We start from the raw sequence: 72,089 nt of genomic DNA, 5'->3' as shown, positions 1-72,089 counted from the left end.
AGCAACTCATGTACATGGATAGTGCTATTAACAAAAGTGGGAGGATTAATTTCATCGTGGAAGAAATTAAAAAATGCAATGTATATATTGTCCAATTTGAAATAAATTTCTGTAGTGGAAATTCCTGAATTGAAATGGCAGCGTTACTAAAATGTTTTTGCATCACTCAACAACAAGTAATTATTTTTGGTAAGTTTGGTCTCACACCGGACCTCATCGATTCATTTGACTATTTCACATCATATCATTATCATAGTTAAATCATTTAAGAAAGTAAATTGAAAACGTGTAAAAATTCAATCTACAGACATGCATATTTATAGTCATAATACAGGTGCATATCACCATACATATGTGTGTGTGTGTATATATATATATTATTAGTAGATTGCAAAAGATTTTGCAAAGCATGATGAACACTATCTCTATTTTATCAATGGAGAAACAGAAACAAAAGGCAAATTATTTAACATCCTTATTCATGCCACATTTGTTATATTCTAGTAGAAGTAGAAGGAAACACATGGAAACAAGAGAAAATTGCCTTTAAAATTGAGCCATGTTTCTTCTGACAAGCCTTCTCACTGAATCCTTTCATGTCCTGACCATGGCATTGTCTACACACACTTACATATTTGAAGTTTTTTGCTCATTTTCATTCTTAATTTCTTTCTGGCATATCTAAGGCACCTCCGGAAAAAGACAGATAATGAAACTGATGTGGTCTAATGAAAAGTATTTGTTGTGGTGTTGAACAAATTCTTCAAAATAGTTCAGTTACAGCTAATACTTAGCCATGCAGAACATCCCTTTTCCTCCATTAGCTCCTTGCTGTGCTGCTTTTTGATCAACTCCTATAAGCTTTTTAGTTGTAATGAAGAAAACTGAGGCTAATGAGTCAAAAGGGCAGCAACGATTGATTCATAATGTCATGCCTGACCTTCTGGAGGGCAATCTTTAGTAAAGGCATTGACAAAAATAAGTTAGGCTGTAAGAAGGAATTTGAAGACTGCAGTTTGAAACAATTCAGAACGCGGCAAATAGGTAGGTTATGCAAAGGGTTTTTACTGAAGTGGTTAACAGCACTCGGAATGCCTGTTGATTTGAAAGGGGCTGCTTCACTGGGAGAGTCTGAAGAAAGAACCAACTACAAAGAAAGCTTCTTTATTAATATATGAGGCTGAAAGTATTTCAGAAAGAGGCATTTAACAACCACTTTAAAGGTTTGGGGCTTACAAGATGAGCTGTGCAACACACACAAAATGTTCTTTGGTGGTTTAGGTTTCATTTTGCTTGCAATAGTGTCTCAAATCCATTTTCACAATCATTCACCTTTTCAGTAACGCAGCTAGAACCTCAGTAGGAACTATCTTGAAAGCTCATTTCACTTGTTCTCTTTTAGGAACAAATGGGTGAAAACACTACAAACTGAGGGGCATCAAGGGCCATACTGCAGAAGGGATGTTAATCTCTATACAAGGTTAATTTGCTTTCTTCGTACTTCTTTAAATATCTGTTAGTGCAACATCTGTTGGAGATTGTTGCTATTTTACATTCAGCAGAGTAGTCATTAGGAAAAGGAACATGTCCAACGAAGGGAGGCGGTGCTTGGAGGGACACCTATAGTCTGGTTCTTGCCCTTAAGTGATTGTAGCTATTAAAAAATACGGTGGTGTCTCTTCTCCCACAGATATATAGCAGGAAGATTTCCCTAATGCCAAGGGGCTCCTCAGGAAGCCAGGCGAGTGTGAGACAAAGAGAGGGGAAACCCATTTCAATATATATCATTGCTAAACAGTAAAATTACAAGGGCAACAGAGTTTTAAAAAGTCGAAGAATCCCATTGCAGAGATTACCAAAAAAAAGTACGAGTATTTTCTCTACTTTCTGTCCTCTGGGAGAGGGAGTATTTCTAATTTCCATTTGACCAAAATCTCAAAAATGGAAAGAAGACAATAATACTGAAAGAAGTGTTCATAATTAGTTTTTTGCCCCAAAACAACTCATATAAAATGCTCTGAGTTAAGAACTTCCTCAAACTAAATTAAACTTAATTTTTGCAATAGCAAAAATAGATTTCATTTTTCAAGTCTCAAAATATTTGTTTTGTGCAATTGGAAGAAAGCTCATCACCACTTCAAAAAGTCAGATACCACTGCCCTAACTTTTTGTCATCGCTAAATCAGTGACAATGAATTTCAAAGGATACTGATTTGGGATAAAGAGATGTGAAAATCTATCTTCCTTGAAAGTTCTTTTTATATTGACATTCAATGCAGTACATTCAATCATCACTAGCATATTAAAGTATCTCAGCTTAGTTCTGACAGCAATACCTTTTTTATGGCTAGATGTTAATTTACAGAAAAGTAAATGCAGGAAAGGTTGAGCTGACCTAAATGATTGACTGTCGTGACTGGGAAATGTGTCATGAGGCTGCAAACCTTTAATGGACAGTCACTTTAATTATTTAGATAGAAGTGTCAGCTGAGCAGGCCATATGGTGCCTGCTCTCAGTTTGAAGTCAAACAGAAACGTTCCCAGAATTATCTCACAGAATATGAGACAAGAGCAAGTAAGGAAGAAATGTAGGAGGGATCAATAAATGTAGAGACAGAACCCAAAATTTCAGCTCTAAACTCAATACATTTTGCTTCATGTTCTGTTGTATGGTACTCAGGATAGAAATTCATTTTTTTTTTATCAAAATCAGATTAAAATCCTTCATGAAACTGTTCTCTAAATATCAAACAAAAAGAATACACTGAAGCAGACACCAGTGCTTAGCATATTTGGTTAATATCATTCCCTTCGTCCTTACAGTCATACTATTTCCTAAAAAATTTGCTGTGGAACAAATAAGTTAAATCTCCAAGGACTGATAATGACATTGACCAAAAAACCCAAACAAACAAATAAGGAAGAAAAAAATGTATCCATATCTGAGCGACATTGTAGCTGTTCTCAATTTGTTTTGTTGTGAATTTGCAGGTTTTCCGATTCCCCAGAAAAAAACCCCAAGAAATCATAATGCTTACACGCAACTTTGCTATCAATAGAGTAAACTGGAATTTTATCTGACATCATTTCATTATGCAGATACACAGCAGTCATGACACTGGTTGATTTGAGAAACAAAATGTTGTTGGAAGGTTGTTGTAGTTGTTCATGTCCTGTCTTTTCCCAGGGAGACCACTTACGTACATTTTTATGTTTTTCTGGCTAGAAAGCTTCTTATACTGTTGGAGAAAAGTGATACCTCCCCCTGTCATAGCATCTATCTATGTTATTATGCTTTCTGTTGTTCACAGAACCATTTTGAATCACACAATGCTACAGTTTCCAAACCAAAAACACAAAGAAGGTCAAGCAGGGAGTTACATTTTTTCTCCTTTCCTCTTGTTTTCTCTATATTTCTTGTTCTATGCCTTGACTAGATGTAAATATATGAAGTTGTGCAAGAGTTTATCCTCATAATATGGTAGCTCAAAGTACAAAATTCCAAAGACTGCAACAGATCTCATCAGCAGCAGCAGGATTAGAACTTATTACCTAAATTCCAGATACTCGAATGGATATAATCTTCAAATAAGTATGACAAAATTCAATGAAAAATTTAGTTCGCTTATGTGGAGTTTATTTTGAAATTAGAAATTTTTTATAGGGGATCTGATTTCCAAATGTTAGATACACAGAATTTCTTAAACTAGTTCACCTTTGTATTTTTAATTGCAAGTACCATAAATGCAGTTTAGGAAGGAAGGATGAAATTTGTAAATTTGCCATTCTCAAATAGTGGGATCCAGGCAGTGAACACTCAAAATATCACAAGTAACATTTCAGCTTTTCGTTGTTCATCTGGACTGATGAACAATTAACAAAATTACACGTTTTCCAGATTTGAGTTTGTTTTGAGGGAGACTCTTAGGAAAATTAATATTGTAAAAGGCATGGAGTTTGATACTGTTAGAAATATAATCAAGTTTTGAGAAATTAAATCATATAAGCAAAAAGGAAGGCATATTTTCCATTGCTTCTCCCACTCCCCAAGTTTCCAGTAAATTGTCTATTAAGACAGTTTTTAATGACCTTTTTATGCTGCTTTCATAGCGTTTTCTACACTTAGCTTCATCACATCCTCTAATTCTACTGCAGCAACATCAAAATGATATTATTGCCATAAAGTAAAGTATTGTCATAAAAACATCTTTTCACAATCTGAAAATGTTTAAGCAGGGCAAGCAGGCCAAAAGAAAAAGTTTCCTTGGCACTCAAAGGCAAGGCACAAACACTAAACCCACAAGAAAAGCTAGCAGCTTATACATGAATGACAAAAAAGCGTGAAAAATTCAAATTTATTTTTTTGTTACCTTTCCTTTATCTCCTTCTTCCATGTTTTCTAGATATCCAGGACATCTATGCTTTCATAATAATGTTATATGTCACAAATTAGCATTAGAATTCACATTTCTGTTTCCCACAGGGATCATATACCTCACAGTAAATACAAAATAAAACACTATGACAAAAACCTTAAAGCATTGAATATTTGAGGTGTGAAACAGAGTTTAAAAACCCCAATCAGTCTTATCACCACCATCATCATGAAACTAATGCAGGAAAGAAACATTAATCTTTTTAGTTCTACTTGCAACTGGGAGAAACTGATGCAAATGTTGTGAAAGAACGAACCCTTCTTCCTACAGTGGTACCCTAAAAAACATAAGAAAGAGACCTGAGAAACTGTGATATATTTGGTTTCTTTTCTTTTTTTTTTTTTTTTAAGGAAAATATTTACATAAGGTTAAGTAGTATAACCAGAAATTGTATTTTCTATATGACTTTTGTAGTCAATCTAGACAAATAAAAAAGAGGAAAAAAAGCTATTATTATTGAACATTACTTCAAATTGTCGTTTAATACGTGGTGACCTGGTGCTCTCAAGTCTTGTCTTTTAATGAAACATTACAAAGCAACAGTAGGAAGAGAGATAGGAAAGTCAGCAGTAATTTAGTTGGTGATGCCTTGCAGCTTTGTGGTTTGGTCAATACAGCCTTGCTGGTGCATGTCTATAGGAACAGCTGTCTAACTATTTTGTTATTTGTTTCTGCTTTGGCTTAGCTTTAAACAATGGTGTTACATATAGACTTCTCTAATTAATAGGGAGTAATAACAGAGAATAAAATGCATCACACAAGAGCGCAAGCATGGGAGGACAGCAGGTAACCTGAAAATACCGACACAGGAGGATAGCAGAGGCCCCAGGACTATAAAAACTCATCAGCGGTCAGGTATTGGTCCCAAAGAAACACAAACTCAGGAGACAGGTAAAACCAGCTTTAGGGGTAAAAAAGAAACCAAAGAACAAGTCTTCAAAATCTGTAAATCACACTATGTAGTAAACTCATACATAACCATGGAACTGCCAATCAAGAGCAAGTAAAAGGTCTGTGTTAGAAAACGCATACAAATTAAGTTAAGTGGACCCAAAAATGCAGAGGAGGAAACACTCACCATCAGCGGGATACACCTTTTGGCAAAGGTCATTGAATGCTGACAACTTGTTGTAACTCTCGTTTCCCTGGCTAAAATCATCAACCTCAGGAGTCAAAGGGGCACTAAAAAGAGGAGCACAACATCAGAGAAAAGGGTAAAGAAGAAATCTATCAGCTTGAACCATATATAACATGAACTTTCAGTGTTAGCTTCATTGCAATAGAACTAATAATAATTCTAGGATTAGACCATTAAGACTTTAATTAAGCTAACAATAAAATCTTAGGTTTGTATATAAGGGGTATTCCTTTGGGCCACATAAAATGCACGGGCAGTAATGCAACAAATTGATGGAGAATTCGAGCAATGTAGTCTGTAAATTGGATGCAACAAACTCGTAACAGATCGGTAGACAATGCACCATTAACACAGACACTTAAAATTTATCACAACAAATTGGTAGCAGCCGTAATATACAAACTTCCAGGAAACAAAGGACGTTCTGTGCAGGGGTACCACTGAAGTAGTTATGCTGAGTTAAATTCCGGTGCCTTCTGTACTCCAGGGAGGAAAGCAACTCCCTAATAGCTCTCTTTCAGAGGCAGATTTTCTTCCTTTCATGCTGTCCCCTCGTTCATAAGGTTCCACCCATGCATTGCCCAGCAGTACAGAAGGTTCAGAGGAATGGTGAATCTACTGCTCATCCAGACTGAAATCCTGATACAAGTAGCTTCCTCAGAGAATCAGGGTCACCTTTGCCTCTACAAGGTTCAGCAGTGAGATGATTTGAATTCTACTCTAATATTAAGCACAAGCCTTCCCGAGCTGCTTTGCAGTGGCCTTTGAAACTGGAGTTAAATTGAGATATATTCTTGATTCTTCCTTTTCCTTTATGTTTACTCTTGACATCTAGCTACTTCTCCATCTCCTTTTTACCTGCATCCTTAATAGCCTAACAGCTTCTTTGGTTCTAGTCATACTTTTTTTTTCCTTCAGTCTGTTATTGGAGAAACTAAAATAAACTGTTTGCCTTATATATGCTTCATGGCTTTGTGGATTTTTTGAGACAAAAGTTACAAACAGAAATGTTTAAGGTGACCAAGAAGCATAAACAACAGTGGAAAACCACCTGTTCGTATACTGACCTTTAATTATCATGATTTTTCAGACTGAACAGGACTATGGATGCTCTGTATTCTCTTCCTTCATTCCGACAATGCCTTTTACCAGCAATTGCAACAGACATTTAACTCCTGAAAGCAAAGACATGCCTCTTCCAAGACTCTATATCACATTACAGAACTTTTAAACTCATTAAATTAATTAGCTTAATCAAATAGCTTATTAACTTATTAGCTTATTAACTTATTGACTTAATGAACGAGGTTATTTTTGTTGTTTTCTACATAGATTTTCCAATCTTTTTTACGAACCTCCCTGGACCATCAAAACACCGATGATCACCAAGTTCCACCACTTTTTGTGTCGTCTTCTGTGCTTGCTTTTGCAGGGCAAGGTGTTTCCTTCCCTCCCTCTGCAACAGACACCTTTCCACATCATCAGGACATCCTGTTTTTCTTTGGTCACAAGGGGTAACATTCACGCTTACGTCTCTCTGTCTTTGCCACCATCTATATTTGTGCCGTGTTCTCTTTCATTTGTGCCACTCCTTATCAAGCAAGGAGTCTTCATCTTTTCAATCTGGCTTCGTGCAAGATTTTCATATGCTCCTTGAAAGATCTTACTGGCAAGTTCTAGGTTGGCAAAGGTAATGGTTTACTTTAAACTGCGGCTGTGTTGGAAAACAGCTTATTCATGAGCATCTGAGCTTTCCGTGCACCATCAGCACTGCAGACAGATAGAGAGGATAACTTTGTCAGTCAGCTGATATTGTTCTATCTCTGTGTTTTAAGCAGAGCCCCGATTCATATTTCTAAATGTCTTTTACATCTCTTGCATTAATTTGAGATGGGGAGGCCTGAACTGAACATAGTCATCCTAGGGCGGGCATACTTCTTATAACATTATTATAATAATATCATCTATACTGTTTTTCATCCCATTTATTAAGAAACTCAGCATTGTATATGATTTTTAATCACAGCTGAAAAATGGGTAGATACTTTCAGAGATATCTCCACAAGTGACTGTCTTGATTGCTTCCTGAATATGGTCTCTGAACACATGCTTAATGTCCTGAGTTTCACATCGGAGACATTTCATCTCAGAGCAAAGAGTAAATTTAGAAGCTACAAGTTATATTTTTCCTTCCCCAAGCACACCAAGGTAGCTTTTTGGGTGAAGACTTCAGACATTTCATCAGGATCTTACCTAAGGAAGTCTGTAACTGAGCACGAAATACAAACAGTTTCCTATTGTCTGGCAAGATGTTAATTTGCCAGAAAAGAGCTTTACTCCTTTTCAGGCTGAAGTGTCACTAATTGGTACACTTCAGAAAGGCCACACAAAATCCTAAGGATAATTACAGCTGCACTGATATTATCTTCAGTAGTAACCTCTGGAAAGGCAGCAGTTACCCCTCTGGCCTTTTTAAATTCTAGATCCTTACTGTAAGCCCTATGTGATAAAGTGTTTAGCCTGAGTAGACTCACAGAACTGCTCTATTACGAGGTTTAAAAATGAAGATTTAAAAAAAATATCACTAAATCCAGGCAGTGGCAGTTTTTTATTCTTGGGCAAAGTCCAACTGTGTTATTTTCCACTTCTAAGAAAAAGAAGTGGAAGAAAGAAGTCTTCTTTCAGTCTTCTAAGAAAAAGACTGAAATCATAGTATCTGCCTGTTTTTAAATATGTTAATATTATAAATAAATAATTTTTAAATATTATCATTAATGATAATAATAATTACAGCAATAATAATATATTTGTATGCTGATAGGTGTCCAGGCAGTTTCTTGCTTAAATACTTTCTTACAGAACGCTCTGAGAATAAGGACTGATAGGATATCAGTGACAAGTCATACGAGATTATTGTAGTTGACAAAAACAAAATTGGAATCTCCCCCAAACCTGAGTTAAAATTAATTTCAGATGAAAGCCATATATTGAAAAGCATAGAAAGGTGTTGTCAAAATATGCAAGACCCCCTTACTCTGCCCCTTTAGGCAAAATAAACATTATTTTTTTCTTCCAGTTACTAGATAGTGGAATAGTAGCCCTCATTGGGAAACAAATTATTTTAAAATAATTTTAAAGCACATTTGGAGTGGAGAAGGTACTTTCTCAGGGCTGTTTTTTTTTAATGAGGAATACATCAATATTCAGTCATTAGCAGTGTTAATACGCTTAAGTGGATTTTTAAATTCTTGATATTCATAGGGCCATTAAATGCTAAGTTAGCATTAGCTGTTACTTATTTCTCTAAAGATCAAAACCAATGCTTTAACTACGTGAGATTAAACCTAGCCCTCCCTGCATCCCCCCAAAACTTACTTTTTTCTTATCACACTTCCTTCATAGAAAAAAATGATGAGAATTATGCCAGTAGGAGAGTATAAGTATTTAATAAAATATTCAAGGATGTACTTTTCAAACTTGCAGAACTGTCTCTTTACAATGGATATTTGAATTCTGAATTTTGGTTTGCTGTATTCAATTATTTGGAATAGATCAAATATTTTAAAAAAAACCAAACCCCAAAACTGTAAACATCTGTATCTGGTAAATTCCCTAAGACATGAATATTCATTTTAGTAATAAACCCTGTAATTAATTGTTTCACCCCAACCATATTTCTCTTTGAGATCACCGTGACGGATATACATCTTGCTACAAAACTTTTTATGAAAGTCATGATTGTTCCGTTGGTACCATCAGTGGAAATTTGTCTTCTTCAAAATTATTTTGTGTAAGAGAAGAGAAGTAAGTACAACATTTTCTTTTTCAAGAAGCTTAAAATACAAAGTTGAAACGAAAGTAAATCAGAAATCATTTATTATATGCAAAATGTTGCAAGAAAAGTCAAGATGTTCTGCTTTCCATGAAAAAGCCCATACTGAAGTTATAAATACACGTGTCTGGTTTTCACCACAAATCAATGTACCAAATCAATGTACATCTCTCAATTAAGTCTATTTTACATTTTAATATGGTTTGAATGTACTTCACTAGACATCATGTGAAGATATGCTGAGAAATTTACTTTTCCAATTAACTGAAAGTTTTCAGGCACTATATTTCAGTTGACTATATTCAGATCTGGCAGAGATTATATAGTACATATCTGCACTGTTTAAATGTAGGACAGCTTGATAATTAATCAGTTTGTCCAGACTGCTTCAGCACATGATTAAGTAATGCTATGAGTTCAGGCTGGGAAATCCATGCTGAAAGGCAAAAGGAAACTACTATGAAAGTCTGAGAAACCTGCCACAGTGTGTCTAGGAAATGATAACAGTCTTTAGAGAATTACGCTCTCTAAAATGAATGGCTGTTTAAAGGTAGTTAGTCCTCAAGCTCTTACAACAGAGAAAAAGAGTACACACAAGTCAACGGAAGAATCAGTAGTCCAACCTCTTGTATTACAGGAGAGCAACAAGAACTGAAAATTAATACAATGAAGATCCTGACAATAATCTTTCAGTTACAGTTTAAATCTCTATCTCTAACCTGTTCACAAAAGTTTTTTTGCCAGAAATATTGTGCTAATATTCTTAATTGCTTTCCATCTAGAGGTAGATGCTGAGATGGGCTACATTAATTGTGGACAACAACCTGTAAAGAGAATGAGGACAGGGATAGTAACTTTCTCATGCTGCCTTTTGTTATATTCTTTCCCCCAGTTTCTTCTGCCATTAGCACTGTAGGTATTTCACCTAGACTCCATCAGATGGACCCACAGTATTTTTCAGTCATGCAATAATATAGCACCGGAAGGCTCAAAGCTGTTGGTTTGCTAAGGACAGGTATCAACGGGCAGCTCTGGGGAGGAACACACATGCTGTGAGGACAAGGATGGATTTCCCCATTGATCACAACTTCTGGATATTTCATCTGTCTCTCTTTTCTAACTCCTAAAGCTTCAAGCCCCACCCACGTGAGTTGCAGGAGAACTGGAAATACTGCAGGGCTTTATATTATTTTCTGGAAAAAAATACACTTTCCACCTCTTCTGGTAAGGCTACCCCAGAGCCCAAGAGCTTTATCAGAAGCTGACGCTGATTAGTACTTCATAGGATCAGGTCATTAGACATCTCCTAAAAATTATAGCATGAAGTAAAGTAGTGAAATAATTAAAACAGAATATTTTGCTTCTCATAATGCAAAAGCAAGCTTGGCTGTAGAAGAAGGGACTTTATTATTATTTTTTATGGGATATATCAGTAGCACTGTAAAATTTCAGTTTTCCCAGCAACAAAATCAATGGAGTATTATATCTAAAATCTTTTGAATTCTCTAAATGTACCAAGTGATTCGTGTAAGTCATTTTAGAAGGAAAACTGCTGCAAAAAGTGAAAAGATTTTCCACACACTGAGGCAGCCTTGAACATATATGAATAACAAATATTATTTGCAATTAAACATACAAAATGAAGTGTACATAACTACACATTCAACAGTTATTACAAACCAGCACATTAATACTTATTCTTTGCGCTTAATTGTCCATTCCCAACACATAACATATTTAGTTGCAAACTCTTTGAAGTGCAATGAATTCTTTTAGTAGCTTTGCTGCAATTCAATTTTAATTTGCTTTTTTATGTAGCATCTTTGATACAATGTATCTTGAATTGTGTGATAGTAAGGTAAAAATAATGGGAACACTTCAGAGTTGCATGCTGCTATTCCATTTTATAGCAGTACGGCAAAATGATATATGGACATAAACTAGAGGTAAAAAGAAAATGAATGTATATTTTAAATCAGAAAAAAAAGCAATATTCAACTACTACTCCATTAGCTTTCATCTTTCCTTCATTAAAGTCTTCTGAAAAGGCATCTTGTAAAAGAATAACACTGAGAAATGCTTGTACTTCTCAGAAAAAGGAAGACACTTCATATTTCATAAAGCTAATTATTTTGTTCCTGGTTTCATTCTACATAAGAGACGGCAAGGAAGGCCTGCAGATGAATTGCTAACCACCATCTTTCAGGAAAGGATGTCAGAACATATTTCTTAGATGGGCGAGAAACTTCAGGGGTTTGTAAGTTAGATGATGATGCAATTACTAGTATTCTGTGGTATGATAATGACCTTTGTTAAAGCAGCCCAGGTCATGAAGTCACGTCAAGAGTCCAGCAGGCGTTGTGTTTCAAGCAGGAATGAAGCCTTTGAGACCTGCAGGAGACTGTCGGTAGAATCTCACAGCAAAGAACAGACATGCAGAAAGTGCAGGGAAAGGATGAAACGTGCCGTTTGAGATTACGCTTAACACTGCTTCACCATCATGGTCCGCTATATCTAAAGACTACTTGAAAAGTGGGAGGGAGGAAATTCAGGGAAATGAACAAGTTGTTCAAGGGAAACTCGGTGTTGTTTGAACAAATCCTAGGGGATGAAAATCATCCTTTTGTGGACAGGTTTAAAACTTTCCTAACTACCTAACTCCACTTGGTTTCAATGGGATTAGAAATCAAGAGGATACCTAAGAGAAGCAGCTGTGTTCCAGCAGGCCATAGTTACAGAAGGTGTTATTTATGAAGCAACAGATTGTATAGCTGCTTTTATTTACTCTGAGGGGTCCTCAAGTCCAGCGAATGCCATGTAGGAGAGAAAGAGTTAAACCATGTAAGTTTTTAATTGTATACAGTTTCTTAACTAGACTGCTAAGTAGCCCAAGGCATACCCTACACATCGGCAACTCGGAGTTATAAACAAACAAGAACAAATCAATGAAAAAATCAAAATAATAACAACATAAAAATTAATCAGCTTTCTACATTGGTAAGATATCAAATGCCTCAACAATTCCTTGTAATTCTAATGCAATATATCTTCCACCTCATCCTCCAAGTTGGCTGACTCATTCAGTAGTCAGTCCCCAAAAAAATGACTGGGAAAAGGCAGTCGCCTGCCAAATGACATGCTTCAGATCTAAATGGATAGATGATACAGGGAAGATCACATCCCTTTTAGGCTGATGGGACAGCAGCTCTTGTGCTAAGTAGTCTTCCCAAAATAGAGGTCACTAGTTGCTAACCAGCCTTTCATGCCACCTGCCAACTTAACAGAGTTTCCAGGAAACATTCTGGTGTTAGGTGGTATTTACCACTTAATAAAAAAAAAAAAAACTTTGGCTCCTAGGCTATGAAATATGAATGTGCAGTCCTTGTTTGACCAACGATTGATTCAAGTACCTCGTGTTCTGGTCCACCAACAACAGTCTCAAATAAATTACCTGTGCATACAAGATTTGTCATGTATCACTTCCTACCAACCATTTCTGGCATTAAAAACAAGTGCAAGAATGCCGAAAGAAATAGTATCACCAGAAATGAACAACGAAAAACCTGTTTTAATAAAAGTCAAGATTGTGACTAAAAAAAATATATATTAAAAATATATATTAAAATGAGAGCTACTATTGTTCAAGTGTAGGCAACTTTTTTTTTTGTGAGATTTTTTTCTTTCATTTGTACAATTAGTATCATGGAGCTATGATGACAGCAAAAGTCTAGAGACTGAAACCTACAGAGAAATGAAGAAGACATTTTTTTTTCAGAAGTGGAAGTGAACTTTTTTATTCTTTAGTAAACCTTGTAATTTCTTATAGACTTACTGATAAGTGGGATGTCCTTAAAGTTTTCTTGATTAGATGTAGATATTGTACACTTAGAAGTGATACGGACTATTGATAAGACTGAAGACTTTAATATTGTTATTCAGTCTGTACTTCTATAAGCCCCTTATTTCTGACAGGTTAGAACAGCTTTTTCTTTCTTTATCCTTATTTTATACTGACACAAGACATCCTTGCAGCAGAAACATGCCTATTCCAACTCAGGGCTGGATCATGGCAGTAGTTTCACACCTCTTCTGGTTTACATTTTCTTTGCAAGTGATATTCCTTGTGGAGGCAACATGCAACCTACTGGGATATATTTTGGAGCAACAGTTGTTAACCACAAAAGAACTGTATGCAGTCTGAAATGAAAGTGAAATCCAGCTAAAGCCTAACCAGAGAAAAAAACCACTTCTGTCTGCTAACAATAACAATATTATGATCCTTCCAAAAAGCTGTCTAATAAATAGCTATTTTTTCCAATACCTTACATCTGGATTATAATTCTTTTATTCATTTTGGCTCTCTCACTGCATGAGAATTCCCACTGACTGCAATCATAGCAGAAATTTGGCTCAGAATTGGTACTTAGGAATAAGCTGTATCTGATTCCCTGTTTCAGAACATGATCTGTGTTGATAGAGAGTGACACTGTTCAGAAGGCACAGTCACTAATCCTATCACTCCAATCTCTAATCCAATTAACCCTCAGGCTTTCTTGATGTTTCGGAATCCTGTTTTTTTGGTTTTATTTTTTAAAATTTATTATGAATGCCCTGAACATTATTGGTTCTGCTACTACTATTGTTATTATTCTGAGCTGGTTTTCCTAGGAACTTTCTTATGACCTTGGCTGTAGGGTTACTGCAATGTGTAAATATACACCAAAAATATTCCCACTTTTCTGAATGCATCCTCAAAGGATATGTTTTGTTCATCTCTCTGCTCTTATTTTCTTTAATTCTTGACTTTACCCCAGCCAAACATTATTTTTTTTGATTTACACAGCTCCATGCAATTTCAGACACAAGAATTTTCACCCATTAATTTGGTTCTCAGGGCTGCAAGAACTGTCCCTTTGATCTCATTAGCATACAAAATAAATCAGTGATCACAGTGACCACAGGTTATTCTCTGTTTATGTTTGAGAAATTTGCTACAAGATTAATGATTATTGGTCAGTTTATTTGCCCACTTTAGCTCTTTTGAGCAATCCTACTTTTTATACTATGTAGCCTTAAAAAGAGTTCTTGCACAAGGAAAGCGTTTAGTAGAATAATAAATAAAATAAACTGCACGCAGGTTGACTCCAGGATGCTATTGCAAGCCTGAAAAAACATTTCAATATTAAGATCTGTTAAAGTCCGCTAGTTGTTGTGCAACTTCGCAGTCTACTTAGAATAAAACATTGCTTGCTCTTGACCAAGTTGGGCTCAGTCAGAGAGAAATGGTGAAAAAAATTATCAGAGAATTTGCACTGGCAGAGAATTTTGATGCTTTGAACCATTCTTATGAATATTGGCCACAAGTCCATATTTATTTTTCAACCGACAGTATATTTTGATGATGCTAATGACAAAGCATGATGACATCAATTTGAAGTTTAGGTTTATCTGATGAAATGTAGAATGCACCATAACAATATTTGTTCACAAAGCAAAATAAGCATTGTTAGAATACTCAAATTAAACAGCATTGACAAAACAAACAAAAAAACCTGACAAGGATGCTCCCACTCCTAGGACTGAAGTACCATTTTCATACACCTGTGATGAACATTTGTGAAATATTACTCCATCTGGCTAAATTTTTCATGACTTCCTTTGACTAGTGATTTCTCCTGACACATACCCTCTAGAAACAGGGAGAGAAAGCAAATCAATACTCTAGCTAATCTGAGTTTCTGAAGGAATTTTTTTTCTTTCACATAGTTTTCATTTTCTCTTGATAATACAGAGAGCGGATTAATATAAAAAATATATAAATTAAAATCTAAAATCCACAACAGGAAGAAAAGGAACATTTTGTAATCAGAAATTTTTCCTGGATTGAATTTTTCCTATGCTACTGTTTTTTAACATGAATATTAAAGTCATCTAGAAAAGCATGATATCAGTAGTGACACTGTGTACGATGATAACACATAGAGCATGTTAATTTCTTCCCTCTATTTTTAATTCCACCCAGCTGTGAGACGTCCACTGTTCAGTACAAGATTAATGAATCACACTCTAATTGCTTTTCACATGTCAAACTCTACTCTGAGTCTTAAGGTTTCAAGAATCTAATGTCAAAACACTTTCTTTTGGCTAAATCTCAGGAAACTAACTCCATCAAATGCAGTGATGCATTAGGAATAATATTAATTACATACTTTGTGAAGATTCAAATCTGTTCTACATTTTGAGTAAATTACAACACTTAGCTATTAGTTTGAACAACATGAATTGATTCAGCCCTGAGAAGGAGGTACGCTAGCATAACAGTAATGCTTTCCTGGATGAAATCATAGAAACACAGAATGGTTCGGGTTGGAAGGGACCGTAAAGATCATCTAGTTCCACCCCCTGCCCTGGGCAGGGACACCTCCCACTAGACCAGGCTGACCTTGAACACCTCCAGGGATGGGGCACCCACAGCTTCTCTGGGCAACTTGTTCCAGTATCTCATCACCATCATAGTGAAAAATTTCTTCCTAATATATAATCTAAATCTCCCCTCTTCCCGTTTGAAGCCATCACGCCTCATCCTATCACTACATGCCCTTTCCCAATTTGCAGATGTGACCATAGAGTACAACCACATTCTAGTGGTTGCATTTTGTCTTATAGGTAAATGCTATAGAAGTGACATAAATATGAAAAAGTGACTGTTAGTTTGTGGTGTATCGATAATATTAATTTGACCAGAAGACCCTGGAGAGGGAATTGCACTGCCTACTCATCAATAATTTACTCTTTTTTTGCTACAGCCTAGAATCAGACAAGACCCTTAAAGAGCTTGTAATAAATGCATCTCAGGCCTCCAGAGATTCATTCCTGCCCAGGAGTTTGAAAATAACTACCTTCAACCGAATTAAAAATTTCTTTAAATACATCACAACATTCCAAAATATTGAGCTAGTTCAGATATGCTTCTAGATTTACATGGCCCTGAATAGCTCTTCCTGTCTAAAGGGTTTTCTAAGTTTATACTAAGCTAATAATTTCAGCCTCAGAGTCATTAAAATATTAGCAGTATTTTTTCTGCAGAAAGGGAAATGCAGAGGTCCATCCTACTGAATGAACATCCCACTGAAGTTTTTGCTGTGGGAAAGGTATGTGTACCTGGCTAACAAGCGTACCCTGAATGCCATGTTGCGACAGGTTCAGCTCTGTCAGTGCAAACCAGATACAGGAGAGACACAGGAGAGCCTGATGGCAGCCTTCAGAACTAGGAGTCCATTGTTACTGTTACCTGACTCTGTGTTGTCCCCCCTTCAAAGAGCTTCATGTAATCAAATTACATTGAAATGGAGTGAAAACTGGGCAGGTAATTCCACCACTCTGCTGGAAACCAAAGGTTTGTGCTTTATAGGATGCAGCAAAGAAGCATGTGAGCATTACGTGTGGTGCTTGAAGTACTGCAGTTCAAACATGGAAACATATTGGCTGAGCTCAGGGTCCCAAATTTTCTTTTATTTGCACTTTATGGGGCAACCTTCTGAGTGAAAGGTTCAGCTGCTAGGATCTGCAAAATACAATCTTATTCCATCAACATGCAAACTCCCTTCGCTTTTCGCCTTGTCATGCAGAGTACAAGAAGGGGCTGTCAGAACGCAAAATAAAATTTAAAAAACCCTTCCATTTGGCGCTGCACTGAGCAGTGTTTTGGACTCCATTTTTTCACAGGGTGCTGTCATTTTATGACAGGGAGCAGCCATTTGGTTGAAAGCGCTACTGCTCTGTGGTTGCCTGACAGCCATTTCTTGACACCATCACACCCAGGGGCTCTCAGACAGCTCTGTGACTGTCTGCCCGCTTCCTTTGGATCAGGAAAAAAACCTGCCAAAAAAACAGAGTCCAAAACAAAATGGTGCCGCCACGTGTAGGCAGGGGACGGGCCTCCAAAGCCCCTCTCCCTCTGGTGAGTCAGAACAAACCCTGTGACCGGATGAGGTGAGTGGCTTTGGGGACGAATGGCCCTGGGAGCTGCTGGGAGGGGGTGGGATTTCTCCTCTCACTTCCTCTCTTATCTATCGGGGGTACCTGTACTACTAATGCATCATCAGCTGCACACGCTATGTTGTGGAAGCACTTTTATAACTTTTTTAATGCCTAAAAAATGTATTTACATGGTTACATGGGCAAGCTCAGCTGCGGATAGAATGTTTCCAGTAGGGGCATGATTACTGCAGGGCTTCCAGGCTGAGACTTAAGAGAATTGCTATTTCTCCGCTCTGTGAGATATTTACGTGGTAGAAGGAAATGAGTCAGAGCTTGCTTTTATACTTGCTGCCTTTTGCAACTTGCCTGCTAATAATAGCTAGATAGCACTCCCTTATGAAATAAGTTTTATAAATATGTAACTTGAAGGAACCATCTAACTTTGCGCATAGCTGCCTTCAGTGAAGTACCTTCCTATTCTTTTTCTCTTTCTTTTCCTGTTCTTGTCACCGAGAGACTACCAAACCCCAGACAGTCTATTTTCTGCTGCTGCTGTTTCACATGGGCACCAGTTATTCAGCTGGGAGCAGGCTGAGGAATATCAAGAAGAATTAAAGAGCCCTGGGAGCAGCGGTCAGAGATTCCGGGGCACAGGCAGTTTTTTCATCGGTCCTCCTGGTCAAAGGGAAGGGGGTTGATAGGGCCAAGCAAATCTGGCAAAGCAAGAAATGGCTACAGGACTGGTGCCTCAACCAGGGGTTTGGCTACTTAGATAATGGGACTCATTGTGAGAAACATGGTCTACTGGGGCCGGATGGGGTCCACCTGTCAGAGAACGAGAAGAACATCTTCAGTCGGAGGCTTTCCAAGCTCGTGAATAGGGCATTAAACTAGATTTGCCAGGGGAGTGGAACCGCAATCCATCCCACTCCTACCAGTATGAATGCCAATGCCAGCAATAGATGCCCAGAGCCTGGAGAAGGATCTTGGGTCAGCAGGGGAGCACCTGGAGTGCAGCGTAAAGGAAAACTAACCACACAGGCAGCGAGTTAGCCTCATTGGGGGCCCAACTTAAATGCCTCTATATGATAATGACATGCTATGGTAACCCTGTACTTGCTTTCCCCTTATTATCAAATAAGCATTCAGAAACAATACTTTAACTAAATATGCTACACTACATGTATAGATGACATTGATACAATACTTATATACAATATATATATATAAAAAATATATATACCCCTTCATTATGGGTCTATGGACCACAATCTGTAAACCAGTGGACTTAAATATAAACATGCAAAGACTGATATTGTCCAAGAAGCATAAGATTTAGGGTTCTGACTCCAACCATTATTTATTAGCAATTGTACAAATCCTAATTAATTCTTTTTTAAAAGCCCACACTGGAGGTTTCATTGCCATTTATGTACAACAGCCCTTTATAAATCATTCATCTGGAGATTTCTCTCCCATGTGTCGTGAAAACATTTCTGTAAAATCCTCTTAATGGAGTCTATGAATCAGTGCACTGTAAGTGTCACAGGTTGAATCGGTGGCTTAAGAACCAAGAAGGCCTTTTTATAGGCAGGTGTCAAAAGCACTCACTGAATTAGAAACTTTAATCTATGGCAGTCAGTGAAGTTTATGCTCCAAAGAGACAGTTTGAAAGTCCTACCTTTTTCACTGCTATGGTTATGAAGTTCTCACAGGACCTAAAAGAAGGGCCATAAGAATGAGAATTCTGTAGTCTAGAAATGAGAAGACTGAAGGGATATATGATAAAATTATAAGAGTCCTCAAATACCTAAAAGACAACTGCGAAAAAAAAGAAAAGAAAAGGAATTCACAGTGATGTGGGGCTTAAAATGCAGAAAGGGATGCAGAGGTTGCATCATCGGGAACACTTTCTAATAATGAAGAATGAAATACTAGAACAGATTTTAGGGAAGCCTGTGAAATCTCCATCACTGGGGGTTTTTAGGTCCAAGCCAGTCAAACAATGTAAAGAATGGTAACATTGTGACAGATTCTTCCCTGGGTCTAAAAAATATAATCTCTCAAAGTCTGTTACAGATGTATTGTTTATGATTTTTATTACCTTGACAATGAGGAGGATTCAGACACTGTTGTGACTCATGTCTGTAATACCCAACAGCTTCTGAAATACCAACACTCCATCACTAGCACTTACTTTTGAGTCCTTTCGAACCTACTTTTGGACCTACTTGAAAGGGTCTTTTCCCCCCCATGTCACATCTCATCAGCCAACCTCTGAGAAAATGGGAATTTGGTCAATGCAGTATGTATTTAATACCTGAGGCAGGTTTGAAAAGCAAATTAGTCAGGTGAAATTATAAGAACCAGAAAGAAAATGTGGGTGGGGTAAGAATATTTCAGTGTTAATGAAGACAGAGTCATAGACTATCACTACTTTTTTTTTAATCAGCCTAGTTTCACATATATATGTTTAGGCACAAACATATGCATATTGTACATGGAAGAAAAAAGATAGGAATGCAAAAGACAGAGATAGATATTTCTCACTAATTCACTTTCCAATCAGCAATGCAATCAGCACAAGTACAGAGCCCCCATTAGTACTGCTCTGAAAGTGTCCACAGTCATACAGCAGTAGCTGACAGTAGACACGCCAAGCTGAGAGCCTTATGATAACACACTCCTACACCCCAGTGGTAAAAAAGGGACACGTCTCCAAGCAAGCTTTTTTATTCAATCAGAATAAGGAAATAAACAAGCAAAACACTCTGATGAGCAGATTCAGACTTGGGATTTTTCCTTACCTATTAAACCAAAGGGGATGTTTGCAAAAGCTCCAGTGTTTCTTTTTCAGTATTGGGATGCCAATCAGAGTGCAGGTTTATGGAGTGAAAAAGTATGTAAATCCCTTCATTACAAAGTTCATCTTAAGATGAAAAAGGGTAAGTGCTCCAAGTTAGACAGGGTTATAACAGTTCAGTTCCTACCGTTATTAATGAGAGTGTCAGGGCTAAATGCCATCACACCGTTTTAGATGTCCTAGGGCCTAATTCAATTCTCGCTGAAAAGAGTAGGGAACAGATCATTCAATTAACTTCAGTGGCCTTTGGATTGGACTTAAGATTCTACTTGGAATGAGATGAAGTTCTCCATTGAGAGACTGAGTGCTTCCAACTCCTGTTGAGTTTGGCACCTTCTTACTAAAGCTGAATATCCGAAAAGAGAGTAGGAGAGCTTGTCTTTTCTATACTTAAAATCAAATTGGTGACTTTTAAAGGAGCCTAGGAGATTTTTGTCACCTAACTGCAATAATTTCCTTTGAAATTCTTGAGTAAATTGTTTAAATGAAAAAAAAAATCACCTTTTTTAAGATTAAAAAAATTCAAGGTTATTATAGACAGAACACATAATACAACACATATAGTTTTGTACTCAAATTTTGTCTTTTTTTATGTAGCACACTGGGAAAAAATAACGGAGAGGTTTTTTCTATGGTTATAATATTATGCAGGACAATAATATTACAACTCAGTTGCTACAACTAAAGTAAAATTTCTCAGCATAAATATGTTTCCCATACATTTAATGCTTATTTATAATTATGTAGTTAGTCCTAAAAAGAATACAATTGTGCTGTCATCTTCAGAGTATCAGAAAAGACATACACGATACATATTTCCAAAAGGCAGCAGTACAGTAATTGACAGACATGATTATTGTGTCCTCTAGAAACATTCAGAAGGACAGATGATGACAATTTCCTCATAAATCATGTCTAAAACATGAAAAATGCAATGGAACCTCATTTTATTAATATCATCTTCTCAGCACTAATGGAGGAGGTAGAATTTGTGTCTGCAATGTTTACCTGACTTACTTTTGTGAAAGAATTTTCCAGAATTTGCAATCATGTGTATATAAAAAAAAATAAAAAGATCTTATTCGGGATAAGCAGCACAATATATTTTGCCTCTCTTGTGTTGCTGTATTACTTTTACTGATCCTTGATGATTGACAGCAGAGCAGAGCTGCAGCCTGCTATTAGAGAACAACTTACCAAGATAGCAGAGGAGTTTTTTTGTTCATCAGAACTAGAGGAATAAAAGAAAAAAAGAGAAAATTTTAGACTCAGAGAATCCAAGGTAACAATTCTGCATTTTCTCCACACTTTCAAGCTGGAATGTTTTCATTATTTTTAATATAAAGGAAACTTTTTTTTATATTTTTGACCGAATCCGTTGAATGAGAATAAGGCTAGCCTCCCCCACACTGCATTTTTATTCTGTGAAAAGCTCATAAATTGAAGTTCCAGTAACTTTTTTTTAAACATCATTATCTCTCCTATTCCACCTACGTCTTCTAAGATTCTCTATTCATTATAGAATGTGGTGCCAAGTTGACTCCACAGTTCAGAAGTATTTGATTTACAAGCAACAGTTTGGGGTATCTTCGTGAAGAAGGTGAGAAGTTTGAGCCTTGGGCAGATGTTCTCCACTTTTGGTGGCACTAGGATTCAAGGGGATTGTTTGGGGCCATGTTTGAGTTTCACAAAGCAGATCTTGTACTCCAGGGTGGCTTTACCAGATGTTTTTTTCAGAAGGAAGGACCACATCAAAATATATTATTCACTTCCAAAAATTCCCCTGAAAATTTTTACATTCTTTCAACGTCATGCATCTAGACATCTGGAGCATTTGTATGGACAGTAAGGTGAGACTATAACAACTACCGTCTGTTTTGAAGAGACATTCATTATGTTAACGTTAGCAACTGCATGTTGCTTAATATAGGCTCAAATTCCTCATTACTCTATGAAGAAGTCTTGTGGTAAATTTCATACGCTTTGCAGAAAAAAGAATGGAAAGTTTCACGGTGCAGAAGAACTATCTGACCAACATTCCCAAGCGTATGCCAAGTACTTTTGGGACTATGAGTCCATCTCCAAGTAGCTCTTTGAGGTAAACACGAGAGATTAATACATGGATTAATACCAAAATGTCCTTAGCAAATGACGGGCTTCTGTGAAGGAACTATTGATCCAACCTGCTCATACAGCAGCTGAGGTTTGATTTCTCACCAAAATTTCAGGTTCCGCATCTTTATTTCAAAATCATTGATTTTCATGATGTTACATCAGTATTATCTAACAACCTAAAGAATGCAATGGAGTAACTGGCAGCATTATTCCCCTTACGAGGCAGGTTATATCACTGTAATGTGCTCTGTCTTAAATGTGAGCTCCCTATAGAATGAATATCCTTGCAACTGTCCTATTGCTATTGGCAAATAAAATTATTTTAAGTATTACCACAGCTCCCATTTAGGCTGCAAAGCGACTGCATTAATAAAATATCTGACTACACTGAATACTGGGCTCTTCTAAAACTCTAGCTGTAAATATTGCATTGACAGCTGATGGGTGATGAGCTGTTTTCTAGGGGTTTAATAGGAACTAAAATCTGTTGAAAATAGGAACTGGTTCTGGGTACCGAATAGGTGACAAAATTCTGATGCTGGTATGTTACATCTGAAATTCCCCCACCAGCTAACATTTCTTATTAGCTTTTAAGTGAATGTCATAATTCACAAAAATATTTTTAATTACTGCTCAAGTGGAATAAGTTATTTGGCTGGTGCTTTTTCCTAGCAGGTTTGCCTTCTGTCTTTTCAGAGTTAACTCTGAGTCAGGAGAAACTCCAGCAATCTGCAGATATGAAAGATTTATCTCATACAGGTGCAACTATAAATAGGGAGTATAAAGAATAAAAGATATTACTGCAGGCCACAAGACTGTGGACTAAATTTGCCATCTTGTTTTCCTAGGAGAGGGATAAATGCATGAAGACAAAAGTCTTCAAGTCATTAAATCACATTACACTTTCATTCCCTTTTTCTTCTTCTTTCCTCACCAAGTCACAAGTAAGACCATCACTGGTCCTTCTTTGCTCAGCTGCCTGATGGACATCATTATTTCCTCCTTCCGTCCTGGTGAAGATCAGTAAAGACAGGACAGAGCTCAGGACAACATGTTGTGGTGGGATGACCTTGGCTGGCTGCTGGACCCCCACCCAGCGGCTCTCTCATTCCCTCTCCTCAACAGGACAGAGGGAGCAAATAAAATGGAAAAGCTTGTGGATCAATATAAAGACAGGGAGATCACCGTCTTTATCACCACGATTACTGTCATGGGCAAAACAGACTCAGGGAAAATTAATTTATTTCCAAATAAAGTTAGACCATGAAAAACAGAGACAAATTAAAACACCACCTTCCTCACCTCTTCTTAGAATCATAGAATCATAGAATTGCCCAGGTTTGAAGGGACCTTTCAGATCATTGAGTCCAACCATCAATCTCACTCTGACAAAAACCATCACTGAGCCATATCTCTAAGTGCTATGTCTGCCCGTCTTTTAAATACCTCCAGGGATGGTGCCTCAACCACTTCCCTGGGCAGCCTGTTCCAATGCTTCACAGTCCTTTCAGTGTAAAAATTGTTCCTAATATCCAGTCTAAACCTCCCCTGGAGCAACTTGAGGCTGTTTCCTCTTCTCCTATCGCCTGTTCCTTGGGAGAAGAGACCGACGCCCCCTGGCTACCCCCTATTTTCAGGGAGCTGTAGAGAGCGAGAAGGTCTCCCCTCAGCCTCCTTTTCTCCAGGCTGAACACCCCCAGCTCCCTCAGCCGCTCCTCACAAGACTTGTGCTCCAGACCCCTCACCAGTTCCGTTGCCCTTCTCTGGACACGCTCCAGCACCTCAATGTCTCAATGTCTTTTTTATGGTGAGGGGCCCAAAACTGGACACAGCACTCGAGGTGGGGCCTCACCACCAACTGCTTTACCTCCTCCCTCACCGCTAAGTAGTGCAGGGGGATGGGGATTTGTGGTCAGTCCATAACAGTTCCTCTCTGCCGCTGCTTCCTCCTCACACTTTTTGCCTGCTCTGACATGGATCATCTCCACGGGCCACAGTTCCTTCAGAAAAAGCCTGCTCCTGTGTAGGTCCTTCCCATGGGCTGCAGTGAAATACCTGCCTGACCACGGTCCTCCACGTGCTGCAGGGGAAACCCTGTTCCCCTGCCTGCAGCACCTCTTCCCCCTCTTCTTCCCTGATGTGGCCAGGCAAGACTAACCAAATTAGATATAGAGAAGAGACTGTCACATTTTTTAAAATGTTGGAGGACAAATTGCTCATCGCTTTACTTTTCTCCTCCAAATTTGAACCAAAAGGACCAGGACCTTTGGGCAATAGCTGCTACTTGCATTTGTGATACCCCAAAAAGACTCAGAGGGTTTATCATCATTAAATCATTTACCTCCCCGGAGCACTGCTGCTGGGGATCACTGCCTCCTTTCCTCCAACGCCTCCCTCTGTCAGCATCTTCAGTGTTGAACACCCCATTTGCCTCCAAGTTACAACATTGGAGAAAGTAAAGAAAAGCTTTTAAATGTGAATTGCAATTTTTTCCACTGTTTCTGCAAAACCTAAGTTTGCTGATCTTTAGGTATGCTGCAAGCAAAAGCTATTCATAAGGACTTCTGCATAGATCACAAGATTTGCAATCCCTTTTAGGAAGAAAAGGAAAGCTTTCTCGGATACTTAATCAGCATGGCAGCTACTTATATAACCTGAATTCAGCAAAGGTTTAATTGTATTTATGCATGTTTAGAGCTCCATTAATATGGTCCATCCTGTAACTATAGATTACATAACCAATGTTTCCTGCACAACTGCAGATTAGAGACCGGAATAAATTGCAGTTCAGCCAAAGTTTAAGCAAATACTAGATGTAAAAGCAGGTACAACACCAGTTAAATCTATTGTGTTTTCTTCAAGTCTAATAAAGCAACAGATATCAGATAATTATTATAAGAGACTAAAATCATGATAATTGATTGTACTACACCTCCTTGCACACACACACAGTTACCTCTAAAGTAAAATAAAAGCAGGCTTTCTGTTTCAGTTAAAAACTTTATTACTTTTCCTTTATGTTGTAAACACTTAATTTTTATATATTATGATTACAGAAATTTCATTTATGAATGTCTGTTTTTCTGGCTTTGCATAACGCTAAAATAAAGCCACTGAAGGCATGCCAGCATTCAATCCAAACTTAAATCTCCACCTCTATTTGGTGAAACCACCTGAATCTCCACACTTTAGGCACAGCTTCTGTACACCAGACAAGGTACAGCAGTGTCACTTATCTCTCAAGTTCCATTCAGAGCCTGACCCTTAAAAATGTATTATAAGAAAATATGCTGTCTATATAGCTACGAACACACACATCCACACAGGCGCCTTCGAGACAACCAGAAGATGACCCAAAGTAGGCCCTGGATAAAAAGATTTTTGGTAAAAAGATTTAGGTATTGATCTTCCAACTCAACCCATGGGAAGCTATAGGTGTAGTCCGCATAAACCAAGGAAAACCTTTTGAGTGGGTTTATTTACTGAAAAGAGAAATTCAGGTACAGGAGCCCCATGGCTTTGCAAAATCTCTGCTGAAACAAAGTAGTAAAGCATCTCTGAAATGCTCTAACCGTTTCCTTCATATCAAAAGTGAACTGCTTTGATGTTTTGAAAGAATTAATATTCCAGTACTTGTTACAAAAGCCATCATGCCACAAAGGGAAGGAGTAGAATGATGGAGAGTGTCCCCATACTAAAAAATAGCTCAAGCAGCAATCTGGGAGGTACATGACAAAATACTGAGAGTCTGAATGTCTAAGTGCAGAAGTACATATGAGTATGTGCTTACCAGTAAGCCTATAAAGCCCTTAAGCATACCCATTGCAGTCTTTTAAGTCCATTCTATTGCAGCCTATATATAGGTAGAAGCACTTATCCCCTGGAATATTTTAACAGTAAAGGCAAATTCTTGTCTGAGCATAGACTAATAGTATGAGCAACAGAGCAAACAGTATCTTCTCTTTTAGCCCGGAGAAAAAGCAGTATAACCCCTTAAAAGGAAACACAGCAAGTTGTGTGGCACAAATTGCAATACAATAAAAGGTTTTGAAATACCAGCACTTTTAACTCCATGTAATGAAAACGATCATAGGTCAACAGTAGATCTTCAATTAGGCAGTAGGTTCAAGTCAACTCCAAAAATAACTCTGGCACAGTATTTGCCAACATATTGGCTTCTCTAAGAATTAAACGAATCTACAGCTCTGGGTACTCGTGGGGATAAAAACTGAAATAACCACTAGAAATCACTCTGGTATTCAAACAGCTAATTTTCTTTCCTTTTATAGCACCAGACATATTTTTCATTAAGAATTCCTACCATAACAGAGGGGTACGAATTACTCTGAACAGTATTTCCCTGAATTTATAATCATCAATAAACTGAGGATGGGCTGATGGCATTTTAGCCAATAAAATTCAACTGTTCTGCCTAAACAAAAAGGTTACTTACCCAGCAGACTCTCTCTCAAAATCTGTTTATGTACATGTGCATGCTGTGTTGTGCTAAATGCAGTATAATAATATGTTACGTGAATTCAATTATAGCTAAAATAATAGCAGCATTGGTTTATTGCAAGTTATTTGGCTATATAGCACTTTTTTTTTTTAAGTTAGTAGCAAAACTTTCATCAACTTAAACAGCAGAAGAATAAAATCTTCTCTCAGAATTGGCCTTTAAGTAAAATTTAGTTTCACAGTCTTGGCTCCAAGACAGTGTAATTTTACCTTTGACTTCAAAAGGACCTCAGTTCTACCTGTGATGTACTTAGTCTCTATATTTGGATTCACTATGAGTTACTCCTTCACCTTTGAGAAATCCATCACATTCTTAAAGATATTTAGGAACCTAATTCCAACAGATGTTTTTTAATATTTATACAGCTTCAATGGCTTAAATTCTCTTCACACTTCTCTTTTTGAATATTTTCTCCATTATTGCTTTCCTCCATTATCCTAGAGAAGTTTACTGACTGAACATAAACACAAATTTTCTACATTATTGCAAAAATTGGATTAAGGATACAAGAATGTATAAAAATCAAGAAAACCAAAGCCAGACCAAAAGTGGACTCTGTAAGATACCACCATATTATATGTAACAGTAGGTGACTTATTTCCCTCCGTCCATGCTTTTGTACTCTACTGTAACATCAGCATTTATCTTGTTAAATATATGCAGTAAGTATACATTATGGCTTCAGTTAAGATTTCCACAGAAACATTCTGGAATATTATGCTGTGCATATGTGAATATGAGTGCTTAAGTGTAAGTCTGTGCGTTATTTGCACAGATTTTTATTATTATTATTATTTTACTTTAAAAGAGAAATTAGATTTTGAATTTGAATCATACCAAAAAAAGTCATTCTAAGGGTAGCTCAAACTACACATAGACATCTTAGAAAGAAACCACCAATTATAAGAATTCTGTTGATTAGTTTGGGACTTGAAGTATCTTTCTTTTCTTCCCCGATGGCCAGTAGTAAAATATTTGCAATACTCAGAGAAACTTCCATGAGACAAGAGCCAAGAAAAAATCTGTATACATTTTCTCTCATTCCAAGATTAAATCAGAACCTTTAATGTTACTTTAGTTTGCATGTGTTAATCATATCATTAATGTTATGACTGACAGATAGAAATTAGTTTAATGGAGAGTTCATGGTTCTTAAATCAAGACAGGCTTTTGGGTTCTCATGATTAATAGACCAATACCCAAGCCACATATGCTCTAACTGAAAAGCAAGATGGATAATGAGTTCGTGCATCCATTGAAGGAATTTTAAAATATATGGTGGACTACATTACAATGATAGCACATTACACTGGAATTAATGCATGTAATTTGTCTGTCATAGTCAATGTTAAAAGAAAAAGTGCAAAGACTAAGCAGGGATATTCACAAGTTAGACTGCAGGGTATCTAATGAGCTGTAGGATGAATGGTGAGTAAAAAAAAAGAAAAAGGACCACAGGATTAATTTAGAGACTTACAGAAAATTCCAATCCCAAAGGGATATTTTATGTCATGCAAGAATCTCACGGCTTGTGCAATCTTCACCTAACAAAACCCCAGGTCCTCACCAGGCCTCTAATGAAACAAGTATGTCTACGTGTTTTCTACTCACTGCTTATTTCTTAGGAGGAATTATATTTCAGACAGATATTGATACTCATACCTGTGATGAGGACATGTCTATGGAACTAATTGTAAGGTTTAAGTAAAACACGAGTAATTTAAACATATGTTGCCATGTATAAAGCCAAAAATAAGACATAAAGCCAGTAGTTAATAAAGAACCAAGAGAAGTAATTCAGGATGGTATAAAGCTGGAGCAGGACTCACAGAGTGAAATAATCATAGAAAGTGTTGGCTGAGTAATCTAAAGACCATAATGAGCTTTTTTAAGTTTCTCTCATTAGCAAATTATAAGTCCCCAGAGATGAAATTTTAATATCTAATTCTATAATGGGCATTTTATCACAGCAATCACATAGGCAAAATAGTTGATTTTTAATCTCCCAAGTTTTGTCAAGCTGGTACTTTTCATTCTGATCCCTCCTCCTTCTCACCTCAAATAAGGAAAAAAAATACAGAAAATAAAGATTTGGACAGAATTACCCTAAATTTTATAAGCAAATATCAATGTATAAAACTCATGCCATTACATTTTATTACTTACTTATCTACTGAAATACAGTCCATCATTTCTGTTCTTTACTGGTTTCATAATTATTAGGTAACATGTTACAATATAAAGATTTAATCTTAAACTGACAATTTAAGAAAAGAATTCTAGTACTCTGCTTTTTGTCTGAATGGGGCAAAAGTGTACAGGAAAATAAATTAATCCTATAATTTCCAACTGAAGCGAGCAACACTGAGGAAAGCACTTGAGGTGTTCTGAAATCTTTATTGGAAATAAGGTTGAATTGAAGAAAGAAGAGATTTTTAAGATTTCCAAATGCTTAGGATGAAAACAGTGACAGTACCAATGAGAGAGAAGGCTCTCCCCATCGTATGTGCGGGAATATGGGTCACACAGAGGGTGCTTATACATGGAAAGGGAGGGGTACATCTCATTACTATATTTGCTGTTAAGGATCTTAAGATAACTAACAAAAAATAAAACCAAACCTAGGAGGAATAGAAGAAAATTACATATCCCTATCATTAGAAAATAATCATTAGAAAATAAATACTGCATATATTGAAGCTTTTTTCCCCAAATAGATGATTCATATGGCCAAGGAATATCAAGTACCTTTCAAGCTTGTATCTTTGCAACATACATAGAGAACAATTACTCTTTGTACAAAGCTAGCAAAGTGTATAAACTCATTTACTGCATCAATGCCTGTAATTAATGTTTCCTAACTCATCTCAGATCATATACACTACGTTACACCTGTAATTTTCCCCGGTCATGGGTAATACATTACTGCAGTGCTGCTAAAAATCTGTTCACGTGCTGTGTTTTCTTTCTGTAAAGCAAAGATTAGTGCTCATTCTGTCTTAGAACCTAAGACAGAATTATAATTAATATTATTATTAATATAATTAAAATACCTAGAGTATTGCAAGATCACCAAAACCACAAATTCTTTAAAGTCTGTATAGATTTGGTAAAGAATTAAGCAAACTACAGTAGAAATGCGAGAAACGGTGGTAGAAGAAAAATAGTGCATTATTTTCCTCTGCATAGAATACTCTTCAAAATATTCATCTTCTGAACGCATCATGGCACAGGAGCTGAAGAGCTGAGGAGAATGTAGGAGGCTGCTTATCATCACCTGAATCACCCGAACAAGCACAAACATCCCTTTGACCTATGATCAGTGGCAGACCACAGTCAAGAAAGCTAATTAGAATCTCATATTCTTCTGGTTCCAATGTATATTGGAAGCCAGTGTACTGAATAAAGAATAAAATTCTATTAAGGCCTATCCCAGTTATTAAAACACTATAATTTCAGATGTGAGAATAACCATAATTTTTGAGGGAATATTGTCCAGAGCAAGTAGGTTCCGTGACCACTGCTGCAGAATGACCAAAAAATAGGATAAGCTCCACAAGAAGTCCATCAGGCCTAGAGAAACAGTGCAAACTACACTTTAGGAGAATCTTGTTGCAGCAGATCTTAGGCACAGGGCAATGTGCCTAAGAGTGAAGCCAAAATAGCAATCAAGCAAAACGAACTTCATCAGACAAATGGCTAGTGAATGCTGCATGGGGATGGCATGTGTGCCACAAGAAAAAAGTGTGGGTACAGAGGTGACCAAAGGACCCCAGTAATATCTCCAGTATCTCACACTTCCACATGATACTTCAAATACGTGAAAACTTCCATTGCCGGCTTATTATTGCCAGCCTAAAATTTCACTAAGTCCAACACAAGCAGATGAAATTAGAAGATGACACTCAGCCATAAAAATGCAACCTGACCTGAGAAGGACCTTTTTTCATTTGTGAAAAGGAAATAGTGCCAGGTAGTTTGTTTGAGACGCAACACCGAATCAGTACTGACAAAAGTTAGTCAAAATGTTTCAAACTCAAAATAATAATTCATGGGGCTTTTTTTAAGAATTCACCTTAATAGCGCCTAGTTGATTTAGAAAAAACAAACAAACAAACAAACAAAAATGAACACTCCATTAAATGAAATCATTAGTGAAGATTGTTATCTTGAAAAAAGAGCACGAGAAGGGAAGAAAAATTTGAGGCCAAGCCAGTTACTTCTTACACTAACTCCAAGAAAAGGAATATTGTTGATGGGATTACAGAAACACTGAGCAGGGAAATGCCCCATGAGTTGTTAGCCACAGATGTGATGAATTTGGCTTACAGATGATGAAATGTATTGTACAATGGATATTGTATTTGGTGAGTTTTTCCATGCATGTGAAAGAGCATTTTGATATACCCAATGAACTGCTTAAATTCCACCCTCATCATTTGGCTACTGCTAAATCAGGCTCAGTTGAAAGACTGAGTAAACATGGTAAAAATGAGACTACTAACCTCGCCTGATCTATATTAGACAGTGATTCAAGTGATACAGGGCAAAGGGGCATCACTGGCAAAAAAAAGACCAGCTCTGGTCACTACTCTAGAAGAAATTTTGGATTGAAAGCTCTTCTGGTACCATCCGGAGTCTTCTCCGCCAAAGACATAACTTTCTTGAGCATTCTGCTCTCCTCTATCTGTTGCCTCAACAAAATTCTTTATTTGCATTGGCACAGGGGAAGCTTCGTGATTTTTGGTTGGTTGTCCAATGGAAAAAAAAAAAAAAATTCTCAGAAGGTTTTTTCTCTCTGACAAGTTTTCGAAAACCAAAACCCCCACATTTTTAAGACTTTTGATAGAAAGGGGAGAAGTCATTGACAACTGCAATATGGCAATTATTGGATAACTTACCTTCAGGGAAAGTGGTTTTGTAACTTCTAATTGGAGATTTAGTTAAGATCTGAATCAAGAGGGTTTATATTCCTGCTGTATATTATATTTTAATTGCTTTTTACAGTCTGGCTAAAAGTGCCACAAGGTATAGAGTTATAATTTGAAGACATTATAAATTTTCCTTTGGGAAGTGTGAAAAGTCAGCAGCAGGGGGGAGCAGAGAGAAGGCAGTACTCCAAAGGAACTGCCTCCATCCAGGCAGATGCCTCTGGGAATTAAGTACTTTGTTTCCTTTACAAGTTTTAAACTTGTCCCTCTGCTGAAACAGCTATTGTGTTACTTGAAGGTGCATTTTTCCTTCTTTCTTGGTCTTTTCTCTCATTTAGTTTTACATGATCAGCTGAGAGAGAGTGCCTTAAGAACTGTTAAGGGCAAAAGTGTACCTTGGGCTTCATGCAAATGAGAATCAGGCTCTGCATTTTAATGATTGATGTCTGTAAACTTTCTGCTTGCTCATTAGTAGAAAAATGTGTCAAGTTATAGAACTGCTATGGATCCTGACAGTATGAGTTTCTGGGGGTTTTGGTCTGCATCTCCTATTTCCTAACATTTTAGTTACACTTTGCAGACTCTGATGTGAGACAGTCATGATGATACCAGCTGGGTTTTGCAGAAATTACTGTAAAAGCTATAACTTTTTATAGTGAATCACAAGTTCTTACTAGAGCTAGTAAGCATGCCCTTAGTACTTCCATAGCCTGTCATAAAAAAAGAAATCTGCATTAAGTTACTCTCTATTAAATTTTTAGACAACTTTTTATTAAACCAGTTTGAAAGCTTCCTGGAAACATTAAAATAAAATATTGGGATTACTTTTAATACTGCACTGTCTCTTTGTAAGGTCAGAGTTTTGGAGGATAACCCGTTTTACAACCAGATGCATTGCTGAGAGAGGGAGCATGTAATAGTGTTAGTGCCGTACAGCCTGGAATGCCTTATAAGAGAGTTTGGTGTGTCTCAGCAAAAATTAACTCCAGAAGAATTCAATCAGTTCTTGGGAGAAGTTTCTGATGTGAAAAAATAATTGAGTGCTTGACATCTAGCTTTATAGGTCAAACACTGAAAAGGCAATATCTCGGCAATAAATTGGGATGAAATTGTAGAATTTTAGTTGTGAGCTAAGTTTCTCGTCTTGTGGAACAGATGGTTTGAATGATGTGCGTTTCAGAGAGCACTTTCCATTAGGACAATAGCAAACCAAAAGAAATGTATTTGTGGGCTTTTTTTCCCAACTGGATCGATTTTAAATTAACCATTTTATACCAAGTTGAGTGCCTCCAGAAGCTAGTTGACCTAGAGCTAGAGCTTAACTCAAGAAAGAACATACCTGTTTTGGTCCACATCAACTGTCTTGGTCCACAACTTTGTGTGCTTTTTCTACAGGGAAAAAATTGGTTCCAATAAAAGAGACTAACTCCTTCTCACAGTATGGCCTATTATATACTCATAAATTACTATGGCTATAGCACGTGCACTAACTTAATGGCAAGTGTTATCTACCTTCTCATTTTGCTGACATACATCTTGATTGATGGGTTGGTAAAAAAAGTTTTAGCAATCAGGTATTTTATAGAATTACTCTTTAAACAAGTGGTGATCTAATGCTGTCACAAGACCTTTTCGCACAAATAGCAGCTTCAGCAGCTTCCTTTGATAGGTTTACGCTTTAGTTTACTTTGTTCCTTCTTAGGAAAGGGAACAAATAAAAGATTTAGTAACTTTTATTTATAAGCTTTAGCGTGATTTCTACCTATAGTGACACTACCTATTTATATTTCTGGAGTTGCATGGCTCCAAGTGAGACCTTGCATTTGTTTTGCTCAGTTTGCAACAGTGATATAAAGAAATAAGAGGCTTTAAACCACACCTGTGTTTAAGAAGGGTCTACAAAACATTGTTTTTAAGGTTAAAAAGACAACTTGAACTCTAGAGCCTTGTGACTGATCATTTTTGTGAAAATCAACAACCAGCAGCAAACTAACCTTCTCTAGGCTTTGCCCAGTATCTTGTTGCACAACCAAATGGTGGAATATAGCTAAAGCACCTTTATATTAGTGAAATGTCACATATCTGCTATTTACAGGTAGTTCCAATCCTACTCTGTAGAAGTCTAGAAGGGTGAAAAGCATGTTTGTGTCTGCCTTCTGCCACAAGGGAGACATTTGGACAAATTTGACACTAGTATTAGTAAGCCGCAAAAGCAACAGCATGTTGTTATGCGTGCATTTCTATATTCAAAAACCCCTGAAAGTAAGGAATAAAGTTGCTTAAAACCAAGACATCATCATAGATTATGAATGCAGAAGACAATGATACATAGATTATGTATTTGTCACCTTGACAGTCACACTGAAAGGCCATAAGCCCACAGGTCATGAAAATATTCTAAAAAATCCATCCAGGATATGAAGAATACGTAATCAATGGAAATTTTGCACAGGTCCAGCAAGGGGATCCTGTGCTTTTAGGAAAAACAGTGTTTCTCACTCTTTCTTGGATATAATTTTTCTGTTTTCTTTGGACCCTCAGGATGATCTAAGTGATTCGAGCATTTGCTATTTCAAATTTGCAGTTTTGATTTTTTAGTGAATGTGAGATTATAATTTCACATTCATTTTTGCCTATGATTGCTCTCACTGTGCTTATAATGAAGTTGTCTTTGATCCTTGCAGAAGTTCAAATGTGAATTTTGCCTAGACAGTCACCATAATACTGTGTGTGGTTTGTTTTTTTTTCTATTCCACTACTTAAAGCAATTACTTTGCCTTTTCTTGAAAAACATTTGAAACCAATGAAAAAGACAATATATTTCATTTTCTCAATCTTAAACAGAGGAGGCTGATTCTTCTTTGAGATTAGACTAACATTCAGGGTTCACACCTGTGACTTTTCTCTTGCAACTCCCACTGCAAAATCAGTCTAGGAGAAAAATGCAGAAATTTTTTTTAAGTACTCTCAATTATTTTCCATGACATTTCAAGAATCCTGTTATTCAGCTTTCAAAGCTTGTTGTATAATACAAAACCAGAATCTCTCGGTGCAAATACTAGATTAAATTTTCCTATCACATTCAGCCCAGTGAAGAAAATCTATCCATCATAAAGTGTAAGAGTTGAAACCAGATGGCAGTGGCAATCACAGAATGGTAGGGGTTGGAAGGGACCTCTAGAGATCATCTAGTCCAACCCCCTGCCAGAGCAGGTTCCCCTAGAGCTGGACAGGCTGGACAGGAACACGTCCAGGTGGGTTTTGGCTATCTCCAGAGAAGAAGACTCTACAGCCTCTCTAGGCAGCCTGTGCCTGTGCTAAAGGCATCAATAAACAGGGGGAAATACCCTATATAAATGCAGAATTTCAGATTTACCAAATATGCAGTGCACTTCCATAAACAACCTGTGTTACATTTTGGATGGCATTGTGTTTTACCACAACTTCAGGTTGTTTGCAGCATATAAATATTCACCACTGGGAAGAGCTATTTAGCATCTGATGAGACATATCTGACCATTGCACTATGGTTCTACTGCTGTAAATACTATATCATACCACAAAACTAAAACTAATGTGATGCTACGTGAACTTGTTCTAAAAAGCGATTCTCTCCATGTAGAAAAGGAGTACCAAAATATGAAGTCTTAGTTCCAGTGGTGAAACAGTTTCTTGGATGGAGAACCAATACCCAATTTTGCATTTCCCCTTCAGTAGCCAACAGCTACAGCCTCTCATATCTCCAGTAACAGGGAATTACAAAGGTGCAGTAGCCCCTTGGAGAGAGTTTGCAAAGGTGGTGTTCATTCGGACTATCACTGGGGACTAGTTCTGGGTGTCCACAGGCAGGAACTAGCAAAAGACAGCATGCTGTTAGATTTAGATTCACAGTACAAAAAAAACCCAAAACAAAACAAAACAAAAATACAAAAAGTTGTTGAAAACACTGATGATAATAATAACCACTGTCTTGTTATCTTGTAAATTTTCAAAACCTAGTTACTAAAAAATATTATGGTATCTACAGTTGTAATGGTTTTTCTAAAGATTTTTTAGATAGCAGGAATGCTGGGGGCTTTCTTTGTTTGTCTGTTTTTGTTAAAGAAAACCACACTGTCCAGAAAAGTCCTCCGAGGATTCAAAATTGCAGACGGTTTCTGCTCTAAGTACTTCCAGCAATTGTTGGCATCTTTTAAGACTATCTGGATAGAATTTATTAACATATATAGCCAGAGCTCTATCCTCTGTTGAAAGGCAATATAACACACATTCCCTGACAGATTAAAGCAAGCTGTACTATAAATTGTGCAGATTGAGCCCTCTTACATGGCTTATCCTAATCATAGCTCTGCCATTTGCTTCTCATGACAGGATAAAAATAAAAGTCCCATAAAACTAAAATAAAATAGACAGTCTGCCATTCCTCCTTTAGAAAACATTTGTCAGAATCTCTTCAAAAATAATTGGGAAGAAAATGTGCTGAATTCTACAATCTATTGAGTCATTTTTAAAGCTTGTCCAGGCATGTGAAAAGTCAGCATTCTTTATGATCAGCTAGCTTGGGAGAGGATGTATTTTACATTGTCAAAAGCCTTTCATAGTTTGCTTTTTTCCCCCCTTAAGAATAAGTTTTCCCTGACTTTTAACTTAAATATTTATCCAGTGAGCAAGAAACAGTGAAACATTTAAGTCCACTTACTGTTCTACAGTCTTCAGTTATCTAACCCAAGCTTTTCCCCAGACATTTTTCCTGCAGCCTCACAATTTACATTTTTTCCCCTCTCTACAGTGTCTGCTTCTGAACTATTGGTGCTTAATGAAAGCAGTGTGGAAGTCTTTTTTAGCTATATATGAAAAAAAACCAAACAGTTTATGGTACATTCTTCAGCCCTTTTCAAGTAGAACAGCTGAATGAAATGATACAGGGAGACACAAATCTCAGAGGACTGGAGCCCCTCTGCTGTGAGGACAGGCTGAGAGAGTTGGGGGTGTTCAGCCTGGAGAAAAGAAGGCTCTGAGGAGACCTTAGAGCCCCTTCCAGTCCCTAAAGGGGCTCCAGGAAAGCTGGGGAGGGACTCTGGATCAGGGAGGGGAGCCATAGGACGAGGGGGAACAGTTTTAAACTGAAAAAGGAGAGATTTAGATTAGATATTAGGAAAAAATTCTTTCCTGTGAGGGTGGTGAGACACTGGAACAGGTTGCCCAGAGAAGCTGTGGCTGCCCCATCCCTGGAGGCGTTCAAGGCCAGGTTGATGGGGCTTGGAGCAACCTGGTCTGGTGGGAGGTGTCCCTGCCCAGGGCAGGGAGTGGAACTGGACAATCTTTAAGGTCCCTTCCAACCCAAACCATTATATGATTCTATAAAATATTTAAAACAGGGATTGCTTCCCAATGGAGATGGTGTGGTAGAGAAACAAGCTAGCACCAGAAACTGCCTGCTTTCTGCACAAGTGGAGAAGGTGCAATTCTCTTTCTCAGCTCTGACCCCACAAGGGGAGATAAGGAAAGGAGGGTGACCTATTTGACTTCAGGTCTGTGCAGCAAGGCCAGGGAACAGCGACGGCACAGTTCCCGTGTGGAACATCCTTTTCTATTTCTCCCTATGAACATGAAATAAAAGTGTCTTGGTAAAGGACAAAAAGCATGAGATGTGAGCTATTGCCCCTGAAAATGACAGACCGTGCCATCTATTTCAGGACACGTAGAATAGCCCTAGAATAAGTTACTACGGTTGTGATACAGAAAGGACAAAATTAAACAGTTTTGGTTTGCATACACAGGGACTTTTCAACAGCAAAGAGTGGCTTAGTGCTTGAGAGTTCATGATCGGTTGCCCTAATGCAGGATTGCATGCTGATTTGACATAATCTTCTGTTTTCAGAAAGACTTAAGCTTTTCTAGAAGCTTTATAAGCTTTTGTAAGCAGAAAGATGCAGTTTAGCTAGCCACACAGAATTTATTTAAAATAATAATTTACAGCAATGTTTCAGCCACTTCTGTGGCTCTTCATTTGATTCTTTCCACTATTCCTGTGTTCAAGTATCTCTACTGGCACCCTTCCTCAGACAGGAATATTTTAACGTTTCCTTTTGCAGATCGGCCACACCAGCTGTGTGTCAGCCCAGTACAGTTAGAACACTACAATTATACAAAATCAGCAAAATAATTGAAGCAGAGAGTAATAAAGCCAGCCTTAATAGTGCCTGGCTTCATTGCAATTTGTCATATCCAGTTGGATTAATGTCTCAGTCAATAGGTACAGGTATGTCAGGTAGTTTAAAATGTGTATCAGTCGTGAGATCAAAAAGGACTCTCTTCCTGATATGCCAAAACAATGTTGACATGCAGTAGATTCAGATAATAAATACATAGGTTCCTGTTAGACATTAGAAATTGTGCATTTTCACCATGATGGGAAAACCATAGGCATGAAGGGTTGGTACGGGTAGGTGCTTGGTCTTCCCTTTGCTTTAGTTCATGAGGAATTGAGGATTTTGTCTTCTCCCTTTTAATATACTTGAAAACCCTGAGTCTTTCAGGCCACACCATTCCTTGTTTACATGGCTACCAAAAGCAGCAGAATTACAGCATCATAAAACTGGTTTGCCACTCCAACTCCTCTGAGTGCCTCGCATATGCTTGCTGGTTAGGGAGCTCATTCAGCTATGCACAGATTACATTTTAATTTCTAATATTTGTGGGAAGCAAGTGCCTGAGACAGAAAAGATAAACAAAGCATATGCTTTTCTATTAAAACCAATTATAGTCAGTGTCCGTCGTGGCATATTACCATATCACAGATTTTTCACCTTAAGACTATGCATTGCAAAATGTGCTTATGATTAGTCTTCTCAAGCATGTTGTCACAGCAGATTTTCACTGATGCAGAAAGAGCTAGATTTGCAAATAGATTTTAGCGCCGCAAACGCACCTTGAGGCACCTGACACACTGAGTGGAATCCAGTGTCCTGGCGTAAGTATCTAGGCAGGAAAACCGCTACGTGCCTCAAAACAATTTCCACAAACCAGGCAGTTTTGGACAATCTAGTTGGCATGGCTGAAAGCACTCCTTTCAGATTACAATAGAGAAGGATCTCTGCACCTGTGCAGCTCTCTGGGATGAAAACTAGACAGAAAAAGATGGGTTTTGCGTAGAAAAGAAACAAGCCAAGTGGCTAGGGCAAAGGCATGTAAATACTGCAGAGACAGGGAGCCATTGTGCAGCTTCCTACAGTAAAAAGTGAGTGAAATCAGTGGCTTTAAATGTGCTACAGCTTTAAAGTAGTAGTATGTTTTCACATCATGCATAGCTCTTAAGTTGTGGAATGCATCGCTGAAGGCCACAATATATTTATAAATAATTACGAATTATAAATAATTGTGGAATAATTGTGGTTAAAAAAAATCAAAGAGCATAACTTCATTCATGTTTATTAACTGTGATAATTGGAATGTATTCATGGCTGTTCCTAAATCACAAAGTTATTACCGCAAGCTGAGGGGGGAGGTTACTCCACACTTTTCCTGCTCTTGTTCCCTTTGCTTAAGCCATCTGCTTGGTTTCCAGTAGAGACCTAGTTCTGAAACAAACCATTACCACAGAGTTTAGGGGAAAGGAAGGAAAGAGGACAGGACAGACTTAAAAGCCTTCCCAGGAATGACAGACCTCGGGATTAGGGAAGAATATATAAACAGGAGACAAGTGATAAAAAAGAAGAGGTGAGGATAAGGTACTAAAAAATGAGGCAGCTGCAGAGATATAAAAAACTCAAGCCTGTGTTGTTCAGACACTCAATCTGACAGGGAAAATAAACAGTTCTTATATCCCTACCAACTTTAAAAACCCAGCTAGAGGTGATACTGCTCCTTTTTCCTCCAGTCAGGTGGCGTTTTACTGTATGTATCCCCAATGCAATTTGGCTTTGTTACATTCCCTCTTCCCCTGTGAGGATTCAGACCCAGATAACTCCAATCCCTTCAATCGAGCCCACTTCACAAGTTTCCATCTCTATTTGGAATTTAACGTCTCTCCTTAGGAGCAATTATCCAATCAGGAGTTTAATTTATCGTGCATCACTTGGAAATGAGCTCAGAATAAAATACTAATTCTTCTCTAAACTTTATCCCACCATCCTCAATAGGGTTTGGAAGTTTCCATAGAGATGATATTTTCTGCTATGACTTCTACTGTTTTCCAGTTTCAGCTGGGCTGCAGAGCAGCAAAAGCAGCATAACAAAGGCAGTATTTTCTGCAATTTTCTAAAAAAAATTAGGTTCAATTTCTTTATGATTTGATAGAGTGACAAATCATCCCCAAAGTGCTCAGTGTTCACAGAACTCCATCTCGATGCATCAGGTAAAGAAAATACGATAAAGGATTTGTTCCCACAGCTCTTGGAAAAGAGAGAACCCAAATGTAAAGGTCTTTCCCTGAGCCAGAGAAGGCAGAGAGACTTCACTTACAGTTATACACACACTCACAGGAGAATTTCATTATTAAAAAAAGATTGCTGATGCACTAAAAAATGCAGTCTTTTACATGCGTAACACGTGGAACGCTAAATTTAGTATCAATGACTATGATGTGAAAATATTGTGGCAATTAGAAAAAATGTTTTCCTTCCTCCAAATTTAAGACTTCTGTAATCTCCCCCTTCAAAATGTGGAGTAAAATATAGGAGACCTGACATTGTTTACGAACCAAAGAAAAAAATTCTAGACCTAAGCCATTGGAATATGATTTCAAAAAGGCTGAAATGTCACATAGGTCCGATTTAAACTGGAAAACTTCAAGAAGAAATAATAGTGAATATTCCAATGAGCTACAAAATACTGTCAAACATTTAATGTCAGTCTGGAGACGTCAAGTACATCCTGGTTAGAGAGTTCAAAGGATAACATCTGACATATATATGTATGTTAGCACTTTCTCATGGTCAAGGAAGAGGAGGTTCTTCTGAAATGAAATCTTGAGATCGTATAATCATTAAATATGAAGATTTAATGTGTGCCATCTACAAAGAATGAGTATGAATTAGGCTGTATGTCATATTGTACAGTAGGGATTAATTTAACAGAAGATATTTAATTGGTAGTGAATTTACTCACAAACTCTGACACTTAAACTTCTTGAAAGTCGGGAGGAAAAATGAGTCAGATTTAGCTCTCTAAAAGACTACATATAATTATATTTTATAATTTTCCAATTACAAACTTGTAAAAATAGGAGAACTCACTGAAGCAAATTAGTAAGAACACAGCAATATCACCTAAAATTAAAAGATAAAACAAGGATGCATTGAAGCCATTTGATATTTCCCTAAGTGAGTCAGACAGATCAGCCGTACATAATGTTTTTAATGCATCAGGCACAGTGTGCTAAATGTTAATGATTACATTTTAAGGGTTTAATGGCTTACTATATTTTTAATGTAAGAAATAGCCATTCTAATGGGAACATACATACCCTTTACTCGGCAGCTAGTTCCCCAGTTAAAGTTATAAAAAAAGATTCAGTCTTCCTGAGGGGGAACCACAGAGTTGTAAAGGTATCAGGGTTAATTGTCTGAATTATTGGGACACTTTTTTCATGAGCTTAAGTTATTAAAATGGGAGGCTTTGTGCAGTGAACTTTAGATGCATACTTCTCTCTAAAAATACAAGCTGATCTTAGGCTAAAAGCATAATTTTTAAGATGTCTCTAATCACAGGGTTTTATCAGAGAAAAAGCATGAAAGATTAAATTTTGGATTCTTTAAGAATTCTCTTCTGGAATACAAAACTAGCAGGCAAGAATCCTCTGAGTGCTAGGTTAGAGGTTTCCCAATTCTTGATTATTTTTCTCCTGTATTCTCAATAGATTTGGGGGAAACTGAAGGAGTCAGAGAGGAAGGGTAGAAAAAGGAGAAGGAAAAGAGGCTGGAGAGAAAAAACATATAAAAATCAAACCACCAACATTTCAGAAGCATCTTCTCCACCTCACCCCAAAATACTTCCAAAGGAACACAATGTTCAAGTTGAATTTTTCTGAGTTGGCACAGAAAATTATGGGATTTTAAGATTATTTTTCACGTTCCATGAGAAGAGATGTGTGTAAGCGTGTGTGCATTTTGAGATGCCTTTAGAGTAAAAGGAAAGCCTTGAACTGGAAAGGGATTTCTCTTCCTCTGTTCCTGGAAGATCTGGCGAAAAGAGCCGTCCTCATAGGCAAGTAAGAAAGAATTGAAGTTTACTTTTAATTATGGCAAAAGAAAACAGGGAAAAGCACAGCTGAATTCCTAAAGGAACCATGTGAGAAAGCAGTGCCTAGAAGTAAAAAAATTCTTCCCTGAAAACAAAACCCAGCTTCTCTAGAGAGTATGTGTGGTGTCTTACACAGCTGTACATAGTATTCATCTGTAATCTTGAGAGATCTCTGTTTCTTAACAAAATTGGGAGATCTGGGGTTCATTGTTTAGAGTCAGATAATGCATTAAGTGAATTTTGTTCTTAGCTATGCACTTCTTTAAGGCCTTTCCAAAACTATGAGGAAATATGGTCCTGCTCCAAGGTACAATTAGGAGGCTTTCAAATAGAAAAAGGAATGTTAGTAACAAGCAAAAAGAATACAGCCACCTATTATTCATTCAAACACACACATTTAAAGGACATTATGGCTCTGAAGTCAAGCTCTTCAACATTAGGAAATGCTAAAGTTAAGACTGGCTTTGTCTGTTGTACTGCTAACATTGATCCTGGTAGTCCACTTACTGCTTGTTAATAACATGTCATAAAAAACAATACACATCTTGAATCCTCCCTTGATATGAAACTATGAGAACTGAGCAATTCTTCCTGGCTGCAATCGGTGCCAGAAAGTGACCTTGTCACCAGCTGCTGCAGACGACACTCAGAAGATCAAAATAAGGATATTCAGGTTTTACACTTCTCTACTACCACTAGACAAACTTCATTACTTTCATCCATGGTTCCTGCAACCCAGGCCATTCTCAATCCTTTTTCTACTTTGACTTCTTTGTTTTTTGTTTTGTTTTGGTTTTGTTTTTTTTTTTTTTCATTCGTAGTCCCATTTATTGCTTTTCAAGCCTTTCAGCACAGTCCAAAACCAAGGAATCATACAATTTCTCACAGCTTCTCCTCTTTTTGGTCTCTCTCTTCCTTCATATGCAGGCTCAGCCTCTGTGCCAGGCTATCCAAAAAAGGTGTTTAAGAACAATTTTACTTATTCTTGAGGCAAAATCTGACACTGATCAAAGTACACTCGTAGTTCCCATCTACCTGAGTATACCTGAAGGCTAAGAACAGCATTAATCAGGACAGCTGAACTCAACTGACCAAAAGGATATCCCGTGCCATATGACATCTTGCTCAGCAGTAAAAGCTTGGGGAAAGAAAGATAAAAGGGGGGTGTTCACGGTTACAACATTTGTGTTCCCAAGCAAACATCACATGTGCTGAGGCCCTGCTTTTCAGGAAGAGACAGGACATTTATTTGCTGATGAGAAGTAGTGAATGAATACCTCCTTTTGCTTTTTTTGCGCTCACAGCTTTTGCTTTCCCTATTAAACTGTTGTTACCACAAATCTTCTCACCTTCTTTCTATTTTCTCCCCATCCCATGGGAAAGGAGAGAGAGAGAGATGTAGGGTGAGTGTTTGGCTGCTGGCCAGGGTCAATCCACCATGGCTATAAAGATCAGATGGCACTCTAAGACCCTTAGAGCCTTGATCTAGAAGACCTCCAGGCAGATGAACCCAGCAAGGCTTTGTGCTGCACAGACAAATGTACAAAGGTTTTGACATCTCAAAACAGAGCACAGAAGAAGCCAATGAGAAGTATGACAAAGCTTAAAGGGTGGGTAGAGTGGAGGGAATGGGGAAAGATGTTAAGCTTGACGGTGAGAATACCTAGGAAAGGACAGAGCTTCACTCATTCTTGGACTCAAGGCTGCGCTGCTGGGTAGCAAGGAAACCTCTGCCTCTGGCTGTCTCATATGTATCTTTAACTGCACTTCTGGATAAAGGTGCTTAATTTGAAGTTACAGTGATGTATTGATGCTTCCCACTTCTATCCCTCCTGACATAAAATTACTCCCCCGAAAAAGGTAAGTAGGAACAAACAAAACGCTTCATTAGAAATTTTTTTATGCTGTTGTCTTTTGAAAGGACTGTGTTTTATTGTATATAGCTCATATCCCCTCCTTTCCATAGTATCCCATGCGAGTCAACGGGGAAGATCTGTCTTAACTTTCCTGCCAGCTCTATAGAGACCTGCACTAGTTACACCAGAGCAAACAGTGCCAGAGGAGCCGCCGTCCCAGGAGCTACTTCTGAGTCTGAGCCAAAGCTCTCTGCAATCAAAGCCGTAGTTTCTGAAGGGTACAACGTAAAACACATAGAGGGTCTGATAAAGTCTCACAGCCTGTGGAATGACTCTAGCAGATTTCTGCAGTCTTTGGGCCAGGATCACAAAGGTTTTGAAATGAAAAAAAAAAAGGGGCGGAGGGGGAAAGAACATTTTCAGTGCTTTTAGGCTGCAAAGGGAGCCTGTTCACAGAAAACACAGGGAAAAACACACTGAGAACTGTACTCAAATTGCTGCTATAACTCCCAGTTCTGAATCCTGTGTTGTTTGTCTTGCACTTCTGTTTACTCAGTATGTCTATTTACTTGTTGTGTATTAAAATGAACAAACTCAGGTGAATAGGGGGTAAAATAAGATGAAAAATGGTATGGGGAAAGAGTTTGTGAGAATCCCTTGAAAAAAATACTACTGGTGTAAGAGGTGGGGTGATTTTCTTTCTTCCTGCAGAAAAATAAAAAAGGAGTGAAGGCATCCAAATTTCCTAATAAAAATCCCCATGTACACGTCTTCAACAGAGATTGTAAATCCTGATCCTGGAGAATTGCTCCAATAATTACCATGAGTAGAAAGACAACATAGTCCTGTTGACTTGGTGTCTCAGCTCACCCAGGGGGTTCGTCCAGGAGCCAGGACAGAGAAGAGAGGACCGGCATCCTACAGCATTCTTGCAGCAAGACCAACGGCCCTGGGCTGGCTGAAATGGAGCTCCTTGGGCTCATGGACAGGGTGGGGGGTATCAGTAAGACTGGTCAGTGTCACAAAGGACTATTAGTGCATCAGGTCCCAAACCACGTCTGGCCCGAGTCTCCACTTCCAACTCTAAGTCACTAGCCAAGTGGAAAGCAGAGGAAGTGGCCCAATACTTTGTCTGAAAGCTTACTCAGAAGCCATGGACTCATTGAAATAACTAAATTCTACTGATTTCAATTTGTTCTTCTATTTTATTCTCTTCTAGGAGGAAAAGAAGGAAAAGAGGGGGTTCCCCCCCTCTTGTGTTTTTGTTGCGTTGTGTTTTTTTAAAACTGGAATCAAAGAGATGTGAGAGAAATTTGTTATGAAAAATAAAACTGGGGTAAAAATGCTACTCTTCCTCTTTGTCAAACGAAGCTGACGTTAGACAAGTGTGTTAGAACGTGTCTCAGACCTGGGAAACTGTTCAATCAGACAGAAGTAAATTATAGATGCAATTCACATCCTAGCAAAGCCATATATTAAAACGAAGTAATAGATGATAAAATGGATTCTGTAGGGTACGACTGTATAATATTCAGAGAAAATGTAAAATATTGCTTTTAAAAATCATTTTTAAAGTTTGAAGTAGGCTTGCATATTTATGGGTAGCTATTCTTCAGCCCCCTGTCTTGTAACATATTCTACTGGCATCTCTTGCAAATTTTCAACTCTACAAAAAATGCATGTCTCCAGGAGTACACTGCCAGCTATCACGTTTCTTTTCATAGGCACTGTATTAATCAAAGTTCAGGCAGAAATAATTCTGCTGCTTTCATTTATGCCCTTGAGAAATCAGGCTTTTGTGAGGCCCATACTTTCATTAGTCTCCAAAAAAAACCCTGCCACCTTCTGTCACCTCAGTTGTGCTTTCCTATCTTGCTTTCTCGAGCCTGTAGATGCAAAAGTCTGTACAGTTTCAAGGTTCAATCCCACCTGTCTCTGTTGGGCTGATCAGGCTATATCAGCCACCTCCCTCACCTGATAAAATGAATATCACAGGGTCTAAAGCATTTGAAAGAAGCCTTTAACTGCACTTAAGACAAAAAGCCTGAATGCCTATGTGTTCTGTGTCTTTGAAACTTGAAATATCACTGGAGCTTACTTAATTTTGCAACTGTGAGAGGGTGAAATTTACTATTATGTCACTCTATTGCTCAGATATTTGTAAGGAAAGAATATGATAATGCTTACACAACCATCGTATTCAACGGTTCTACTTTATAGCAATGCCAAGTATCACAAAACTCAGCAAAAAAGCACAGAAACTGGAAACATCATGAAGTAAATACAGAAATGGATCCTGGAAGACCTGAAAACCCAGTGCTCATCTTTCTCAAAAGTCACCTTGAGCTGGCTGTATGTGTACTAGCAGCCAATTTATGGGAAAACAAGATGGACACGAGGGACGAATGAGTAGAATTTCCTCTTCTTAAGAAAAGCAACTTTTGTTTAAAGAGAGAATAAAATCAATAGAGCAAAACCCCTTTGATCTTTACCCAATTCTTAAGAGTCTTTTCTTTCCTTTTTTTTGATATATTCGGTATTTATGTTGCTTGTGTTAATAAGGTCTTCACAGCAGGTCCTGTCTACCTATATTTGTACGATAGCTAGCACAGCAGGGTCACCTGAGTTCATAACTAAGGTTTATAAGAGCAGTGGGAATACACCTAAATAAGTATTTCTAATTGATTCTATTTCAGCAATGCCCCAGCAGCAATCACCATGCAAAGCTCATATAAACAATGGGAACATTTTCAGTGAAACTTATTAAGAAGATACCATAGGAAAAAATAACGACACAGGCAGCAGTTACAGTGTTATAAAGAAAAATGAGGCATAAGCAAAGGCCCTTTAACCCATTAAAAGCTGAGACCTGAACTCAGGTCTCCCATATCCTCGGCAAATACACTGATCATCACACTTCTGCTGCGTCAGTAGGGCTGCCAGACATTTCAGCTGACGCTCTCCTACTTTAAAGAACTAATATACTCGTCAGGTCTGAAAGAGTACAGTGAAGCAATTTCTGGTTTTCATCAGGTAGAAGAAAGACTGGGCAAGCTCCCTGCTAATGATCACTGCAGTGATGATCATGGCACCAAGGGTACAAGGGCCATTTCTAGTCTGAAACTACTACTGAATATCTTAGCAAGCCCAGCCTTGTATATGTGATAACTCTGTAGTGAAAGCAGAAGCCTGAAACATCTATACATTACAAGTACGCTAATCAGGATAGAATTAATATTAGTTTCCGTTCAACCAAATATACGCATTTTATAATAGTGTAATAAACAACAGTATGTAAGAGGTTGGTAACACCATGATAGCATAGCCAGACACAATGTGCAACGACTTCACCTAAGTGTCTGAGCAACGTGATAACCAAACTGCCAATAGGCAGGGCATCCTGCTCAATAGACAAGGATGACTCTCGAAACCAAAATCCAAGAAAAGTAGCATGGGCAGTAGGTGAAACCACCCTTCTGGGAGGGGGAGGGCAGCATAAAGTCATGTATGTTTCCACAGAGGAGACAGAAAACAAGTCCACTTCAGTACTGATTTCCCTCTTCAAAGAGCTCTCCAGCTTGTCATTGGCCACTAAGACCGCCATTCATTCTAACTATGTGGCATCAGCTCTGCCATATTTTATACCCTTGGGTAATTTAGAACATAAGCATTAAAGATCAACAGCTCTGTATATGTAGTGAAAACGCTAAATGATGTCTAGGATCTAACCATTGTCATATAGTGTTAGTGAATGAATTTAGCATAATTTTTTTTAAAGTTTAAAATTTGCCTTATTTATTAGCCTTCCAAACACTACCATCAGAGCTATTTATGTATCTGTAATATACATACATATATATCTCCATATATTCAGCTGCAATGAATTTAATAGCACAGATTGTTGTTTAGAACAACAAGGTCACCTGGGCATTCAATACCTGCTATTCTAAGCTTTAAGATCAAAATCAGTTAATTTCTGCAAGATGTAGATGGAGCCCTCAGAATCACTGAACTAAACAAGCGAGTTACAAACAAGGCCACTTGGACTGTCTCACTTCTGCCAATTATCGTTTTTTGTGGCAGAGGGTTTTTTTATGATGACTGGAGGGAGGAAAATGGTTATTTCAGTTCCAAGAGCAACCAGAAACATTCAAGTTAAGTATTTCTGAGCCTGAAGTAGAGTCATAGTAAATGTATCCAAGCAAGTCAACCTTCTCATTGCATATTCTTTGAAAAGGGGAGAATTAGGTCTGCAAAGGTGATCTGCATACCAAACAAATAGAAAGTTGGATGCTCTTTTTAGAGACATACAAAATGGTCCCCAAATACTCCATGTTAAGTGCCAGCAGTAATAAAAGTTTTTCAGAATAACATGCATCACTTGCGAAACTTAAACTAAATTATGACCAGCCCCTGCGTGGAAGTATAACAGAGCATACAGGTTCAGAGGACTTATAGTTACATACAGGAACTTAAAGTGACTTCTTTGCAGAGTGAAGTCCCTTTCATTTCCTAATGTACTGTAAACCAGGAGCCTGAGAAATAGTCTGGTAAAAGGTGAAAATCTGCCTTTTAGCGTGCTGGAAATTCTACCAGCTTGTTGCTTACAAGTGAGGCAGGCCAGATAACCCACTTAAAAAATAACGAAGCTTGTGCTCAACAGGAAATCCTGAAGCAAAAACAAAGTGGGTAACTTGATGAGAAATCCACCCCAAAGACTCATCTGCAATGCAACACTTACTGATACATCTTCTAATGTGCCTCAAGGTTTTAGAGCCCAATTTTTAATATATTTTTTCCCCCAACACCAGTTAAAATGTGGTATCACTATTGTCAGGACCTGATTTTGGCTACCCAGAACTGCAGCTTGGATGGTCATTGTATTGGTTCCATGTTACCAGTAAAAGGCTAAACTTCCATGCTGTTCTCATGCACTACTGCATAATGTGAGCTTGTATATTTCTGTGGCTACAAAGTGACCTACTGGACATAAAATTCTTAACTTGGTGAGACAGGTTCACTTCCACGTCATCACCAGGGAAACATTGCCAGGGACTGTTTTATTCTTTCAGGATGAACCACTACTTCCAGAATTGCAGACTATTTGCTTGTGTGTTTGCCATGAGTATATTGCGGTGAGACCGAAATATGCAATTCATTTCTACTTCTGTATAATAACATAGTCTAAGTTATTTTCACAGTCCATCATCAGTTTAAATGATGGATCAGCTATCAACCAGCTCAGACAGCACTTCTTGAAGTAAAAGCAAGTGGCGTGGTACCTACTGTTCCTCTGGAGCGCATCATATATTAACACCCAGCAGACAAGCTAGAGAAGTACTTCTAGCTTCCTTCAAGTAATAACAATTTTCAGAATTCACAGTGAAAATCTGCCTCAAAATATGTGTGGATATTCAAGTGAACACAAGCAATAAAAGAAACACAACTGCCTCAGCTTTGACAAAAAGGCTGAGGAAACTATAGGCGACCAAATTCAACCCACTCCATTAATGAGGACCAAATCTGATCTGGGCTGCCTGTGATTATAAATCAGCTCAAAATAAAATGGGACATTAAACACTGTACAATTTCATCGCAGTAAATCACAATAGCTATATATTAAGTACTGAGTAAATAATGGCTACAGGAGACAATACTGTGGCTGTTCCTTATCTCATCACCAAGGGATATTTCACTCCCTTGCAGGGAGTCCTGTCTCTGGCATTCCTGCTTGCAGCCAGTTTAACCCCTTCTACAGATGGGCCTCCTTGCCCACTGTGACAGATCATTCCTGTCACAAATTGCCACTGAAGAACAGTTACAATTTTAATTTCCCCTTCAAAGTAACAGTAATTTTAAAGCACACTGCTTCCCAAAGTTACTATGAGTTAGGCCACTGAAAGCTCCTGTAAATCTTGATTTTACAGATACACGAGAATTGTTAAAGCATTTGCTTAGATGCATATGGAAAGCTTGGTAGAATCCAGCCTTAAAAAAACCTCAAACATGTAAGACTTGAGCCATGTCCAGAAAATTAGGTAATTTCACTTCTTCTGCAAAAGGCAATGAATTACATATGCTCATTCTTTCTTCCAAGCATTTAATCACATTTTCATGACATTTGGCACAACCAGCTGGTATCCTATTCTTCTTTCTTCTTTGCTAAAATGTTCTACTTTCCTTTTTTAGTCACCAACCATGAGTAGTCCTAAATGCCAACTGTTAGCGTATTGGCCAAATGTGTTACTAAGAATTATAGAATCATAGAATGGTTCGGGTTAGAAGGGACCTTAAAGACCACTCAGTTCCACCCCCCTGCCCTGGGCAGGGACACCTCCCACCAGACCAGGCTGCTCAAAGCCCCATCCAGCCTGGCCTTGAACACCTGCAGGGATGGGGCAGCCACAGCTTCTCTGGGCAACAAAACACTTAACAACCCTGGCAAATATTTTCATGAGGCTGAGAACACCCATGAAACATGTAGAAAAAAAAGGTGATATCATGGATAAATGCTGGCAGTGTGATGCAGTATTCACTGGTAGGAACTGAAAGCTGGAAAATAGGACGGAAATGTCTTTTGTCTACCATCAGGAAATCAAAGACACCAGAAGGCTTTACTTCAAGATACACTTTTTTTGACAATCTTTACATTTTGTTTAGTCAACTGGCAAGCTGAATGAAATCCTTTCCAAGGTAGGTAGGAGGTAGGTCTGTTTTAAAGAGAAATATCTCCTCCTCTTCTCTCTGTGACCCTGCAAAGCATTCAGCTTTCCAGGTTGGCAGTGATCTGAGACTGAGAGCATCTTAGTGATAAATAAGTAATACTTGCTGGCCTCTTACTGCAAGGCTGACTGCAGAACTCTGATCTTATCAGCTTTCTAGTATTCTTTCAGTTCATTTTAAAGACTCAAAATGCCTACATATTTACTCTGACGATTTGAAGTCTGGCAGGAGGGTGAGCCATGAATATCTTTTTCTGATTTGGGGAACTCACGAATTTCTAAATGTTTTTGTTCCTCATTTATTTTTTTTTCTCAGCACAGCTTATGCCTGGCTTGCTGCCCAATATACATATTGCGAAACCACCATGCCAATCACTCATCTGCCTATACCACTCAGAAGGACTTTCAATTCTAGACAAACAATTTAAACAAATGAAATAGAGAGTTCTACTCTTATAGTTCTGGGTGAAGAAAAAAAAAAAAAAAAAAGGCTTGCGAGAGGAAAAATGTGTTAGTGTGCAACAACTGAGGACTCTAATACACACAGACAGAGAGAATTAAACTTGCAGAGAAAAACATTCACTAATCTCACTTTGGAACCATAAGTACATTCTTTCCAGGCAATTTTGAGGCCTGTAACATATAGTTAGAGCAGACTAACATACAGTTAGAGACACTATTTCTTATGAGAAAAAAAAGATAAAGTAAGTTGATATTTTGTTCTTAATGCATATTTTAATAGATACATTAGCATATGCCCTTAAAACCAAACCAACTTTATATTTTATAGAGAAACGCTTACCAAGTAAAAGAGTGAACAACGGTATTTTCTTTTATAAACATTAAGCAGGTTACAGAGTAATACCCTTTTTTCCCCCCTCAGGGTTTAATAGTAATATAAGGCTATTTATGCTATTATTGACTGCAATAAGAGTTTAAATGAAAAAAATTAGACAGCTCCAGAAGTACTCATCAGGATTTCATACAAGATCTCCTGCAAACATTTTAGGGTACACTTTAGGAGAAATCCTCCAATTTGTGCCCATGCAGCCTACTGCATTGCTAATGATTTACAGGTGTTATTAAAAGGAAAAAGCATGTTCTAAGGCAGACCTCGGTACACAGGCTTTCCAACACAACCCATAGTGAAGGGCCCATGTTAAAAAAGGACAGTTCCTCATTCCCTGTCCCTGCACTGTGCCTTCACCTTTCTGCCTATGTTTAAATTAGCCCATATGTAAATCACCAGCTGGTGATGAAGACTCAAGGTCCACAACAGATGCATTTCAGGGAGTTTTATCTTGGGACAGCTTTGCTCTAATCCTGTGGATCAAGTACACTTTAAGGGCTGGAACATTTCGGAGTGTCTCCTTCAGTTTAGTTTAATCCAAAAGGAACAAAATTCATCACTCGGTGATGTGCACCCAGTCTCTCTTACATCAAGAGGCTTATCTCACCTAGATGAGCTCACTGGTCACTACACACAGGTGAAATATATCTAAGTATGATACTTTATGCATGGTTTAAAACCTTGGGCCTCAGTACTTCCTTCTTGCCCTGTCTCAGATGAAACCAACTGTTTTCAGAACCCAGAAATAATGCCACCAAAAAGGAGAAAACAAATTAAGTTAATCACAGTTGGTGATACAGATGAAAATCTGCAGTATGTGTGCCAGCTATAATATACTGTGCTCAGTCATCTAAAAGCAAGATAGAGTTGCCTAAAGCTCATCAAGAAGTGGATGGATTTTTTTCCTGCACTAATAAAGAAAGGATGCCTGCTATGCTCAGATGTTATTAGAGGACTCTGGTTTTAAAATTGAGTACAGAGATATTTTGGCTCCCCCCAAAAAAGTGATTTGGGCTGCCTTCCATTTCTTGGGGAGTTTAAGGTAGGTTACCTTAAAGAACAAGGCTTTTTGCAGGGGAAGTGCCTGGATTTTTCTGAAAGTAGAAGAGTCTGAGAGCCTCTGGAACCCAGTAGGTGATCCAAAAATGGAGTATCCCAACGTTGATAGTCCCTTTTGGCCAAATGAAAGGACTATCACGAAATTTAATTTCAGACATGCAAAACTACTGTGTTACTAGGAAGAAGGTCACATAAATAACTGGATGTGATGTAATGACTTTTCAGTGTGAAATTCTAGCTGCTGCTCCTTTTCAGGAAGTTCTAACGTTCATTAGGGGACAATGTGCTCATTTGAGATACTTCATGAGGCTAAGATATATGATTCAAAAGCTCTACATTATCCAATTATATGGTCCTGAAATGAAGATGTTAAAAAAGAGAAAAATGTTCATTTTATAGTTTCCCTGTCTTGCAAATTAGTCTGATATTCATTCCCATTTATATCATTTATATGCAGAGACCTGTGTACTCTGAGGTTTCATGTCCCATTTTGGATCAATTTTATAATGAGAATAAAGGGAGAAAGTCTGTAACTGTGGGGCTGATTTTCAAGACATTTTGGGGACATAAGCGCCTACATGTCATTAATTTTTAACAGACTTGGGCACCTGCCCACCCATCATGCCTTAGAAAGCCTCTCCACGTATACTGCGTAATTACTTTGGAAGATCATTTTTTCTTCCTCTTTCTTCATTTCTTCGCTGGGTCATTTATTACTTTATGCTGCTGCTAGGTGTGTGGGAAGACACAACAAAATTACACAGCCATCTATGATTTGTTAAGATGCCTACTAGGGCATTTCCACTACCCTAGCAGGACCCTTTACTAATGATAGCTTGCATTTAGCTGTGCATTACTATAATCCTTCATTGGCAGGCTCTACCTGACTAGGCTGGCTTAAAGTTAGCCTGGGTACGGCCGTATGAGCTAAAATCACTGTGCTGTAGACATTCTCATAAAAGGACTGCCTGTTCTCTCCAGCCTCTGCTGTCCCTGTCTCTCTCTCCCCCACTGAAGTCTGTTGAAGGCATTAAAAACTCCAAGATTGCCCCTTTTTCTACTTTCTTGTCATGAGACTCTGCCTGTTTTTCTACTTCCAGCTGAGCAAATCTTTCAGTGATAGTCAATGCATAAGCTTCACAGTTAATGAGGCTGGTGATAAGTGGGGTTTTCCCCTCCAACTCATTATCGTGGTGCAGTACCCTTCTACCGATTGACTCATCAGCTGTCTGCAACTTCTCTCATATTCTCACTTTCTGCATATTCTTTGCTCAGTTTTCCTGACTCCAGTCTCACTGTCCTCATTTCCGACAGCTTCAGACCTATCCTTTTTCTCCTCTGGACACTCACTTTTATTTTGTGTCTAGTGTAGTTATATCTCAGGCGCAGTCAGCCTGGGTTTATGAAAGGCAGTACCTGCTTGACTAACCTGATCTCCTTCTAGGACAAGGTGACCTGCTTAGTGGATGATTTACAAAGAAAGACACTTTTCATATGAAAGTTGTAAAAGAGCAACGCATCTGGGTTAGTACTGGTAGAGATAAGGAGACAGGTCTGTCAGTTTCCTGGGGATCGATGCTAAAATCAGCAGTGGATTGTTTCATAATCTGTAGCAATCCCTCTTCTAATTTGTTTTTTCCTCTTTTTTCCTTTCCAGAGCACGTGTAAAATCATATCCCAAGTGTGATAATAAAAAAAGATTGGACAGTTGGTGTTTCAGTGTCAATTCAAAGTCATTCAAAGTCAATACCATAAATTCATTCAAAGTCAATGCCATAAAGTCAAATCTGAAGTTTTATTTCCCAGATAACTGCTAACAAAATGTAAAAGCATTTACCCTCATATTCATGACAGCTGCTTGTCTTTATTGTGTTAGAACTGTATTCAATAAGCTTGAATGTTTCACTGAACCTTTTCTGCTGTCGTGTGGAGAAGCATGAGGGTCACAAGTTTTCTGTTGGATTCTGTTCTTTTGTACTGTAAATGACGCTAGCAAATTGATAGCTGGATTTTTTCTAGTCCTACACTTTAAAATAAATGATCATACTGGGATAGGACTCTTAGTGAAATGGAAAGAAAGAAGAGACCTTTTTGACAAAGCAAGCAATTGAAAAAAAAACCACTTATCCATTAAGGTGCATCAAGACCTCAGTCAGCTCTATGTAACTTCAGAATAAAATGATGTAACCCATTCCCTGTTCCACCCGCCATAAAAAAAGATTTTTTCTTACCCATAAAAAGTTGCCCAACTGATTCCCTGCTTAGTTCTCAGGAAATTATATCTACTTATTGCTTTGACCGTACTGAGTGGAGGAGTCTGTACCACCTCAAAACCACAAAGAGGTTATTTCCTTGAGCTAACACATGTGAAGTGAAAATTCAAGACTTTTTCTTTGTTCACCTGACCAACAGTTGTGACAATGACTTAGGAAAAAATAACACCGTGAGGAAATGTGCATTTAAGCCTAAACTCTAACCCAGACTTAGAGAACTTCAACTTTAAATAACAGAAAACTAATAAAAGCTTAAAACTCTCTTGAAAAAAACATTCATGGGTAAGCTCCGCATATTTCCAGCCATCTAGGCTTATACCAACTTTGGATTAGTTAATAAAATTCTTGCTAGTATTTTATTATTCAGTATTTTGAATTTTTACCTGAAAACACAAAATATTTTTGCAGATACAGACATGTACACACAAAAAACCACCCAAACTTGGAAAAACGTTAAGGTCTGTACATGGGTATCCAGTTAGTCTTAAAGCCATAAAGCACTGTAGTTGGACGTGCTCCAAGCATTGAATCAGCAAATGCCGCACTAGCTAAAATTGCCTACTTTGCCTTTGCTAATGAGACTGGGGTGGCCTCCTGCCTGCATAGCCAGCAGCTGCTAGTATGAAGAGAGGATAAAGTTAAAAGGCAGGTACTGTGGATATGTTGTAACCTTTCAAACAAAAAGAAAAGCACTCACATGACAAGTCACCTGGAAAGGTGGGTGAGGAGCAGATGAAGTCTTGGGGACAGCTGGCAGTCCGACACCCTTGGTGGCACAACCTGGGTGTACTGCAGGGAGAGACTGGTTGGAACTGACCAGAAAAAAAAATAGAGTTGAGTCAGTCTCAATGTAAGAATGACAGTTTCGCTTCCCATCACCATAATTACCCATTAGTTGTAAATGTCACGGAGAAGGGGAGAGGAAAAATCATAGAATATCTCAAGTTGGAAGGGACCCATAAGGATAATTAAGTCCTGCTCCTCACAGAACTACCTAAAGCTAAACCATATGACTAAGAGCATCGTACAGATACTCTTTGAACTCTGACAGGCTTGATGCCTTCCCTGGGAAGCCTGTTCCAGTGACCGAACACCCTCTCAGTGAAGAACCTTTTCCTAATGTCCAATCTGAACTTCCCCTGGTGCAGCTTCGTTCCATTCCCTTGTGTCCTATCACTGGTCACCAGAGAGAGATCAGCACCTCCCCCTCCACTGCCTGCCTGAGGAAGTTATCAACTGTGATAAGGTCAGCCCTCAGCCTTCTCTTCTCCAAGCTGAACAAACCAAGTGACCTCAGCTGCTCCTCATAAGTCTTGCCCTTGAGACCTTTCACCATCTTTGTCCCCCTCCTCTGGACACACTGTAGTAGTTGGATGTTCTTCTTATATAGAGGCGCCCAAAACTGACTACTGTTCTCAGTGGATACAGGGCCAAGCATAAAACAGTTATTTCTTCTTGACACTCAAGGGATCAGTCATCTTATTCACTTTACTTCAATGGAAACCAGGCACTCAAAATGCAAACCACTGAATTTGAAAAAGTCTTAAAACAGTCTTAAACAGGAAAAAAAAAAACTTTGAAAAAGTCTTAAACAGGAAATAAACCAGCAAACATCAGAACAAATCAGCACACATCAGAAATGAAGAAAAATGTACAATGTCAATAACTTCAGCAGTTTTAAAATAATGAGCAGGAAGGCAGAAAACATATCAGAAGATTTACTTCTTCATACTTAACACATATTTGCTTATCTTGGAACAATAAGCAAGCTTTCCAGCTTGGCACAACAAATGTATTTTTGAGGAAACCTCATAGAAAAAGCTAAGCTTAAAAACCCTGTAAATGGCAAATTTCCTTCAGCACTACGCAGAAAATAAGGCTAGAGGGTCTGCATTTTTTTCAATTTGTTACAGGGAGACAATTCATTACAGGCAAGGGAGGTTAGGAGTATGTTCTCTTTAAAGGCTATTTATTGCACATTACATAGTGGGGCTGAACAATGGGTACAGCCAGCTTAGACTATGTCATTTAAATATAATTGAAAGCCTAAGCTTTTTTTTTATTCGTGCTTTTTTTTTTAATATGCCCAAATAAGTGTTTTACTTAGATTTTTGGATGGTTTCCCAGTGATAAAAGTTCCTTGTGTAAAATATATTCTGCCATTTCAGAAAAAACATTTTACTATAAGCACAAAAACAAGGATCGCATCAAGTTTAAGAGGGAAAAAATATAAGACTTGGGAGTCCGACAGCCCTTCTGATAGCGGTTTCCTTCAATAAAGCACTCCTGATGATAAAGCCTGCAGCACTAGAAGATAAATTATGCAGTATTTACTTGACTACAAAAGCCATCATGTCCATAGGAGGCCAAGCAAGTCTTCCTCACTAAACTCTCACTCAAAAAGAAAATCATAGCAATTCCAGAGTTCAGAAAGAAATGACATTAGTGTAAGGATAGGGGAGAAAGAAGTGTCTGATCTAGCATGGACACAGGAATCACAGAATCATGAATGGTTTTGGTTAGAAGGGACCTTTAAATATCATTTTAGATCATTTAGATGATCTTTAGAGACCACGAAGTCCAACCATCTAGTTCATTTATCACCATGAACACATAACTCCCTAAGACATAAGAGAGTAGCGGGGAAACAGAGGGCTATGGTAAGGAGGAGTACGGGGAAGAAGAAAGGGGAGCTCAATGAGGAAATAAGGGATGGAATTTACAATCGTATCAGTTGCACCTGCATAAGGTATTTATGCATATTAATGACGAGGTAATAGAAGTCACACAACATAAAGCCATTTCTTCAGCTTTCTTCTAAATTATGTGACTTAGAGTCAGCTGTGAGAAGGAACAAAACACTCTAGCTTAAGGACACTGCTGCTTACTCACCTTTCAGAAATTCTGGGTTGTGGTAAACAGCAGATCCAGTAATTTACCTCACATCACAAATGAGAAAGCAGGACTTTTTGGAAGAAGACACAAAAGCATTGAGACAAAAGCAGCGCCAGTATTGCATTTTAGAGGAGTGAGGAAAGAGACAACTACTGATGAAAGATTTCAGTGGTGCCCAATACCTCTAGGAAAAAATAGGTGCAAGATGTTTAGTTGGCAGTTTCCTGGGGCAACTTTTCCATTTTGTGTTAAAAAAAAGACAGTCTATAGCTCCCGCTATTAGGAATCATGCACCAACATGGTTGTCATGAACATCAATGACACCAAAACAGTCTCTCAGAGGTTGTTTTTTTGAGGACATTTGCTTTGAAAATTTGGTGAAGTACCAGCTCTTGGTATTTTTTATTATATTTTTTCCCCTCCAGCAGCAAAAGAAGGCCTAGGATTTGCCTCCCATTCCAGAAACATAGCCTTCTGCCAGAAATCTTTAGTCAGAGTTGATCCTGGTGTAGAAAATATGGATAAATAAGTTGACCTCTTGAAATCCCTTGAGTGGTCTGTCCAACTTCACATATGCAGCCTTCTTTTTCCCTCTAAGGCATTACAGATCTGTGGTGCATATGCTAATCCATGTGAGATGGCCATTTATTATTTCAATGATTAACTTTTACATGCCTAATCCAGAATAAAAATATTTCTTTCAGAGCAATGGAGAAGCGTCGCAACATGAAAGGAAGACAATGTGAAAAAATGAGAAAAACAGGGTTTTTTCCCCCCGATTTCATCAGGCAGTGAGGGTACATGTGACACAGTTTGGCCTGGAGCTGCATCTGCTCCAGTGGGGAATGAAAGATGGATCAGAACCTCATCTGAAATAACAATAAATAGCACAAAAGTGATTTTAGAGATGTCATAATGATTCACATCAACTAAAGTATTAGCATCTTGTGTTGATACCTCAGGCAGTTTGATAAAGGAAGAAAAGAGACACAAGACCCAGCCTGCCTTTGCCGCGGTCCCGATCCACTTTGTTAACACACATACCCACAACGTTGCTCAGGCAGTGCTGGGGCTGAGGGGCTGAGCTTAAATGCAGCTCTCAAGTAGTGTGCGGAGGTCCCTGCTTCCTTCAGGAAAGGAGCTGAAGGCCTTAGTGCACTCAGGGCTCTGAAATGCCACCCAGATGAGTAGGGCGCACATAAGGAGAGGCTGAGACAAGTTCAGCCTGGAGGGAAGGCTTCAGAAGCAGATCTTACCTCTGTTTTCAACTACCTAATGGAAAGGTTTGTGAAGACAGAGCCAGACTCTCCTCAGATTTCCTCAGTGCTAGGATAAGAGGCAACACAGACAAGTTGCAGCACAGGAAATTAATCAAATATAAGGACTTTTTTTTTTTTTCTCCACCATGTGAGTGTTCAAACACTGCCACAGGTTGCCCAGTGAGGTTGTGAAATCTCCACCCTTGCAGATATCCATAACTTTACCAGAAAAGGCATTGAGCAACCGTCTGGAACTGGAGCTGCTTTGAATGAGGGAAGAGGTCTGGATGGCTTTCAGCAGTCTCAGCCCATCTGCATAATCCTGCGGCTCAAACTAGGGAAGCTCTCGCCGTGCGGAAAGGACTGATACACCTTTGGTCTCAGTAATACTGGATGGTGGTTAACTTCACTTTGCCTTTATTTATTTTTTACTTTTTAAATACCCACTGTGTTCTACAGGAATGCTGTTTCATGTAGTCAAGCCATATCTACCTATTTGATGGTTCTTTGCTTACATTTACATGGTGATCTGGTGATCTCGGACAGAAACAGAGGTTTCAGCCTTGTTTTGCGGTGTTTAAGAAGAATTTTGATCCATAGTATATTGATGGTATAAAAAACTTATATTGCTTATCAATTCATGTGGCTCTACAGAGCTCACAGAAAAGCAAACTACATTTTTGTAATGCTGTTAAACAGTCTTTATATGATTTCTTTACATTCCTATGAACTCAAATGTAAATGCTAATGGTCCGTCACACACTTAATTGTGATTTAAAAAAGAAACTGATTTCAAAGTCCAGAATCCAGTGCATGAGGATACATGAATTATTTTTTTCCCCCCATATGTTGTTTCACCCAGGAGTCGGTACCACTAATTATTAACAAAGGATTTCTCAAGTTAATCATCTTCTTAGAAGACTTTCGGGAATTTAACTGGCATTTACTGCACGGCCTTTTGAAATGCAAATTGCTTACGCAAACTTCAGAAAACCCCAAACTCTATTTGGATTCATTTGTAAGTATTTAAAGATCAAAGTCACTCCATCCCAGAAAGAAGATGCAAAGTCTTTTTTTCCAAAATGCTGATTTATTTTCCCCACAAACTTTCACAGAAGTGTTTTGTCTCATACTTTTTGGTACCTGCAAATAGCAGTCAGAAATCCTTCTGACCGTTTGTCTAAAGATTAATAAGTTGTAAGATATGTTTCTTTGTTTCATAACCTTTACTATCGCAAGAGGTCACTCAATCTGTGAAGGTGACAGCTTTGGATATAACTTTACAACATTCAAAATTGGTGACCCACAGTAAATTATACAGCTTGTTCTTTTTTGGGCAGTGGCTGTCAGTGTTTTTCATCTGTGGCTTTTCTGCAAACTAGCTGAGGTCTTGCAGCCCTATTCGTCATATAGAAAGGACTCTGTGGTGGAGCCCATTAAAAAATTCTCATGGACCACAGTTTCAGAAGTGAAGTGCCTGAACTTATCTATTACACAAAGTCAGAGGGAACTGTAGCTGCTCCAAAATATATCAGGCCATTTTTATCCAGACCCCTATTTGAAACTATTACACGAGTTCTTAACGTGCATTGAATTCTTCCAGCTTGTGATTTCTGATGCCATCTGGATGAACTAATTTCAACATGCCACCCATATTATAATCTCAAACATAATGATTTAGTTATTTATACATAGATTTTTCCAGCTTCTTTTTCACTTTTTAACACTGAAAAGGGATAGCTATTAAGATCAATATGTATAGCATTGATTCATTTAAATACTGGAAACAACTACAATTGTTGCTTGTAACTGTTGTAACACACAAAAGGACTTACTGCTGGACCTGTAAGTCATCCCTGTGGGAAGAACTGCTCTGGGGTCATACACTAATGCTGTCAAACCTCCAAGCCAAATGAGATTCAGTGATCCAAGCGCTATTTTCTAAATTCATTCGAACATCTGACCCACTCAGACTTCACAGAAGAGGCCTCACAGTAGGTATTAATGTCAATACAAATACTTGACCAAGGATGTTGTAGATGTTTAAAGTTCATAAGCAACTGGACAGATTCATGAAAGAAAAATACAGATAGTACTATTAAATACTATTAATGCTATCAAATATACTATTTCTGGCTCCAGGTAGCCTTGGCTTTGTACTGAAAGCCATGAAGAAAGTGTATAGTGCTGTTTTTAAACAATGTCCTGGACATTTGCTGATGGAGGAGTCTGGGTTGACTCTAATTAATTACCTAACTCTAATATGCGTTAATACACGCTGTAATGTTGTGCACTGATGCATTATGCATATGAAATAGATGAGAACACCTATCAGCTCCTGACGCTATTAGCACAATACCAATATTATGTCAGGAGTATAGCCTTTCTGCATTTTGGTGGCAAAAATATGTTTTATCAAACTTCAGCGTATGAAGGGTTTTTGTTTTCTCTTTTTTACAGCTTAACTGAAAAGGTAAATGGAAAATGCTAGTAATAAAAAAAAAAGGATATAAAAATTCATTTGAAAGCACAATTTATCCTAACTAGAACTCTGTTACTCAAATACTGAATGAGAGGGGGATTTTTTGGTCATGTCCAAGCCACAGATGCCAAACTCACTAGATAGAGCCAGCAAGTATTTCAGGAGACATTACAAATATCAGGTCAGAGACCAGACAAGAAAGGAAGAGAATATAACACACAGGTCATTCCTGTGCATGGATAGGGACCTAAGGTACCAGCTATAATTAAATAGTCCTAGAAAGCATCGCTAACTTTCCTGCTGAAATAAATGGGCACAGATTTATCAAAGTCAGCACACCTGTGACATTAACACTGGCAGAATATTTGACCCACGTACCCACAGGTTCCTTCAAACTCATTTTGGCCCGCTAACTACACAATTTTCAACCATTCTGTGGCCAGCCAAGCTGACTCCTGCTGCTGCCTTGCCATTCTCCCACCTCCCTGCTTCTTTCATATTAACCCCATTTACAATCTATATTTACCTTCTTTACTGGGGTAGAGGGCAGGTGGATTAGCATGATTCCAATCAGATAACTTCTGGGAAACATCTCTTTCAAAGAGAAGATTAAAAATGGTGCAGTAAAGTTGGCAAGATATTTTTAAAAAAACAAGAAAAGACAGTTATTGCTCAGCATGGGGGTAAGGGAGGATAGAAAGGTTAATACACTCCATAGAACTGTCGCTTAAACTAAACATGTCCTTTCAATGATATCCAGCACTCGATAGTATCTTAAATTGCCTTGGTCTTGCTTTTTTCTTCTCTCCCCTTTTATCCATTCAGCAATTTCTGACTCCTGTCAAAGGTACCTGACAAAAAGCCTGAACCCCAAAGCTGTCTCAGAAAATAGCTTTTATGTGCTTTCTCACTTTCCACTCCTCCTCCCCCTCACGCGCATTTTTCCACTCGCACCTTGACTGCAAACTGCCAATGCCCATGCAGAGATGTTTAGCCAGAGCTCTCCATAGGAAAGGCAAACACTGGAAGGCATTTGGAACATTAAGGAGCAGGAAAAGTGAGCAAAGCCCTCTCACTCTGATGGCAGAGATGATACGTGCTCGGCTAACCGTTTATATTGAGCCACATGGAAAACCTCGCACCTGTAAAGTGTTTTCCTTAGCAGGGAAACATTGCACAGCATTTGTATGGTTACTCTGTGCTACTTTAGGGGAGGAAATTATCCAGGGCTCTGATTGCTTGCCAAAAATAGAGCGCTCAGGTAACAGCAAATTCCCAGAGCAGGTCTCTCTCCCCTTCTCCCTTTTCTCACTTCCCCTTCTCCCATTATCGCACAGAGGTACATATTCAAAAAAATGCCCCTTCATTGGCACAACAAAGTGGGACCATCTTATTCCTGGGCCCACCTTACAAGCAAACTGAACAGTGTGCTTATTTATTCCCATGCAGTGACAAACTGGAGAAGCTTATTAAGTTGTTCATTTCTCCAAAGTTAGCAGTTTATATCGGTTTAGGCTTAGATTTCAGCAGGCATTGTACCATGGCCAGTTAAAGACACACATACATATTTCAGAGTGTTTTAGTGCTGTCAGTGGATGCACAGATACCAATATCATCTATGAATTTGACCTCATACAGGTGTTAAAACTGTAAGAGTGCTGAGAAACTGTTAGCTCCTAGACAATGTCGGTACATTTATGTAAACATATAGGCAATTTCCATTTGCATTTTCTTGCATCTTAAAATAAAAGGAGATGGGTGTTATGCTCAGATTAAAGTCTACTGTCTGTAGTTCATATTTACAACCCATGCACTTGCTTTGGTCCTATTACATTTGAACATTTCTAATTTTATTAAATAAGAACCCAGAGAATGTATGCTTCAGACTCCCAGCCTGAAAGGCCCCAAGCTGAGGCAATGAGGAGCCTGGAAGAGGTTACGAACGATCTTCATAGGCTCAGACCTCACACGGGCATCCAGGAGTAGGATATCTGTACCACAAGGGGCTCCTAAACTTGTAGGATTTCCAAGCATTAAAAACTTCCTAATACCCACACCATAGCTAGCAATTCAAAGCTAATTATGAACTGACAAACATCATAAAGTCCAATTTCTGGAATCTAAACGGAATAATCCATCTCTAATTCAACAAAATTGCCATACTTACTTAAGATAATTAAATATTATGTGCATGTATAATTAATAGATGTCTAAGCCATCCAGAACAACAAATCCATCTTCATTTAAATTTAAAAACAGAGGACATTTAGATAGAAACTGATCGATGCAATCATGATTCTTACTTTTTTTTTCCCTTCCAGTCCCTGAGAGTGATTGTTTAGAAGATCTTGGCACTGAAAAACTCTGCTTCCGTTGCAGTCAACAGTAAAAAACACCCATGGGACTACACTTGACAATGTAGACTGACAGCACATACCAAGGGCTTCGAAAACTCCATCCTAATGTGTCTCCGAGGATGTGTACAGGCTCCCATAGTAGCAATTTTCACAAACAATAGCTTAGTTATATGATATTTTATATTGAAGCTATCTACAGTTTTAGAACAGACACAAATACTCTACATATATTCATTGCAAACAAACCTTAGTGAGGTTATAGTTCAAATTAATGCAGGAAGCCGTCTGTCTTCAATTCAGACTGATTACATTTTAAATGGGGCTTCAGTGCATAATGATTAATATTTCACTATAATTATTTGTTCCAATTAAATGTAGCATGATTAAGAGACATTTTCCCCTGTGCAGCTAAACTGCATTTTTTTTTGAAGTAATGATAAAATTAATTAAGGGAGGTTTGACTTGCTTATTTTGCAATTTAAACTGCTCTTCTTTTTCAATTGTCAATTGAGAAATTTAATTTATCCAGTATAGTTCTATTGTAAACAAAAGTGCCTGCAATCTGATAATTAAAAAAAAAAGGAAAGATGCTTTCCACAAACATAAAAAAAAAAAAAAAGAGATTCAGAGTATTAAGATTAATAATAGCTCTTGTTGACCTGGCCACCAAATTTATAGTTGATAATGATTTATCAATGTTTGGCTTATGAAATACATTAGATACAACAGCAGAAAGAAACAGACTGCTTAGAATTCCAGTATATGAAACTTCTGTGAAATAAAAATAGAGTTGGATGAAAGATGCAGAAAAAACTATTTTCTTATTATTTTTCTTATCCAAGAAAGTTGTTAATGGATTAAGGGACTTCACCTCTAAATTTTAAAGGAAAAAGCAGATGTGCAGAAGGATATTTAAGAATATGGCTAGGAATGAAAATGAATGAAAATGTAAATTAGACACTTCTCAGGGAAAACAGCCACAAGCACGTTACAAGAGGAAAAAAAACCCCGCACAAAGCGAAATAATAAAAGCCCCCCAAAGATCTGGTTGAGTACCGTCAGAAGAACTTGACCAAATGCTTGAAAGAGGCACATGTGCTGCCTGATGGAGCAGGCTTATCTCTGTTGCATCTCTCCTTATTGGGGTGGTGGTGCCCATCGTTCCGGCAATCTCGCACCTCCTGTGTAAGCCATGAGCATGAAGAAACCCACTGGATCCCTCTGTATCACCAGGCTTACCCTGAGGTTGCCAGGGCTGGTCTATTCAGTTATTGCCATCTAATGTGGATGCTGCAACAACATCACAGGCCCATAAACTCTTTATGTGACACAAGCATAATATTCCAACACCGCACCAATGAAATCTGTGTGTCGGTGCTCCCACTTCAGCATAGCTATTTCGGCTTCAGATGCAACAAGCTGCTGTAATTTAGCATCGAGCAGTCATGATTAGGCTTACCCTGCTTTCTTAAGACATAATTCAAATTGTTGATTGACTTTTGAAGAAGTCCGAGGTTTGTTTTTTCTGAGAGATCATCACTTCTGACAACGCAAAGCTACAAAATGGCTCTTTAACAGAACTTTTACAGTTGAGAAGTTCCAACTTGCTTCGGAATTCCTTTCCCTTTGATATTCATTATATTCTGGCTGATATTTTTAAACCTGCCTATGGGATTTGGATGCCCAATTCCCATTAAAATGAATGTAAATTAATGGGAAATGAGTAACCAAATTAATTAATTGAATTAAAATTAATGAGAGCTGGGCATCCATATCCTTAAGGCAAGCTTTAAAATTTCAGCCAATGAGTTTTAGCACAATGCAGAGACATAAATATATGCCTTGGATTTGCACTGACCTACAGGAAATATAGAAGGGTATTTCTGCCAGATCTTTGAAAACAGTTAGAAGTCAGTTCTGTCAATGTATGACTGCAATTTTTGACAAACACTGACCAATGCTAAAAAATGATAGTATTAAAAACTCCTATATATCTATATCCCCATCCCAGGCAATGGCTGTTCATAATTCAGCTTAATTCTAGATAATAAGAGCCATCAGAATATGATTTAGAGCCACAGTTTGATTTTTAAAGAGGGATTGTCATAATATATTTAAACATTCGTATATACTATTATTCAGAACTTCCCACAGATTTCACTGTCACTTCGAGCATTATTATTTTATATTTCCATAATATATTGATCATTTCCATTTAATATATTTAAAACTACTGATTTCCCCCACATACCCTGCATAGCTCTCCTATCATAAAAAAAAACCCAGTTGATAAAATTTATACACCAGCAAGAAGCTGGCTAATAATACAAATTGTGGATTTATATTAGCCTTGGAAGTAGAATTTGGGTGTCCCAAAAGCATTTATTCTTTTTGCTGACAACTAAAATCATGCAGCAATAGAAACAGCAATGTATCTGTAGAAATCTAATTAATTTGTTTTAACTTTGTTTTGCAGATTTTAGAGTGACCTTCCATTCACTAAAAGACTTTCAACTGAGCTTTTAACTACATCATTTTTATTTTTACTATAGTGAAGAACTTCTATGTTCAAGGACCTCACTACCCCAGTCAGGCGGCTTTATACTTATGTGGCTCTAATGTGCCAGGCCATCGAATCCACACAGTCCAATAAACTTGGTGTCCCTCTCCTCCTCCTGGCTGGAGGCAGGGCACCTCTAACATTGAGGACATCTACAACTAGCAGACGAGTTCCCATCCAGACCAGGAACCGCTTTCCGTGGACTGGAGCAGCCATCCTCCTGCAAAAATTATTTCTTCCGCCTGCTTTACCTTGCAACTCAAGCGCTCGTGCCTGTAGGACCACGGTAGGTTATTTATGCCATTTACTCATGTCCTCTCCATAGTCGCAGAGGCAAAGCCACAGGAAGTCTCAGAGAGGGTTCTGTTTCTCTTCAGTTGGCTTCATAGGAGGGCATTTTTAATAAATGACTGAGATGTGGGTCCATTCAGAGGAAGAGTGGGATTCTTTCTCCATCCTGGACAAATTTTCAAACAGTTTTTCAAACTGTTTATAATTTTTCTTAGTATTTCCTCATTTTTCTTAGCTATTGTTTTGGTCATTTCCTCTATTTTCATTTTTTCCACAGCTGTCACAGTAGGGGGACAAGACTGTCATACCCTGTTAGCCATTTCATTTACAGTTGGTGCATCAGCATCAGATCCTCCCCAAGCCATTGTTGACAGTGTGTGGAAATACAGTGATGGTGCACCCTGCACAAACTTCCTCAGCAAAGATCATTTGCATGGCATTTCGTCAGGGTCTACGCTCCCTTGCCAGTCACCATAAATCACCTCTCGCACACCAGGCTTCTTTTAAAAGCAACAGTGTCATATTTCACTGGCACAAACAGAATCCTCTTGTGAGATGGCAAAGGTGAAACTTGCATGCACCATTTTATTAAAGAAGAGAACTTTTCTCTAAAGTAACTGCTTAGTATTGAAGTAAATATAATAGTTGGACTAAGCAATATATGGCTAATGTCTTGGCAATGAAAGTTCTCTTAATAAATTTTATAAGTGTTTTCATTTACATAGGATGTCAGAGAATGAAGCTTTTCCTGTAGTTCAGAAATGAAAAAGCACCACCTTATGTAAAAAACGAGGCTTTCTGATTACATCCTATGTACAGGACTGTATTTTTAAGCTAACATTTTACAAAAGTCATGTTAAACATGCTGTTTTGAGCACTCTTTCGTTTTTCAGACTCCAGGATTATATGGAATTTTAGGCTAACGAAGTATAACAGAATGAATGCTAGTTACAAATGCCTGCAGATTAGGATGTAGTCATGTTACAGAGATAGAAATTTTGTTCTTGCAGAAATCGTTCTACTGTACGACAATTATGACAATACCCCCACATTAAAATACTGTTAACTCCTCTTAAACTAGCCTCTCTTAGAACAAGACAAACAGCTATGGTTATTTAGGTGCAGCAGAAATATTTGTTGAGGTAGAACTTCCGGATTTCCTTCAGGCCTTTAAAAGAGTCTGTTTATCTTATATTTCCAAAAAGTACACATCGGCAAAGCAGCTCCAGCTAAGCTACTGCACGTCCCAAAATCCTGAACATGCCCACAGCACGACCAATTCTCATGCGCCATAGCAGAAAGTGCTGTCTTGGGGGGACTCACTGCACGTGTTATTATACAATGAAATGCTGAAAACATTATTTAATCCTGGATGCAGAGCTGGACTGCAGGGGAAGTAAAAGGGTGTAACTGGGCCAGCACTACCTGAAAGTGCTGGATGTCCTGCTTGGCAAGGGCTAGCAAAATCCTGTCAACGGGTAGCAGTAGGGCACTGCTGCAAACCCCACTACCAGCCTCTGTCACACAGTACTGATTCTGCCCCCAGTACACCCTGCTCCCAATCAGAACTGAACATATTATTCCATATGGTAGATACTCAAGTGCTGTACTAATAGGCCACCATATTATCCCAGCAGATAAAGCAAGTTGAAATGCTAGTTGCAAATTCATTGTCCTGAACATTTGCCTATTTCCACGTTTGACCTCCATCCCTCAAAAAGGCATCTCCTATTGCAACTGTGATAGGTGATAAAAGGTTGGTTGGTTTGCTTTAAATTACATTCAGTTAATGGCCCAGTGCAACATAGCCTATAGGTACTCTTCTTCCCGCTATGTTCAAACACAAATCCAATAACTGCTGTTGGAAAAAAAAAGTTTACAAAATTAAGGCTTTAGGAAAAAAATTGCAGAGACACAAAGGTTATTCATTGTCTCATTATGACCTGTAATACACATCGATATTGGCCAAGTCTGTCTCTTCACTACCCTGAAAATTTCACAGCTTTTTCCTTCTGCTGCATGTTTTATTACTTTTTTTCGAATTTATCACCACGCACATCTAAACAAGAAGTTGTGTCATATTAAGCACTTTAAAGGATTTACATTATGTGCTTATGACTGAAAATGTTGAGTGTCATTAATAAAACCACTGCTAATTTTAAATAAACTCTAGAGTTTCACATAGGAACAATCAGAGATATAAAAGTTGAAAAAAAATCAGATTTATAATGTCATAAAAGATAATTACTGAGAACATTATCAAGGCAAAATTTCTACTGTACTCCATGTAAGTAGTGTCCAAGGATCTATTTAAACCTTCTGCTTCCTCTAGGTAACATATTAGCGGTTCAGAGGAAACACAGCACAACTCATTGACTTAGCTGGTGTATTCACTGCTTAGGCATGGTTTTGATGATGGCAAAAGATACACATTGGCTTTTGGAGCTGTTTCTAGCATTATAATCGCTACACAACTATATGTTTTATTGTAATTATTAATTGACAATTTTTTAAGTACTTATGCACCGTAATTTTCCAATTTCAAAGAGCAGTTTTTGAAGACTATGGACTACGTACAGAAATGGATACAGAAGTTACAGCTCTTACAGTGCTAGACAGCTAGAAAATAAAGAATGTCCCAAATAACTTCCACCCATATCTCAGTTTCAGTAAGGAAAAAGTCTCTTTTTTTAAGACTACCTGAACACGAGGTGTTTACACCCAACAACTGCAACCTCTGAACAAATCTGTCAATTGTCAGGTATCATAATCTAAGAAGAAAGCTGAAAAGTCCAAGTTAAGAAATTACCTTTTGAAAAGTTTCAATGAACAATTGGGTTCTAGGCTTTTTGGCCAACTCTATAGAGAAAGGTATCTGGAGATGGTTCCCTCCATTTTGATTTTGATTTCAAGAAACAGTGTCTTAGTTCCCCAGGGAGTCCTTTATCTGCCTTCAGACAGCCCGCAGAGCCCTGGGGGGAGGGAGGAGCCTTGTGCTCCAGGCCTAGATGCCTCCCCCATCGTCATTTAGCATTATCATGTGCCCTGTGATCTCTGGAACACCCTCTGGCTGGCTGGCAGGGGTATCCGCGTCTCCCCCACAGCCCCTAGGCGCATGGGCCTCACCTCCCACCACCCCAGGGTGCTGCCATCTTGTCACAGCCTAGCCTGCCTGAAAGCTGTCCTGTAACTGCCGTCCACGGGTGCTAGGTCCAGTTTTTAATCACTACCTTTTAATATTGGCATGAACAGGTAAATAGATGCCACCTCCTCACTGATTTTCTGCTTCGAGCTGCCAGTATGCAGCACTTTTCTGCACAAAAGAAACAGATCTCTTAGTGACGGAAACAGGGTACAAAATGAGTGTTGTGACTGTCACTAAAACTTGGGTCTCCTTTTGAATCTCTGCAGCTGTATTCCCAAATGGCCTTGTTGTTGAAGTTGTTCTTCATAACGCATGTGTTAATGCTGCACATTATGTTAATGCTAACTTGGCTAGGGACGGACATGTATTTTACGTATGATTTTAAGAAGACAGGAAAACTACTTTCTCAACCAATTCTCATCACCACTACCCTAAATTCCTGGGGGACGCTGTCAGGGCTAGGATCTACAATAACAGCCTCTCCAGGGAAGCTGAAGGGGAATTTCTATAGATGTTAAAATGTTCCAATCCAGCCACTTCTGTAGGGATGACACTGGCACGCACTAAGTCATTACAAGCCTGCAACAAACCTCCAGGGACCTTTATTTACTACAGTATTATTCTTCCTGGATCCTGGATAATTGTAACAATCCAATTTATAGTCTCTCTGACAACAGCTAGACATGTTGGGCTCTTATAGTGGACCTCTGACATGACATATCAGTAAACTGTATCTGTAATTGAGGAAAGGTTAAAACAAAGTCCAATCTACATTTTCCCTAGAGAATTTTATGCTACTTTCCAAACCACAGACCTGTCCCATATTTCACCCTTGCTGCAAACACCAAGTGATTTATTAACTGCATGTGCTGTTTAAATATTTCTTTCCAGCTGTTTCAGATGTGCATGTTGTTTTTCCATTAGCAAAATGTTAAGACACTGTCCATGGGAAACCACAGCAAAATCCTTTCAGTGACCATGTTAGAAAGCCTTTTGTTATTGCTTGCACACTGGATGTGTAGTCCTGTGCGCTGAGGGCAGTTTCAATTTAATTTGATCAAGGATATGCATTTGCAATTTGCAGACAGCGATTATTAGCCATTGCAGCTCTCCATTGAGCATGCTGGATATCATAGGAGTTGGAAAAATTGCAGTAATATATGCAGTCATATCTGTATTCACACATATTCTCCCATCCTCAGCCTCTTAAAAAAACAAAAAGAAAAAACAATTCTTTATCTTATGTGAGGACTTATATTTGCTATAACAGGCCAGAGAAATAGTGGCATTTATTTAAGTACCTTGATACAGTTACCAACCACTGTTGGAGGCAAGATGAGGCCAAGAAAGTGATCTTCTCTTCATGGAAAGCTCAGTAGGTCAAGATGAAAATTTGTAATGTATTTTGGGGAGATCTAGAAAGGTAAGGACTGCTTGCCTATGAACTCTGAGTTTAGTATCTAAGTTGATCATGACTGAAAAGTATTTGAAAAAAAAGTCAAGGGACATTGGCATTACATCTGTCTAATATATGGACTAAACTTAATTGTCTCTCAGTTTTCTTTTTGTTTTAAATGTATCAGTCACTTTACACTAGAAAGTTATCTACACTAATTTAAAAACCTTCTTAAAGGGTGAACACTGAGAATGAGTTTCAGTATTTCCCATAAGTGCATTTGACAGACGAGTGCTTAACATTCAAAAATTCTAAGCACACTATTCAATAATAGTGTGCTTAGAAAGAAGCAGTGGCCTTGGAAGTTGCATCATTTGGAATACTTTTCATGTATTGGCAAGCCCCAGAAACTTCCCTGAGAACAGTTCTTGCTTTCCTTCTGCTTTGAGGAGGTACTTGCAAATGACCAGATTAGCATGAATCTGTAAGACCCCCTCTGTTAGGTCCAACATGTTGGTCACCATACACAGGCAGAGGTTATATCTGTCCCTGAAAAACTGACTTTTCAGCTGCTAGAATTAGATATAGCAAGAGAAGGCAAGGAGAGTAAAATAATTTTCACCAAGCTCTGTGCTAGCAAATGATCCGTATTTGTCCAATTACAAAAAACCAACCAAACAAACAAACAAAAAAAAGCAGAAAAGCATAGATTGTGAGGAGAAAACTTGTCACCTGGTAAAGACTGCATACATTTGTGACTACAACATACAGTGTTGTGAAAATTCAAGTATGTTAACTAGCGGTTTTCAGAACCAGTTAAAAGCTAGAAAACAGATGTCTGAAAGAGATTCTCTTTGTCTCAATAGAAAAATCTAATAAGTAATAATT

Source organism: Chroicocephalus ridibundus, chromosome 8, assembly GCF_963924245.1.
Source record: "Chroicocephalus ridibundus chromosome 8, bChrRid1.1, whole genome shotgun sequence".
Taxonomy (NCBI): domain Eukaryota; kingdom Metazoa; phylum Chordata; class Aves; order Charadriiformes; family Laridae; genus Chroicocephalus; species Chroicocephalus ridibundus.
This window is presented reverse-complemented; position numbering follows the sequence as displayed.